Below are 72,089 nucleotides of genomic sequence, written 5' to 3'. Positions count from 1 at the left end.
GGGTCTCGATTGCGTCACAATCAGTAGGAGACTTGAATCAGTTGGGAATTGTCTTGCGGCGCTCTGATTGTTTTGAAACAATGTCAATTCCACACTTTCAAGGCGATTTTAGGTAAGTTTCAGCGGTCTGACCGGATTATAATTTATATTTTCTGAATCAGTACGACAGTAGCTTTCGAATAAGACAAGTTTTTATTAAATTTTTTGGTCGGGTCGCCTTCAATAGGATTACCGTTCTAATAGCAAATGCGGTAGAAATATGAGAGTTGCATCCCAACACCCGGTGACGCTATACGCAACTACGATAGCACTGAATCGGTCTACTGCTTCCCGGCTAGTTTGTAAAGGCTATGATAGTAGCAACGCAATCCATAAATAAACAGTTATACACGCACGAGACAACACGCACTAATGGGAAATTTGTAGGTTATAGAGGAAATCTTTTTGTCTACATAAAATAGGTTTGTACTTCTTCCATAATGCGTGATGTAACGTACTGGAATTATTCATAGGTCCAGATTTGGTTAAAATAAGGTTTTTTCATGTAAAAACTTGTCAAAAAAGTTAACTCAGGCCTAACTACTTCGTAATGGCAGAAAGTTTCAACCAGAAATTAAAATAACTAGTACAATTTTAAGATGTTGTGGGAAAACATCCAATTTACATACGCAAGATCGAAATTTGGTCCAAATTAAGTACAGGCTATCTTAAAGATCAAAAAAGTTAGAATTTTGATTTTTTTAGTTCAAAATCTTCCGTTTTAGGTCAAAAAAATCGCCATAATCAGGACATATTTATGCAACTTTTTAGAAAACAGCAATTTTGTTCTTGAACTGGCATTTTCTAAAGACACGTTTTATACAGAGTGTTGTAGAAACCCTTTTATTTTAGGTGCAGCGATAGAAAGTAAACGTTTACATTCTATAGGTGCAGCTCTAGTCTTGTTTTGCCTTCCGGAAGTGAATCCAGGTTTGAAATCTCTGCAACAGGATTCGAAAGCGGGGGTCGTCGGATTCTGGTTTCCGGTGTTCTGGAATTCCTCAAAGTCAGAGAATCTGAATTCGCATTTTCGGCGAACGCCCACCAGGTCATGTCGTACCACCGTCAGCATTGGGACGTTGCTGATGGGACAAACCTCTATCACTCCTTTGCATTTTTTTTATCTGTAAAAAGACTTTTCTTTTGATACAAAAACTTGTTTGAAATAAATTTGTACTTTGAAAAACGTTCGTCTGTCAGTGAGCAGAGATATTGTATCGGACCAGACAGTCATTTTTGGCTTAAAATCTCTCATTGGAATCTTATACTTAAAAACTGTAAATAACGGAGATCAAGTAAGTACATGACAAAATATAGCGTAGTAGAAGTACGGGAAATTAGATTTACTTGATTAAGTACCGCAGAGGAAAACTACTTAAGTGCTTAGTAGAAGTAATTCGTTATTGACAACCACTGTGAAACTCTGTGACGAAGAAGCGAGTACCAAGGGTACTAAATTCTGTCTTCGTTTTAAGAAGCTTGATGAAAAACATGTAATTATTTGACATCTGCATCCGATAATCCTGATATACATTACAGATTGTGTGAATTTTGTCATAGTTATTGTTTCAATTAGGTCCGTGCAACAGCGGCTCGGTTATATCCTGTGACTTGAGTGCCTGCCTGCTGCTTTATGCTCTCGCCGAACAAACTATTATAGCAAGTTTGTTCTGTTAGTACTCAGAGTGAATTCATTGACCGTGAGCTGGCGTAGTAGTGGCATCGAGTGTCAGCCCCCCAGAAGTTCCCAGGGTTCGGTGCCGCATGTAAGGTTAATCTGGAATCGAATGGAAAAAGCGTCTACAAAGGACCGTGAAATAATTAGAGTCAGTCATCGGACTCGGGCTATTAGGTATGTGTAATGGTATGTGCATGGTAGATGGCAGTATATTAGCAATCCAGTAATTATAACGGCACAGTATCAAAGCGTGTAAACAGGTATTCAAATTACGTCGGGAACGATGTCACTTTTGATATGGGGCACACGAAAAGTATTTGAGTTTAATATATGACGTAGGCTACTGCAATGAATACAGTCATGGAAACAAAATGAAGATCATGACACTACAGCATTAGCCTAATGAGTGAAATGAGATTCGGACGTCCTTCGCATCCCGGACTCTGTGTATAGGAAACAGGAACAAACGGCTCAACAACGCTAACTTAATGTTTGTGTGCTATGCATTATAGAGTGCAGTCTAGCCCAACCCCCTCATGAACCATGAGCTTATACAGCGGGGTAAGGATCGTTGATAGTAAATTTTCAATCATTTTTTGAATGATATTTATTGAATCACCGCCAAAAACTAGCATAAACAGTCGAAATATGAAGCCAAACAGCAATTTCATTACAATTTGCTTACTGTAATGTTTCTTAGGAATGCGCAAGTGGGGGATCTGTCGCGCTTTAAACGTTGGTTTTTATAGACTTCCGTTTTATTAAAATGAGTTTATGTATACCATATATAAGCAGTGTAATATAAAGTGGACTACACGAAACCACGAATCAGTTCCCTATTTGGCATGGCAATGGTGAGAAATATCAGATTGGACTGAGGAAGCTGACGTATTGTAGGCTTACCATACGTCCTCTTTTAAGAGGATTTGTCCTCTTTTTTGAAAGTGTCCTCGGAGGACGCCCTTTTGTCCTCTTTTTTGAGATTTTGTTCTCTTTTTTGAAAATTTAGGTCAGATTTAGAACAAATTGCGAGTTTTATGCCGCAAAGTAGCACAGAAGTGACGCTCCGGCGGGTATTTCGGAGTGAAAAACGGTGATTTTAGCTCTGAGCGAAAATATCACCTTTTTTTTTAGTCATCCACCTAGCAATGTGGAGAGAAAAACGGTATTTTGAGATCTGAGCGGAAAGATGACCTTTTTTTTAGTCAACCGATCACAAAGTGGTAAAAATTCACCGGTTTTTGAGAATTCTTCTTCGGTTTTGCAATTCTGAAATTTCTGAAAAAGTGTCCTCTTTTTAGATTTCCAAAATATGGTAAGCCTAACGTATTGAGAGACAGAAAATATGATGTTTCTTGCTGTTGGATGTTTTATATCGGATGATCTCATCTGTACCTTTACGTACCAATTTATCGCCTTACTGGCGTAAGCATCGAATTTTGCGAGTTGATGAACTATATCGCTTCGAAGTATCAAAAGTTGTTCACAAATATTTTTCCAATAGTCTGCCTCCTGTGTTTGATGACTTTTTCATACCTGCTAAACATGTCCATTCCCATTACACGAGATCCTCGTCTAAAGGAAACATCTACTTACCCCCACCCAATAGCAACCTAACTAAGAGATCTATCGACTATCGGGACCTATCATCTGGAATGCATTACCACCACATATCCGTGAATTGCCTTATAATAGATTCAAAAAAGCCCTACTTGATCACCTCTTGTCGTTACACTAACACTGTTGCCCTACCTCGCCCAGACATTGCTTCATTGATCATTTGCTACCATTGTTTAATTTTTTTTCTATTTTCCTTTCTTAACTAAACATTTTTTACAGCCAGACTGTTCAGAGTCAAGTGTACCTGTTTGATGCTGGTGTGATCAGACTAGATGACCTTCACGGTCTTATCGATCATTCCTATCTAATACCGAATACTGTGCACGCATATTTTCTGTACCACCATCACTGCCGTTTGTTATGTATTTTGGTTCGATGAAAATAACGACTCTCTCTCTCTATATCATCTATTTCGAAAGATATTCACCCATCAAATGCTGATGATATACCTGTATCGACATTACAGGTATCAATTATTCATAAACTGCATTTAAAAAACGGTTGATCGGTGTAGCATGAAATAACATGTCGACAGATTCCTACTTTTTTAAAATAAACTTTCCTTCCGATCTGATTTGTGATCGCGTGAGGTTTGTAAAACGCGGTTCAAAGAATTTCACAAACGATATCAGGAAACAGTCTTCCTCAAAATGGCAATGAACGAAGCGACTTCCCATTGCAAACGTATTGAGAGAGTTGGTTGTGTAGAACGAATGCGTTATATGTTCGTGGCAAACTCATTTGTTTGTAGGGCTCAGTTAAACTTTATCGCATTATCTTATGCATCTATATAAATGAATCTGCCTCCCATCATCCATGCTATTAAGTTCAGGACATGCATCGTTAACCGGATTGTACCGGCAAGTTCATATTAAAAGCAGGGATATCTAGATATCCCTGATTAAAAGGTATCAATTTAAACTTGAGAAATAAATTATAATCGCGTAATGTAAATTGCAATATAATCAGGATGCACTGTGGACGTATGACCAGACATCAATATCACGTTGACCTGAATGCCGACACTGGTTACGCGCTGAACTTTTAAATCGAACGGTGCGTATCAGAGTTGGACGAATTGTAATTTGTAATCGAGCTGAATGTAATTATTACATTTTTTTCATGTAATTGTAATTGTATTTGAAGCATTTCTATTTTGTGTAATTGTAATTCTAATTTGATAAAAATTTTGCTCAATTACAATTTCAATTACATTTTTATGGAAGCCTGACAGTCACAAGATAAAATAATCAATCAATCAATAATTTATTCGTCACACCAATTAAAATCCGGTACGGACCAGGAGGACGATGAGGAGCCGCAAGTGGGGGGGGGGGGGCTTAGTACACAGTCGCCACCTGTAATAGTTAGCCTATTTACATCGGTGTTCTATGCGTGCCGCGTTATAACTAGATAATTCAGCCATGCTAAACTGTTCCCCATACTGCAGTAGCAACAGAAACCTTTGTGAATTACAATATAGGCTGAACAAGTGTTTCTCAAACTGGTGGGATTGCCCCCCCTTGGTCGGCGTGAAAGCATTTGAAGGGGGGCGCGATGCTCCGGTAAACTGAAATTTCTTTTGCACTTGCCAGCTTGTCACGTCATACTGAATACTTGTCAATTGTCGACAACATCATAGTTGCACTAGATGGCACTTTACTCTATGCCATTGCTGTGCACAGCATTAAAATTCAGGCCTGCTGTTCAATTATGATAAATCACCAGATGTGGTTGTTGCATATATATAATGCCATCTTATGAAATAGGTCGGAGCCGGAGCTACTCCTCAAATAACGGGATCCAGCTCCGGCTCCGGTTGAATTTTATGTAGAGCTCCGGCTCCGGCTCCAGCTCCGGTGAAAATGCACGGCTCCGGGGCTCCAGCTCCGGGCTCCGGCTCCGGCTCCAAAGCCCTGGTATGGATCACGGGTGCGCATCCCTGAAAGGTAAAATTTTTAAATTTTAAAAAAATGAAGCAAATTATTTCTGAAATTGGCAGTCGATAGAATCAAGGGCAGCTGAAGTATTGAATATCAAGTTAAGTTAAGTTGCTTCCAATATCTCGCTCAAGATGTGGCTTCTTTTGATATTTGGAATCGTGAATTACACGCTTCAAATCAGAGCAGAGGATAAGAAGAATACGTGTGCTGTGCACGAGAAGTGGACCGTGAGTAGCATTTGGAATCTTTCAGATATGAAGCTTGGTTTACATTAGGTCGAAGCGACACAAAATTTTGAACCATAACCTCGAACGCGGATTCGTAAACAAAAGACAAATTGTGAGATCTATGCAACTTTGATTATATTTATTTATTGCTGAATTTCGTTTCAGGTTTTCCAGCGACGAAAATACGGAAACGTAGATTTCTTCCGAGGTTGGGATGATTACGTGAACGGATTCGGGGATTGTGAAGGAGATTACTGGCTCGGTAGGAATGTCGCAAATTGATTTTTTCAAGTTGTAGAATTTTTTCGATCGTAACACAGTCATTATCTGAGTAAAAGATAACTTACTCACGTAAAATGTTGTCATTGTCACCAAGTCACAAGGTTCCGAGTGCCACCGTCAATTTTACTTTTATAGTGTTGGCTCGAGCCAAGTCTGAGTCCAAGTAGGAGAGTAGCGGGTCGAGTCCGAGTCATATGTACTGTCGAGACTCGAGTCCTAGTCCAATTCATTGTTTTGACTATTCAGTGTCGAGTAGAGTCGTGTTCATGATGTTCATCTTATTTATTTACAACACCGCTTCGGTGATATCGAATGTCTCGCATACAAATAGCGATTTTCCTCCATCTTAACATTCCTAGCCCGGACAGAGCAGTGTTTGGATGACTTGAGTCATGGCATATTTTAGCAGTTCTACGTATGCGTGAGTAATAAGAAGCATTTTTGCATGTTTATTTAAATCTATATTCGGCCCTCGAATCCAAATAAATAGCGACTTTCAAACAGCTATCAACATGCAATGGCGTAAATATGCCTCGTGCTTCTTAAATCAACTTGACTTGAGACTTGACTTGACTCGACTCGAATCACCTCCAAGAGTCGATTAACTTGACTTGACTCGAGTCAAAATGTGCAATGACTCGAGATGACTAGTGACTCGAAGGTAGTGACTTGATCCCAACACTGAGACAGAGTACCAGACAGTACACCAATACCCTGGTAACAATTTCTATTCATCGAATTTACAATGTGCCTGTCTTGACCGTCAAAGTGTCGAGTCATATGACTTGGTCTAGTCACACGCATTGACTCGAGTACAGGTCGAGTCAATATACAAATTAACCAAAGTTCAGTCGAGAAATTTTTCCGTAATTATTAAAATGACTTGATTCAAAGTCGAGTCCACAAAAAAAGCGCGACTCGAGTCGAACTCGAGTCGATTCGTTACAACCCTGATTATGCGATGACTAAAATACAGTCTACTTGGTGTAGCGGTTTATGGCATTTTCACCTGGAACAGAATAATTGATTGAAAACCAACGCGTTCTATCATACACAACACTTTGTCTCCAGGACTCGAGGCATTACATCAATGGACAAAGGGAGGAAACATGTCGTTGGAAATCAACATGATGACGAAAAATAAGAAGGATCATTTGGTGGCTAAATACAGGTAAGCTGTATTCGAATGCATCAATTCATTGATCTCACGTCATGATTAGGGTGGTCTTTTTTTGAATTGTCAAAAAAGTCAAAATAAGTAAAATTAGGGCTTTATATAGCTACTGAGCAGGCCAACAAAATACTTGTAGTGCATTACTGGTTCAATTCTCATTCCCAGCGACTTCCGCGTCGGCTCCGGATCCGAGAACTACGCTCTGCACGTATCCGGATTCTCCGGAAATGACGGAGATTATCTCTCGTATCACAACAATCAACAATTCTCAACGAAAGACGCAGATCACGACGAATCGGCAGATAATTGCGCTTCTGAATTCGAAGGAGGCTGGTGGTATAGCGACTGCGCCGGCAGCAATCTGAATGCAAACTTCAACAAAAGAAGCGACAAGGGATTTTGGTGGCGACGGTGGGAGGACGGAGTCGGTCGTCGTCGTTATCGTCGTTGCATTTACCCACACCTTTGCGGCTCCAGTCGCAGATTCCGAGTCGAGTCCCATCGTCCCGCGTCCATCTCTATCCACCATCACTTCCTGTGCTGTTCGGAGATGAAGATTTATAAAAGAACCTGAAAACAAACGACAGCGATGGCGGGCTGATGCGACATGAACTGGGAAAGATTAGTGTTTGCGTCACAAAAGGCGGGCATTTTCTGTTTCAGCTTCAAACAGGATCGATAACGCAACAGCGCCATCTCAGGTTTTCTCGTCTTCATTGCGTTGCATTATATTGAAAACCGAAGCTTTTCGAGCTGACAGTCTTCTAGTTCAGTCGCTTTTGTCGTTGGTAGCTTGGTACTATGTTAGTTACGTTGAGTTGGTACGCTCTTAGTAATTACGTTTTGTGGTCGCTAGTGACTAACTTGTGTTTCTATTGTTTTGAAACCCAGTGGTTCTAGGTGTTTTTACTTTCATTCAGTGTTCATGCCTCCGATTTACATCGTCTAGGCCCAGGTGGATGTCTGATCTCAAAGACTACTCCTAGTCGTTTTGGCACCTTCCTATCTTTCATTGTATCGCAGTCTTGTGATGTTTTGAAATGAGGAAATTTTCTGAATCAACTTGAACTTGAACTTGAAATGCGTTTAAAAAATTCAACAAATTTACCCAACTTATTTTTAACCAAACTCGATGGTGGTCCCACATGATATCGTCAATAAACACAAAGTAGAGTATTTTGGAGCAGAATTGTTAACTTTATTTTAAAATTTAGTTGCGTTTCGCGAGCATCCGCTTTCTTGGTTTTATTGTGGGTATGGCACCCACCCCGAAAAAATACGCAAAATTTTCCAAAAAGGCTACCTGTATTCGCTTGACGCCGTTGACCTTCGGGTGTATCGTAGACAGACTTGGACAACTAGAAAATTTTCAGCGATTGGGAATAAGATTAGAATTAGAATTAGAGATAGGCTACACAGTTTTTCCAACTTAGATTAGAATTAGAATTAAAGATACACAGTTTTTTCCAACTTAGATTAGAATTAGAATTATAGTAGGGTGTAGGGTTACCATACGTCCTCCTTTAGGAGGATTTGTCCTACTTTTTCAGGTTGACGCCTAAATGTCCTCCTTTTTGAGACTTATTCCTCTCTTTTGAGAGTTTTAATCAAATTTACGGCCAAATTCGACTGAGATACCGCCAATCAGCACCGAAGTAACGCTCCGGTGGCTATTTCGGGAGCTGAGCCGGAAAGTTTTTAGTCAACTGACCTAGCAGTGGGAAAAATTTACCATGTTTTCAGGATTTCCCTCCGATATTCTAAGTTTGAAAATTTTGAAAAAGTGTCCGCCTTTCCCGATTCCAAAATATGGTAACCCTAAATTAGAGCTACACAGCCACTTTCCAAATTAGATTAGAATTAGAATTAGAGCTACACAGTTTTGTTTTTCAAATTCGATTAGAATTATTGGAATTGCTGAATTCGCAAAAAACTTGGAAATTGAATGAAATTTTGAATGAGAAATAAATACAGCAAACTCATTTCATATCACATCCCAGTGCATTTCCGTAACGATGAGAATGATCAACGTATGTACACGTACATTAGTACACCAAACTTGGCTCCTTTTTTACTATACCGAGGGTCACCGCAATCGCGCCAGGCGATCAGATTTGTGATTTTGGAAGAGCGCGAAATATAGCATTTTGAATTGCTAAAATTGAATTCAGTTTCAAATTATTATTATTATATTCTTTATTCACAGTAAGAAACTGGTCAATACACGCATAATCCGGGGAGCAACCTGCACCCAAAGGAAAACGGCGAGATTGGAGTAAATTTTTAAAATTTCAGTAATGCAGTCAAATTGTTATTCCTATGTAATACACGGAGTCTAAGTCAAATTACAGAATTGCAGTAGATGAAGAATTGGCAACGGTTACAGAGCAGAGGTAGAGCCATTCGCCTGTGCCCTGCAACACTATTACACACTAGCTGAAACGGCTTCGGCGATGGCAACAGCATTCCATCGATGGAGAGTAATCTGATATCAATCAGCATATTGCCTTGAGCTACAATGGCCCAGACACTGCCATGACCAGTAGTTTAGAAAAGAGCATAGGTCATAGGACATTCCACAAGATCAATCTTTAAGATGAGATAGTCTTTCAGATGATAACATTTCTGGCTAGCCCCAATATGGATTCGTTGGTCGCTGAAAATAGTTGTTGGGTATCGTGCGCAGCTCATAGCTGATAATGAGATGACGTTTATGATCATGATATTTCTTGTATTTGTAGTACTTAAATAAAATATTACTTCTTTTGTGGTAACCATGAGCATCGCCCATGTTAGTCAGCACGGCGTTGTACTAAAGTAAAGTTTTAAAAACTAGAATGTTGTTCGCAAACTACAAGGTACTATGCTGACAGGTTATTATTCGTCACCATAACTGCTCTGGCTGTACGGTGTATGTAAGGGTGTAAGTAAGGCATATGGGTGGCCAACCTTTTCCGCCAAAGGGCCACATCCTATTTATGAATCATTACGCGGGCCACTTGAATGTGTATGACCTTTTTTAGTCTTCCGATATGAGCGAACCGGATAAGGTAACGGTGAAAACAAGACTAACATTAAGACGCATCAAAATGGACAACAATTATGACATGAAGACGCAGTGCGCAAACACGAGCCTAGCCGCGTGCAGCGCGAAAATTGTTCAAAGGTTATGAATGAATTTGGTCGATGATGATGTTATACTTGTATATATTGCGAGTCGCGAATGTATACCGCTGGGTTCATTTATCAAGTACACTTATTGTTCGGCGCTTGGACATATAAATATTGAATATTTCGGCGAACCTACGTCTATCATTTTTGCAAAGGTTTCTTCGCCAACGATCTTTCTGCGAGTACAGACGCGAAGTCGCATGTTGGCGACACGTTCACTCATGATTACGACGCGAATATAGTTAGAGTGTTAGACTCAATTTCGTAAATCGGGCATAGTATAATTTTTAGGGGGTTACCAATACTAAAAGCAAGAAATCGAGTGACAATAAATCGCGTGAAGTGCTAAGAAAAATGTCAAATCGTATACATCTGACATGAAATATTATACTTTATGGTTATATACGAAGATTTACGAAAAATGTGACTGGCCCCTGGCTACCCAAATGCGTCGGAACTGATTTTAATCATCAACCTCAAATTTTTAGCTGGCCCTGCAAGTTTGAATAAATTATCCGAGTAATTTATTTTTTGATATTATAACTAATTTCGTGAATTACCTCGCGGGCCACTTAAAACCGTCTCGCGGGCCACATGTGGTGATACAATTCCATGAAGCGCGTCGAATGAAAACATATCATTTAACCCTTTTAATGGGGGGACAGATTTTGCAGAACTGACCATCACTTTTCAAATTCATACCGTGACCTCACCAAGACCTTAATCTGAGCTGTTCTAGTTTAAAAGTGGCCGGAGTATAGGCGTCTACCGTTTCCACCCTCGATCGACACCCCATGCCATGTATAGTGTTCTTTATACGATTAAATATACAAACTTTTTCTCTGGAAAATCTCTCTCTCTCTCTCATTTTCCCCAGACTGACCCCCAGGATAGCGTCAGAGAGTCAAAAATGATGCCTCAGTGCGTAGCCACTGTTGCCTGGTTTCAAACAAGCCGTCAACCATGACCGTAAACAACGCGGCTCGCCAGATATCGAAAAATCAATAATACATGAAAAATTTACATATGGGCGTGGTCAGTTAGTGGTCATAATGGTCAAGTTCAAGATCAATACCGAATCGGACCCCTACCACCCAGCTAATGGCATGAAACAATGTGGTATACTTTCTCTTGTCATATCCCACTATTTGCAGGCATAGTAAACCAGTTAATGACTCATTTTCCGTCTTGAACTTGGACTTGAACTTGGCTATGGTCTTGAACATCACCGAAGCGTGACCACAATTAATAAACCCCCTCAGAAAACTCCCCAGAACAAGGTTTGATGTTCCAAACGGTGATGAATTACACAGAGTACCGTACAAGTCGACTTCTTATGTTCTGGCAGAATTTCTGACTATATTTCCCACTCGGAAAATATCTGGAAATTTTAGGCATGGGTATTTTCAGCCGAACTCTTCATGTAAGATCGTCGGGATTCGAAAATTTTCATGCCCTATACCTTCAAATTAGGTATCATATAAATCAGAAGATAGCAGGCTTTCCATAGAAATCAAAAGCAGTCCGCTACGACATATATCTTTGGAGAAATTGCGAGATGAACTTGAACTTGGGTCACCAGTGACCCCCCCCCCATTAAAAGGGTTAATGATTCTACTAAAAATACTATGAATTTATGTTTATTTACGAAATAAATTTAGGACTGCTGGCGGGACTTCAAAAATTTAGAAGGCACGCAATTATTCATTCGGCCTGAGCTATATGTTGGGATCGCCCTGCGCCCTGTAACGGTTCATACACTTATAAGTAGCGCGACTTTTTTACCCCAAAACCGGAAGATTTTGACCTAAAAAATCAAAATTTTGACATTTCTCTCCTTGAAAAAACTTAATTTTGACCAAATTTTACCTAACGTACGCAAATTAGGTGTCTTCCCACATAATGTAAGAAATGTACTATTATCTCCATTTCTCGTTGTAACTGTCTCTCCTTACGAAGTAGTTTGACCTGAAAACAAAACTTTTTTGACTTAAAAAGTGACAAATTTTGACACGAAAATTTTTATTTAAACGAAATCTGACCGTATGAAGAATTCCAGTAGTTATATCACGTATTATGGTAGAAATAATTAAAATTTGTTGTTGTAGTACAACAACAACAACAACGAAAGATGCTTTCCTACATTCTCGGACAGAGAGTGTCTGTCCGTACTAAGTAGCTTGCCAAGAATGGAGAATGAACGTTCAACAGCAGCAGTTGTTGGCTGACAACACCGAAGTTGTGCGTATACTGGTGACACAACGTGTTGCTTCATTCTGATAATGGTGTCTGTCCACATCACAATTTTTCATTATGCACTTCTTGATATAAGAACTATGCAATGACCACGCAGTCTTGCTTCAGTTAGGATATTGCCGTACGTTAAGCACAACACTATGTCAACCTGTTTGTTTCATTGGAATGTTTATGATTCACAATGAACATAGAATGGGCCGTCTACAACGGTAGGCGTAAAAAGTAGGCTACTAGCTGTAAAATATTAAATGATAAGTTCACCGACAGTGCAAAATCTACGATACAAACGAAATGCGGGTTGTAAAAACTTTTGCCTTTGTAAACAATTTTGAATTTTTTGACCTAACGCTGTAATTTTGACATAATTTTGACGTTTTATGACATGTCAAAAAAAGATAACCCTAGACTACTTGAAATTACTTACTTAGTTGAAGCATGCTGTTATTTCGTGACCAATGTTCCCTCTGATTTTTCACGAGTCTGCACGCGATCCACGCATTCACCAACTCACTGCGCGCTCCCTTGGACAACAGTTAGTAACGACTAAAAATGAGGTCATCACTTCGGCTTTTTTGTACGCATCTTAGATTTGCAGTGCGCAGAGACTGTGTCAGAACTGCGCAATTGCGCACGCGCGGGGCTTAGATGGAAGTGTTCGTGATCTCCGGATAAAGTTTTGTCGCCACTCAAAAGATCGCTCACAAGTACCACAACCAATTGAAAGACAAATTTAGACTTCGGTTAGATGCGCACGATTACCAATTTGTATTTAGTCATGGGGCGCAATATTTATGGCATGGTCCTTTGTGCCCCTCCTGGCTACGTTAGTGCATGTGTCCCGTTCCAGAGCAGCCAGTCGGACAAATCTAAACATGAATTCAAACCAAATGGTGTAATAAAAATGTCGGTACACTTTAACAATCAAGCGATATTATCTGTGTGTCTTGCGCTTATTGACTACTGTACCTACCACAGTGGTCAGGGATATATAAAAACAATTCAGAGGATCATTTTTTAAATAAATTTAACAAATATTAGCCTACACACGCATTAGCAGTTCGCCCAGGCGCCGTCCAAAAATGATACTATTTGCGACCCAAACTTACCATTAAAGGGGGAAAATTCTGCGTCACAGTACCTTGCAAGTCTGTAATGGCGGCATTTACTACTATCTATGTGCATCGTGCTAAGCCAGTGCCGCATGCGGCCCTCCACACCGTTCTGTGCGGCCCGCGAGAGTCTACAAAATATTGATAAAATGCGTACTAATAACCGAAAGGGTTAATGCAAGCACTTGATTAAATTTTTCCTTAGTATATTTCACCACGATAATTCTAAGGCAGTGGTTATCAAACTGGGGGGCACACCCCCAACCCACTTAGGCGTGTGAAAGCGAAGATAAACTCATCTGAAAATATTTTTAGCGCTTCGCGCGATTGTCCCCCCCTTCATATAGTTATTGCTCTATATTTAGTCTGAATTTCATATTTAAAAATCTCTCATCCACAGTCGTAGCCTTCCATGCCATCAAACTATCCGTTATGTATGCTAGCATTCTGGTTTCGTTTTGTGATATGATGTTTGTTCAGAGAAAGAAAGCAGAATGTCAATTTTACGTATTTTTTTTAGTCGCGTGTCGCAGCCTCGGAGTGGCTGCGGATGCATTTTATGCCTGCCAGTGATCTTAGTGAGCAAATATTAATTCACTGCAGCTGGTGCAAGACAAAGTTATTTAAAAGCTACGATTAGTGGTGCGTCGAAAGTAAAACAAGTTATTCCTATCAGACTTGGACAACTAGATAATTCTAGTTGTATAATTTCACTAAATTAGAGCGAAATGCCAGTAATCTAATTCTAATCTTCTTTGTGAAATGTTTCTATGCTCTAATTCTAATCCAATTTGTGAAATGGTCTTATACTCTAATTCTAATCTAATTTATCTTTTTCCTGAAAATCCCTCGTTGTCCGCAGCATTTTGCAGCGAGTTAACAAGAATATCCCTCTCGCGGATGGAAATCCAGTGCCAAGCCGCCATCGCAACGGTACACCGTACGTACGATCATAGTACTAATTGTGACGAATAATAACCATGCGTAAGTACAACGTCCAAGCCGTTTTTGCTAGTGCGCAATAGGGTTGTTGGGCACCGGCGAATCGCTTATGTTAAAAAAACAATGATTTGAAACTGAAATCAATTTCAGCATTTCAAAATGCTTTACTTCACGTTCTTCCAAAATCACTAATCAGATCGCCGGCCGCGTTTGGGCCACGTCTTGGTGAACCCTTGTGACTGCAAAACGAGCCAAGCTTGGTGTACAGACGGTAACCTTTCTCATGCTTACGGGACGCGCTGTGATTTGATATGAACTGAACTTGACTTTTGGTGTATTTATTACTCATTCACAATTTCATTCAGTTTCCAAGTTTTTACGAATTCCATAATTCTAATTCTAATCTAATTTGGAAAAAGCTGTGTAGCTCTCATTCTAATTCTAATCTAATTTGGAATAACTCTGTAGCTCTAATTCTAATCTAATTTGGGAAAAAAACTGTAGCTCTAATTCTAATTTAATTTGAAAAAGCTGAACATTTTCTAATTGTCCAAGTCTGCTTCCTGTTGCGTCGCAAAGACAGAAGTTATGGAGCCACTGCACTTGAATTTCCTGTTTGGTTTATTTGAATTATTCCCGTCAAAAAAGTAGTAATTATTTACCACGTTCATCCGCACCAAGAGCGTACCATCCTACAGGTTGAAAAGCACTGGCATAGGCTATTGACCAGGTATTCTGCAGCGTCGTACACGGGATTTTTTTACTCATGGAAGCCTTACAAAGCTAAACTGCATTAACTTGGTTCTTCATTAAATCCAGAGCAAGAAGCATATATTTTAGGGTTTTACCATACGTCCTCTTTTAAGAGGATTTGTCCTCTTTTTTGACTTTTTTGAAAGTGTCCTCGGAGGACGCCGTTTTGTCCTCTTATTTGAAAATTGAGGTCAGATTTAGAGCAATTTGCGAGTGATATGTCGTAAATTAGCACATAAGTGACGCTCCGGCGGGTATTTCGGAATGTAAAACGTTGATTTTAGCTCTGAGCGAAAAGCTGACGACTTTATTTTTTTAGTCATCTACCTAGCAATGTGGAAAGAAAAACGTTATTTTGAGCTCTGAGCGGAAAGATGACCAAAATTCACCGGTTTTCGAGAATTCTTCTCCGGTTTTGCAAGTCTCAAATTTCTGAAAAAGTGTCCTCTTTTTTAGTTTCCAAAATATGCTAAGCCTAATATATTTATATAATTCAGCTTAAAATGTTCCGAACAAGCTGTAGTACTTCGTTACTGACCATCGAGCAGCATACTAGCTTGACTATTACTACATTACTATTTCCTCCCTTATTCAAATAATTACGACTGAAGTGGCCCCGGCCAATTACTATCAATAAAGATATAGAAATGTAGTGTACATCAACCGTACGTACGTTACAACTAGGGCTGGGCAAAATCGAGTACCTAAGTGATTCGATTCTGAATCACGTAATATGCTTCGAGTCGAGTATCATCCATTATGACGTCATAACATAATGTAATGCGTCAAAGTTCAAATATGTACGGTTTATGCCCCCACAAAGAATATAATGCCTGCTATCCATCTCATAAATGATACTTTGGTATATTTCGAACCAGACCGATTTCATTTCACTTGGTGACAATGTTGCGGGATAATCATGACTTCGGAAATGTGCTGCGTCCAGTAACCTACGTAGCTTTGTACGATCTATGTCGTATGCTACGATACCGTCAACCAAGGTTCAAGACTCAACAGTGAAAATTAGTATCGAAAGTATAATTCTCGTTGATAAATTAACTTCCAGTTGCGAGGTGCGCGTATAATTTCAGTACTCGAAAAAATCGTATTTTACTACTCGACTCGAATCATGAAAATTAACACTCGATTCAGATTCGAGTACTTGAATCATTGTGCCCAGCCCTAGTTACAACACATGTAGCCTGGTAAAGCTGGCGCAAGCACCGTCTTTATAGCCTGGTAAAGCTGGCGCAAGCACCGTCTTTCACTATATTTGCGCACAACCGAAATAGCCTACTGTTGCAGCTCACAAAAACCTTGTACGATTTTATGCAAGTAGTGCAGTTGCAAATGTACAGCACTCTTCGGAAACGCGATCGTCAAAATAGGTTTCTTCATCGAAGGAATTCTCAATTTCGATCAAGTGTTCTTCCCGCTCGAATGCACCTGGCAAACCCACTGGGCTTTCGTACCGCACACCGCCAGGGTGCCTTATTGCCAGCTAAATAGTTTCAGACGAAACAAATCGCATTCTCTGGACTTTCCATTTATTGCAAAATGAAACCAGCGCCATCTAGGAAATGGCAACGTCATTAGAGATATATGCGTGCTTCATAACTTCTAGGTCCAATTGACTTCACAAAATTGGGTGGAAGTTGTGACTATTCAGTGCTCAGCTTGGTCTATGACACTGCAATTCTGTACAGACACCATGTAAAGGAATGATGTACACTCGACAGCCGTGTACCGCACGAAGTAAACATAATGCAGACAAAAGCAACAACTATGAATCATATACCATACTCAAGAACTATCCCGATAAGATTTTGAAGTCGGAAAACTGACACAAAGCATTCGAGCAACCAATTTTCACATTCCAAGGAAGAAACAGGGAAGTAATTGACAACAAGCAGAAATGGTTACAAAAACGCAGCACACCACTCCCGTATGCAGTTGGAGCACGACTCGGCACAGTTCTTGTTCAACCCAATATCATTTTTCAGCCAATCCTTGAAAATTTCGCAATCCTTTTTCAGCAGCAGATATTGCCCCAACAATACATAAGCCTGGTAAAAATTTATATGCGTGGTAAGATTATATCATGGCCAAGGACTAATATTTTCACACATTCTGACTAAAGAGGAAATTGACAACTTGAGTTTCTTGACTGGACGGATATGTACCCACTGGTTGGTCAGCAATCAAAAACTAAATACGAAATCAAGTGAACTCAATCACCACACAATCAATTCAGCAATAAATTAATGCATCACATTTTTGTAAGAGATCTCCAGGAATAACAGCAAACCGACAAAAAAGGTTTCTACTCAATTGCAAGTAGAAATAGCAATTTTAAAGACATTTTAAAATTACTCAAGGACTAGAAAACGAAGGGTTTTAAAATTACACAAGTAGGCCTATGGTAATTTGAAGCAGTTTGGAACCAGGCTTCAAGTGCCGGTGATAGTGATACCTATATAAATTGCAGACCGTTGTTAACTAAGACTGGCAAACATCCCCACAATATAGGTGTCCATTTCAAAATTATTCTGTTGCAGTGATACGGGAAGTTTATCGTATGGTTATTGGACAAAATTCACCACCAGTCTAAAAAATTCAGGGGTCCTATTATACAATAATAATAATAATTACCGGCAATATTTACATTTTGAAAGAGCTACATGTGACTAGAAAAGTGCTTTCTAACCTTTTTGAGCTCCATTCGGATTTTTTTGTATAAATAAATTTCATTCGCACAAACTTACCGAAAATTGTTGTACAAAAACAAGATGAAGATACTTAACATTTTGCTCAGCTGTGCAACAAATTGGCTACTATGTACCTTAAGCTATCAAGTGTCTCATTGAAAAGGCAACTTTTTTCGTTCGTTTTGATTTCAACTATTACACTAAAACCCTTCTCGGCCAAACAAATTGTTAGGTTTTGTACAAGAACGTCTACTACTGTAGTGCTTGGATGGCCAGGTCTTAAATTCTGTTCTGCACTCCTATCCAAAACACTATTGCGTATTTTTCGCGAGTGAATAATGCTTGCTGGCAGAAATCGTTTTTGAGAGCGGACATGAAGGTGCCGGAGGCACCAGTTTATCGAGAGGGTGAAAAACTCGCAAGTTCGTGTTGAAGTTTTTGCCTCATGTCTTGGAAAATAAGGTCCAAAACGATCAATGAGAGTAGGCACATTAGAGCTCGCTACATTACGGTACGTTGCTCTAACTTATAATCTGTTTTTTTTTTCAATTTCCCATTTTCTGTCTCGCGAGTAATCTCATGATATCGTGTGCTCTGTTCTTTAGCTCAATTTAACTTGAGAATTCATAAGTTTAATAACGGTAAAGCATGCAGTGCACGCAGTGACCTTGGCACCGTGTCGACCCAAAATTATACCCTTTGGGGTCCATGAAGAGAAAAAAAATGGCGTTACAGCAACTTGCAAATGTGAGTCTGTAATAAAGGTATTTACTACTACATTCGTGCCTTGCTCTAATCGAACAGTTATTACCAAAATATGATTGTTTAGCGAAAGAAAGCAGAAACTCAATTTGACGTCATTTATCCAGCCTGTCGCAGGCTCAGACGGGCTGATGAACTGTATGTCTGCCACTACACCACCTTCCAAACCAGGTTTGGGTTATGTAATAATTATAGTGCGAAAATATTAATTCACCACGGCTTGTGAGAGCTACGATTATGGGTGTGTCGTAAGTTAAACAAGTTTTTACAATTCCGTCTTAACTACAACAGCTACACTGCCCTTGAATTTCTAATTAGGTTTATTTGAATTATTCCACGTCAGAAAAATTAACAATTATTCATGATTTTCATTTGCACTCATCCAGATTTTTCATTCGCATCACCTTCGTCATTTGCACTGCATTATTTTCATTCGCACAAGTGTGAACCATCACACAGGTTGAAAAGCGCTGGACTAATGGTATAGGTAAAAACCGCTGGTCTACCTTCAACTACATAGTTCATCATGTTCAAATCATGCATTACTAAAATTATGAATAGCCTACTTAATATTTGCAGGGCAGGATACTGTCTTGTGGTCGTGACATATTTCCAATATTTTTTACTGGTCAAAACCCACCGCCACAGGATAAACTATATTGGCAGATTGTGCAGTATCAAAGAAACGTTCCGCAAGAAAAAAAATCGATCAGTGCATTTCTTGTTTTCAAATGCCAAATGTACAGTTGATATGTATCAAAAATATTTCGAAATAGAATTTGTTATCTGTAAGAGATATTTCGAGCATATCAAACTTCTCAGTCAATAGTCAATTCTCCATACCAATGCAGATAGTAGCGACCCACGAACCTTGTCAAATCCCTTATCTGATAGTTTGTCTCCATACACAGGCCCTATGCCCGCAATCGCTGTAACAGGCTTGTCTCCCATGGGTTCCCCAACAAAATCTCTGTGCTTTTGTGATGTACTGCTCATAGTGATGGACTTGGTTATGGCTTCTTGCTATGAAGTAGAAGATCGTGGAGAAGCTTGATTTCTCACAATAGTTTTACACTATAATTTTCTGTTCCGGAACAAACAAAATATTTCAGCTGATGTATGAATAACCACAATGCCATTGAATGTTACAGTCATTTGAGCACTGAGCATGAAGAGATGCAGGTAAACAGTTTATTACTTTGGGTTAAATGGACTATTACCTTGACTAGGCAACAACACGAATGAGCCAGAGTGGAATTAGTGGCAACGTCACGCAGAACTTTCTGTTTAATTGCTTGATTATTCATTCCATAGGGGCGAATGAGCATCAAAACAAAACGGTGATCACCAGAGAACTCTTCATTCGAAACCAGTAGGCTACCCAATTAACATCAAACATGCAGCTGTCCGGGTCAGATCTGAGACTTGAACTGATATCTGGGGCTGCCACAATAGATGTAGGCAGTTCAGGATAATGTGGAAAGGAGATGCAGTAGTGTTAGGCTGTATAGGTTATGTATAAAATGGTTCCTTCACATCTCCATCATCAAAACCACCTCTATGGTGTAGCGGAAAATAGATTAATCGTCCGAGTATCAGCCATTCCTTGGTCAACTTATTAGGGAGTCTAATATCGTGGTTAAAGATACTGTAGCCTAGAGCAGACATGTCCAGAAGGTTATAAACCTGAGTTGCAGGTAAGATCCAAAACACATTGCTAAACATTGAGCATTGACGAGAACGGTCATGTCTATAACGCATTTCTATCAAAAGTTTGGATTTTACAGTTGCGTCTTAGCGATTGACTAAGAGTAAGAAATACAATGAAGTAAATACGTCAAGTCAGCAGCAGGCATATCTATTGCGGTATATCAAACATCCTGATTGGAATCGCTGGCCTTTTGCCTGATATATCAGGGGAGCAGCGATGATTTTCCAAGTTAAAGTAATTTAATAAATAAATATAGTGTGAGCACAGGACACCGATTCCAAAGAGGTCAAACATCAAACATGTTAACTAAATTGCCATAGATACCGACCGTTGTCATGGCAAATCCTAATTTCGAAAGCTTGGTTAATAACACTGGCCAGAGATTGACAACACAGAACAGTAGCCTATAGTAAACACACTAATAAATAGACTTGGTGTGTGATTAACAAATTGGAGAACTTGAATTATACAACACAATGACGACTGTCCCGCGACTGACGGCAATTACAAATATGATGCCATACATATAGATAGGACCAGAAACTAATTTTGAAAGCTTGGTCAACGGCATGATTGGAGAGAGGTGAATACGCGAAACGGCCGAAAGTGTAGTAGCCTAAATGCTTCGTACCTCTATCTCGGTGTTTGAGTGTAATACTGATACTGATTGCCGATTAGGATTATCAAGTATTCTAAATCGCAGAACTCAAAGTAGGCCTATATAATGAAAATTTGTTGGACCGCACTCCGCACTGTATAGTGTATACTATTGCGATATCGTCAATATTGACTCAATTAACAAAAAGAAGTAACTGTGTAGCGTCACTGTGGAATGAAAGTAGCTGGTGACCATTTTACGTACATTACAAGGCCATATCTTGGTCATGATTAACTTTGAAACAATGTGAAAAATATTGTCTGAATAAAGATTCTCCGAGTCGACAGTCTCCTATTTTTTCATCATACCGCAATCGTGTGGTCTTTCGATTTCATGAAAGAACTAATAAAATGATGATGATCAACATGAACGTGGCCAAAATAAATGGGCTGACGGAGTAGATTCTTACAAAATTAAAAAAACATATACACAAAAGCTAATTTGCTTTCACGCGACGATATTCACTGGAAAACCATCATTGTCATCATCATTATTGTTCGGTCCAAAAGTCGGAACAGTAGGAATTGCAGCCTAGTAAATTTAAATAGTTTTCGCGAATTTCTCTGCCTATGCGTTCTACAATTGACGCAATTATCGCCAACATGACAGCAACTCAACTGCTCTCAACAGAAGCGGGAAATCTTCAAAAGTAGATCCAAATTTTATCCTGACAACCATAGATATAACTTAGTAAACCACCGAAGCATAACATCTACTGGGAAAATCTTGACTAGACTACTTCAATTCAGTTCGGTTTATTATTATTTATTTCATCAGATTTTGAGAGAAGATTTGTATAAACGCATTTCTAACACACACAGGTGATTTTTATCCGGTCTACGATCTCTCTAATTTCCCTCGCAACCTCGAGTTTATTTTTCAAAAGTTGTATAATTTTGCCATAATGTGAAAATACTTTCGAAAAAACATGTAGTATGTCCAGTGTCCACTCCCCCCCCCCCCCACAGCCGCTTTACAGAAATAGCATAAGAACGAAGCCTATGATCAGAATTTGTTTGAAGTTAGCCCAGAAATCGCTATTACAGATATGTTTATTGTTTATACCTGCAAAACATGTCCATTCCCATTACACGAGATCTTCGTCTAAAGGAAACGTCTACTTACCCCAACCCAATAGCAACCTAACTAAGAGATCTATCGACTACTCGGGACCTATCATCTGGAATGCATTACCATCACATATCCGTGAATTGCCTTATAATAGATTCAAAAAAGCCCTACTTGATCACCTCTTGTCGTTACACTAACACTGTTGCCCTACCTCGCCCAGACATTGCTTCATTGATCATTTGCTACTATTGTTTCATTTTTTTCTATTTTCCTTTTCTAACTAAACATTTTTTACAGCCAGACTGTTCTGAGTCAAGTGTACCTGTTTGATGCTGGTGTGATCAGACTTGATGACCTTCATGGTCTTATCGATCATTCCTATCTAATACCGAATACTGTGCACGCATATTTTCTGTACCACCATCACTGCCGTTTGTTATGTATTTTGGTTCGATGAAAATAAAGACTCTCTCTCTCTCTCTTATACTAGGGTTTCCATATTTTGGAATCGGGAAAGGAGGACACTTTTCCAAATTTTTCAAACTTAGGTTAGCGGAGGGAGATTCAGATGAAATGGTAAATTCTCCCTACTTCGTGGTCCGTTGAATAATAAAAAAAGGCTTTACTCCAGAAATACAGTTTTTCTTTCACACTTTTTACGTTGGTTGACTAAAAAAGTCGTCACTTTCGTTCGAACCACGAATTTCGAATTCATAGCGTCATCTATGCCCAGTCACTCGAATCTACACACTATCTTAGCTCTAAAAGCTGTAAAGGAGGACGAATTGTCAAAAAGGAAGACATTTAGGCGTCATCGGAAGACAATTTCAAAAATCCAAAAAAGGATGACAAATCCTGCTAAAGGACGACGTATGGTAACCCTAGCTTATACCCCCTGGTAGACCAAACGAAACAGGACCGTAACTGCCGCACCCCAAATCCCCCGATTTGGAAGGCGGCGAAATAAAATAGGGCCCAAATTTATTTCGTGAATTAACATAAATTATGGAGTATTTCTTTGGAAATTTGTGTAACTTTTTCAAATTTAATGTTGCCAAATATCTTGATATACGGGTACCCTCCCCCCACGATGCACCAATACATTTGAAGTTATAGGCCATGTAACATGCGACTCCGAGAAGTGTGCCGAACGATCAGCAGCGAGAAGACCTCGGCCGAAAACGACTGCCCTTGTGCTGACCGAAAACTTCAATATATAATATTCTTAGGCCTATATATCGTGTGCCTTGGAGTCGACTTTCATCGAAATACACCAGGCAAGGCTGTGTCAACAAAAAGAGTTAGTGTATCATCTAAAAATAGTACATTGAACGCTCTAGTATTCGACATTTCATGCTGGTGACGTCATATTTTGTGCTACGATTGTTAATAAGATGTTCTTTTGAATTCTCTACTAGTTGCAGACGATTATACCCCTGACGAGTGTCAGCCGAAAATATTTGTGTTCATTTCAATATGAATAATATACTTCTCAATTACATGCGTATGTGTTTAATTGTCCATACAGGCGCCTAAATGGCTAAAGCCGAATGTTCCTGTCCTGGCGATCTGAACTCCACAAAACAAATGCCATTCCGCAGGGAAAAGTTATTTGCCAGTAAAGAAATACCAATTTGAAATCGTGTGTGTCTTTTAGTTTTGTAAGTTTGCGCAATTTGAATATCTTTTGACATAGCATATAGGACAGAGGTGGGCATAACCTTTTAGCTAATAACGGCGCTGCATTTCGAATACTTATGCAGCCTACGGTCTCATTCCAGGGCATAGCCGAAATGAACTAACTGGACGCAAAGTACCTACGTGTTAAACTGTCCGTGTCCATTTCCGGTGAACTCCGGGTTTATCTACTTTTCATATCGGCCTATTATACGCTCCGAAATCGCGAGTTATAATGTTATAAATAGTTATTGACGCCAGACAGATTTCGAATGGATTCCGTCATTAATAGTAGCAGTATCACATATTACTATCGAATATTTATCCTTTCTCAGCCCATGAATGAGATCAGATTCACCGAAAGAGTTAATGGAGGGAGTACCTCCGAAAAATTTAGGGCAAGTTATAAACGATAATGCATCTTTTGGTGGGCCAATTGTTATATTTGTCACTTTGTCGCATGTTGTTATTTCTTGGCCCCTATTAGGATTGTCGGTATAGTAGAAATATATTGGAATAGCTCAAATGTACCAGAAAGAAATTTATTTCGTGAGGAGCACACGATTCCGATTCCGGCTCAGATTGCAAAGGACGCTACTAACTTAAAAATGAAATAGCATCGAATCGCGCGGAGTGCGAAGAAAATTTCAAGAATAATTAAAATCACTTAAACGTGTGGGAGTGAATCCACAATTTCAATTTGCATGTCGATGAACGCCAACACATACTAATTGGATTACTTGTCGACGGCCGCACAGATCCCCTTCTGCGGCGGCAGGTTAGTAGTTATATAGATCGCTCGCGAACGGCTATTGGCTCTTATGGGCCCGCTGGTGACTCGCCGCGAAACTCGTGTTGGTGATTCGCCCTTTTCGACCCCCCCTATCGCTGGTGAGTCGCCATGTGTTCTTATGGGTGCGGTCGTGATTCGCCCTTTCAGGTATGGGCTGCGTCGGTGACTCGCCGCGAAAACTCGTGTTGGTGACTCGCCTTTTTTACTATAGGCGGTGGCGGTGATTCGCCTGTCGTGTATTCTTACGGCTTCTTTGGTGACTCGCCATGTGTTCTTATGGGTGCGGCCGTGATTCGCCCTTCCGGGTATAGTCAACTCTCGCGCTGTGTTGAAGAAGTATCAGGAATAGTAAATAGTCACGTGATTGATTCTTAGTTAATGTGTATATTACAAATTATTAAATATGACCGATTCGAGTTAATCCCGACGTTTGCGGTGAATGCGACTTCGATATATCGTTATTCTTATGGGTGCGGCGATGATTCGTACTTTCGTTGATAGAATGCTAGCGGTATGTCGTACTTTCACCAAAAAGGGTGTGAAATAGTTTGCTAAATCTAGGAATCAGTCGCTTGGTAATTAGTTTACCACGGAACCGGCGTAGACGGCAATACCAACAATAGCCGCGTTCACATATTAACACTCCAAATAGGTGTGAAATAGTTTGCAAACCCTGCGATCGCTGACAAGATAATGTCTCAGACATACGCGACTTGATGTTACAGGCATATCGATCACTCACGCGGTGAAATTTTCGTAAGCAGTTTGGGACAGAGCTTGATTTCACTCGTAAGATTTAATAAGTAACGAATAACAGAGCCGTCACAGACGATGATTCGAATACCGACAAATTCTCACTTATTTCTGATCCCACCCTAATCCTTTGCGAAGTTGACGCTTATTCGAAAAGGTGTGAAATAATTGTAAACCCTACGTCGCTGACGGGATAATGCATCAGACATAGCGATCTAGTTATAGCATGGGTCGGAATCCATTCGCGGGATGTACTAGGTAAATTGAGATAATCCGAAACGAAATATTTTGACTTTGGCGTAGTGTGAATTGAAATAGGATTGACAAACATGACCATCAACTTTCCCACAGCCCCATCTTGATATTATACGCACATTGATTTGAAACAAGTAATGGAACATTGCAACTCTATTCGCGATCCGACTTTTCGTTTGTCAAAGCGACATTTTAACATCTTACCATACTCAAAAGAATTATTTACAACATTAACAAGTGTTAAAAATCTAGTTTTCACTTACTTGATGATATCACTGCAACTCACGAATTTGAATTAATTCATCCTGGTTGTATTCGTATGATCGGTCTTTTTTATTCAATTGTAAAGGTCGTTACTATTCTCAAGACAAAGTAAGTTATTTAATAATCGACACATAAATGACTTGACATAAACATATTATATTTTGAGTATACGAGATTTGAATGTCTGAAAAATAACTGAGAAATCATTTATCACAATAAAATACGTATATTACAGCGTAAAAGATGTTTGAATGTCAGCAACTCTGTACGGTTATAGTTACTACCACTAATTTACCCGACCAACTCGTCATGATCATTCCTGAAATCAACACAAATATGACCACTGACTTGAGTTAACCACAAAACAGCATCAAGTTTTAAATCCACTCGTAGCTTACGGATTATTTGAATGCCGGTTATGTTTTGTTGTAATTGAGTTAACGAAATAGTATTACGTCTCGACATCTTACCATCTTACCATATTCAAAGAATCAACCACGAAAACATTGTCAAGTAAATCCGTTAACCGACCAACTCAAACAGTATCAATACGAAAAACAACCAAACATACACGAATCCATACAATCACTAAAACCTAAAATCCATAACAAACTCGGTTGTATTCATATCCCAACGCATCTTTTTTATTCAACTTGAAAAGTTGTCACTATTCTGTAAGATAGAGGAATTACTACGCGATATATTCTGCAAGACAAACTAATTATTACTCGGTATATTTTGTAAGACAAAGTAAATACTACTCGGTGTGCGGTTTGGGATTAACATAATATGTTTGAGTAAACGAGATTTGTCAGTCTAGTAGTTGAGAATTCATTTCTTACAATCGAACGCCGGTGCTACATTGAAAGTTATCATGTTGTAAACATCCTTATTGACACATTGATTTGACATATGTAATAGTTGATCATGACTTGATTATTAAATTATTTGCGTTAATTAGATCTGCATTGTGGTAAATGTTATGACAGCAACAAACTTTTCAGAAACATTGTTATTAACATATTGATTTGTAAAACTATGCGTGTCTGAAATGTTTTTGATTTGAAAGATATTCCGTGTTTGTACAAATCACTTTACGTATTACGGATATCAGAAAATATTTTTACAAATGTAGTTGTTTCCAGTAACCAACACTAAAGATGGCACAACAATTTCGTTATCCAAACATTGAACACCCGATGCAAAATGCTTTATTGGTCAAATTCGTGACGGCTAATTGAAACGACTACGTATAGAGTCAGTATATTACAATTTCATGTCGTTACTATTGAATCCAGCAATTGATACAATTTGTTGTCGGAGTTGTGACAGCGCATTGAAACATACACAACTTACAGAGTGTGAAAATATCACTTTGGGTATCGAGTACCGTTTGAAGCGTGCGATCAATACATAATTCCGTTCGCACTCTCTAAGACGTTGTGAAGTCTACAGATTTACACTTCAAGACTTTGATCAACACATATGCAATTTGGAATATCTTTACTGGATGCATCCTATTCGACTAGACTTGAGTAATACACAAAACTCATAGCATTAACAAAATCGCAATAGGCGCTACACTGAAGTCTACGAAATGTTTTTCTATTGTTGTTAGTGATCATAAATTATCATTTGAATAAGTAATTGTAATCATAAAACCAAACTTGCGAAAGTCATTACCATAACAAAAGAATATTGTAGGTTGCTTGCTAAATGTATGCCGGAAATATTTGTAGAACGTTCACGACCAAAGAAATTGGAAATTTTCCCATTGTCATTCGTCAAAGTAAATGTCGTCACAATAATCAGTCACTAAAATACCTTACTTGTATGTGATTGAATCGCCGACAATTAACTCGGTAAATCAAACCCCTGAGAAATTTCACTCAGTCATTGGATAGGAAACAGCGGCACTTAATCTGTGTGAGTCGTTTTTTCTAAATACTAAGCATATCTGTCCACCCAAGAACAATTTTCACTCACTTGGGTAACGAAACCAGTGTCCAATATCAATACAAGATATTTTCGTCACACAAAAATAATCAACTTCACTCGATATTCCCGTACTACGAAACTGTACAATGGTTTCATATTTTTTGTGGGACATGGAATTAATACCGATCGAAGTAACCGTATTGGAAATAACTTTTAAACAAACACACTCTACGTGGTTAACATTCTCGTCGATTCTATTGTGATTAATGTATACTTCATGTGATCTGGATTCATTTCGATATGGCTAAACATTCAACCTCGACGGATACGAATTGTCACACAATCAAGTAATATCATACCAAATAGTTATTTACAAGACACAGAAAATTTGTTTTGGTCGTTTCGATTTTATTACTGGAGATACTCATCACTTCGCTTAATACAATCTAGATTTAAACTCCATCGAACCTTTGGTGTCTATCGTTTGCTGGATACGAATTATGTTAGTCTAAGAGTACACAATTTTCACTATCTTGGGTTATGAACTCAGTGTGTTAGCGATCATTCAATATTTTGTAGTATCAACTAGCTACCTCGTAGGATACGAATGATCATCCTCACAACTCTTACAAAAGTACGAAGGATATTTACATCACACAAAGTAATCGACTTTACTCGATATCCTCACACTACGAAACTGAATGATTGGTTTGACTCTACAAACTGTTCTGATGTCACAAGAACTTTTTCATACGAATGGTTACGTATCTAAATATTCAAATAATCCAACACACGACTATAGTACTTACAGAAATATCATAGTTCTTGTAACAAAGTTGTATAAGTATAATGTTTATCGTAAGTCCTACATAGCCATGATATCCGTCCGAGTTTGACTTTTAGAAAACATTATACCGACTTCGCGACATCTTTCAAAATTAAAACCACGGTGACTGCTTCAGAGACCTACCAATGATATTGCAGTAATACAGTTACTTCCACAAAAGAGTATGTATTCGACTTACTTACCACAAATCTAACGCACAAAACAATTTACTTTACTAGCGAGAAGCGCTGAGCCTCACATCCAAACAACTAGAAAGTTGAACTATATTAAAAAACGTCGCTAACCTTTGTGCACCAGCTGTAAATCACACAAGCAACATGTTTCAAGATTCTGGTTATTGAAAAACGTGAAAGTGTTTCTCCTGCACCAAGTCGTTATGTTGACGAAAGCGTATATTGTAATACCATGATCGATTTTCATTCGTTGGTCACAAACTGTCACTACTCTAAATAATTATTTTTCACTCAAACACAAAAGCATACTTGTCACCAATCGTTTTCATCAAGCACGAGTTCAAGAAGCTTACTTACTACGACATGAATTGTTATTTTTTATGTTGTGTAAATAGGTAATAATTTATTTTAGTAACACTACATCAACATCATCGAGTTGTGCGAATAGATTTACATGTGGTTTTAATCGAAGTACACAGCACGAACTAACTGCAGACCCCTCTCTGTTGTACAGCTACTCGGTAATCGAAATGCATTAACATGTAAACAACGATCTTGTTTCGTCACACCAAAAATATGTTCACTGTCGCGATACTCCGCACAAGACGTGCATAGCCTTTTCACACTCGTAATAGTATACCAACGTCAAGCGATAACGTTTAACAAGACCAACGACACTGAACCCACGCCGTTTACCTATGTAAAATTACCACTTTCACTTACCAGTCCATCGTTTACCTGACTAAACATATTATTTTCCTTTCGAGATCTGACGTTTACCCAGAGTAAGAAACCATTTTCACTTGTAAATATTTTTTTTCCTCGGCTAACAAACCTTTTTTTCACTTGGAAATATATTTTTTCTCTGGTTAACAAACCTTTTTTCACTTGGAAATATATTTTTTCTCTGGTTAACAAACCTTTTTCCCTGAGCAACACGCCATTTTGACTTGGTGGTCGTCGTTTACCCGAGTAAAAATATCATTTTCTTGGAGATCTGGCGTTTACCCAGTGTAACAATACATTTTCACTTGGAAAAACACTTTTACCTATAGAGTAACTAATCATTTCTCCTGGGTAACAAACCCTTTTCGTCTGGAAAACTATCATTTGCCTGAGTACCAATACAGTTTTCACTTGGAAATCTATCTTTCACCTGGGTAACAATACCATTTTCGTTTTGAAAACTGACAACCACACCGGTCAATTTGATATTTTTGTATATTGTTACAACGGACAGTGACAAAAATACACCAACAACGACTCCGATACATTTGTGTATTCGCATATTCACTTGTTCTGGTGCATCCCGTCAAAACCCTCAGTTACCCACATGTAATGCGCTATACATCGATGTGAATGTTTTGGAAAATTGGACAATAGGCTTCGATAGTTCTGTGATGTCCGGGTTCGTGCTTTGGATTTTCCAGAGTCAAAATGTCTGAATAAAACACCGCCTTGACGATGGTTGGTATGTGGATAACGGTGTTCGGAAAACGGTTGGATTTATGTCACCCATCGCGATAACAACTCCAGGTCGAATTTTCCTCCTGCGTGTTTACTATATTGTGTCTTTATTGGTCAATGTATGTCTCGACATTCAGTTTGAAATCGGAAACCCTGATAAAGTACGTAACCGGATCCGGATATCAACTGTGAATCGATAAACCAATGAACAATATTCAAAGTAAACATGTTACACCCTGTGTTTCCACGACAAAATACCATCCAGACATACGTCGCGCTTGTTTGCCCACACCAGTATACGCGTAAATGGAGGTGTGTGACATTGCATGCAATGTGTTGGTATACAAACATCGATCCACAGACATTATCATAGCTGGTAGTTTTGATGTAGATCGAATGTCACCCGATAACAATACCAATAAGCCACATTGCAATGACTCTGAGTCAATCTGAAGCGAAACATCGATCCACAGACATTATCATAGCTGGTAGTTTTGATGTAGATCGAATGTCACCCGATAACAATACCAATAAGCCACATTGCAATGACTCTGAGTCCGCGCTATTACATCGATATTTCGATACCGTTCACTGATTTACTCGACGGTGTTATCGTGTTGTTACATTGCAAGATAGTCATGACCCTATCTCCAGACAGATCACCCAGACCAATTGGATACATCGGTCGATATCCGTCGTGTTGTCGACACCGAAGTTTGACCAATGCGAACTATCGAAGTACGGTGCTCGAAATGATTGCGATCAGTCTTTCAGTCACGATGCATGGATGTCGCCACTCCCACATAACGACTCCAGATAAATATCGTGCAAATCTCGGACTGATACTGTGATCCAATAAGGTGTGTTTCTGTGAAGACTGCAATCGTACACCACAATAGAACACTACCTCGTGATTTCACACGCAATCATAAAACACATCATCGTAAGGGTCCAGTTCGTCCGGTTTCGAAACGGTCATCGCCACAAGAGATCGGTATCATTTTGAAACGACATCGTCACAAGTCTATTGACGTCGATTCAGTTGGTCATGTCAATCCGTTTCACAATCCACCGTTTTTCAACTCCCCGCACCATAGTGTTACGACACAGACAAGAAGCGTCGGTGGAAATAATAAAACACGGAAAGCACACTTTGGTGACATTTGATTTGGATTTTACACCTGATGAACCATACACTCGATTGGTACATTGGGATGACAACTCTATCGTCGAGGTCGAGGGAAAAGAAATGTACAGATTTGTTGGTGTTGTGGATATTCAGCGAAAATCGGGATGCGTGATAGTACACGGTTCGCATATTTGACTGAGAATATATCGGTATGCATAATGCACTGTCCATTGTATCATGTCGTGTGTCATCTATGCCCACATTGAATGTACAGAGTCGTCGCATGATGATACTTGAGAACATGAATTTGTTTTCCATGATGTTTGTACACCGACACATTGTATGTACACCTCGTTTACGCGAATACTTGTGAACAATCGTGACGTTACTTGTATGTGATGGTGTATGCATTGGTATTTTTCATGGAGACAAAACACGGTCTGTAACATGTTTACTTGAATATTGGTCGTTGGTTCATGAGTGAATATCCGGATCAGGCCCACACACTTTCTCATATTAGTGATCCGGTTTCGGCTGACTGGAGCGACATGTATTGACCAGTAAAGACACAATATAGTAAACAGACCTGAGGAAACCCGCAAGTAACCCGGAGTTGTTAGTGCGATGGGGAACATAAATTCATCCGTTTTCCGAACATCATTATCCATGTATCAACCAGTTACCAAAGTCGATGAGGTGTTTTATTCAGACATTCTGACTCTGAAAAATCCAAAGCACGAACCCGGATATCACGGACATATCGGAAACCGCTTTATTCGCCAATTCCGAAAACATACATGTCGATGTACAACAGCACATTGTTATTGCATGCGAGTACCCAATGATTTTGATGGGATGAATCAGAACAAGTGAATATTTGATTAGACAAATGTATCGGAGTCGTTGTTGGTGTATATTTTGTCACTGTCCGTTGTAACAATATACAAAAATATCAAATTGTTCGGTGTGGTTGTCAGTTTTCAAAACGAAAATGGTATTGTTACCCAGGAGAAATGATTAGTTACTCTATAGGTAAAAGTGTTTTTCCAAGTGAAAATGTATTGTTACACTGGGTAAACGCCAGATCTCCAAGAAAATGATATTTTTACTCGGGTAAACGACGACCACCAAGTCAAAATGGCGTGTTGCTCAGGGAAAAAGGTTTGTTAACCAGAGAAAAAATATATTTCCAAGTGAAAAAAGGTTTGTTAACCAGAGAAAAAATATATTTCCAAGTGAAAAAAAGGTTTGTTAGCCGAGGAAAAAAAATATTTACAAGTGAAAATGGTTTCTTACTCTGGGTAAACGTCAGATCTCGAAAGGAAAATAATATGTTTAGTCAGGTAAACGATGGACTGGTAAGTGAAAGTGGTAATTTTACATAGGTAAACGGCGTGGGTTCAGTGTCGTTGGTCTTGTTAAACGTTATCGCTTGACGTTGGTATACTATTACGAGTGTGAAAAGGCTATGCACGTCTTGTGCGGAGTATCGCGACAGTGAACATATTTTTGGTGTGACGAAACAAGATCGTTGTTTACATGTTAATGCATTTCGATTACCGAGTAGCTGTACAACAGAGAGGGGTCTGCAGTTAGTTCGTGCTGTGTACTTCGATTAAAACCACATGTAAATCTATTCGCACAACTCGATGATGTTGATGTAGTGTTACTAAAATAAATTATTACCTATTTACACAACATAAAAAATAACAATTCATGTCGTAGTAAGTAAGCTTCTTGAACTCGTGCTTGATGAAAACGATTGGTGACAAGTATGCTTTTGTGTTTGAGTGAAAAATAATTATTTAGAGTAGTGACAGTTTGTGACCAACGAATGAAAATCGATCATGGTATTACAATATACGCTTTCGTCAACATAACGACTTGGTGCAGGAGAAACACTTTCACGTTTTTCAATAACCAGAATCTTGAAACATGTTGCTTGTGTGATTTACAGCTGGTGCACAAAGGTTAGCGACGTTTTTTAATATAGTTCAACTTTCTAGTTGTTTGGATGTGAGGCTCAGCGCTTCTCGCTAGTAAAGTAAATTGTTTTGTGCGTTAGATTTGTGGTAAGTAAGTCGAATACATACTCTTTTGTGGAAGTAACTGTATTACTGCAATATCATTGGTAGGTCTCTGAAGCAGTCACCGTGGTTTTAATTTTGAAAGATGTCGCGAAGTCGGTATAATGTTTTCTAAAAGTCAAACTCGGACGGATATCATGGCTATGTAGGACTTACGATAAACATTATACTTATACAACTTTGTTACAAGAACTATGATATTTCTGTAAGTACTATAGTCGTGTGTTGGATTATTTGAATATTTAGATACGTAACCATTCGTATGAAAAAGTTCTTGTGACATCAGAACAGTTTGTAGAGTCAAACCAATCATTCAGTTTCGTAGTGTGAGGATATCGAGTAAAGTCGATTACTTTGTGTGATGTAAATATCCTTCGTACTTTTGTAAGAGTTGTGAGGATGATCATTCGTATCCTACGAGGTAGCTAGTTGATACTACAAAATATTGAATGATCGCTAACACACTGAGTTCATAACCCAAGATAGTGAAAATTGTGTACTCTTAGACTAACATAATTCGTATCCAGCAAACGATAGACACCAAAGGTTCGATGGAGTTTAAATCTAGATTGTATTAAGCGAAGTGATGAGTATCTCCAGTAATAAAATCGAAACGACCAAAACAAATTTTCTGTGTCTTGTAAATAACTATTTGGTATGATATTACTTGATTGTGTGACAATTCGTATCCGTCGAGGTTGAATGTTTAGCCATATCGAAATGAATCCAGATCACATGAAGTATACATTAATCACAATAGAATCGACGAGAATGTTAACCACGTAGAGTGTGTTTGTTTAAAAGTTATTTCCAATACGGTTACTTCGATCGGTATTAATTCCATGTCCCACAAAAAATATGAAACCATTGTACAGTTTCGTAGTACGGGAATATCGAGTGAAGTTGATTATTTTTGTGTGACGAAAATATCTTGTATTGATATTGGACACTGGTTTCGTTACCCAAGTGAGTGAAAATTGTTCTTGGGTGGACAGATATGCTTAGTATTTAGAAAAAACGACTCACACAGATTAAGTGCCGCTGTTTCCTATCCAATGACTGAGTGAAATTTCTCAGGGGTTTGATTTACCGAGTTAATTGTCGGCGATTCAATCACATACAAGTAAGGTATTTTAGTGACTGATTATTGTGACGACATTTACTTTGACGAATGACAATGGGAAAATTTCCAATTTCTTTGGTCGTGAACGTTCTACAAATATTTCCGGCATACATTTAGCAAGCAACCTACAATATTCTTTTGTTATGGTAATGACTTTCGCAAGTTTGGTTTTATGATTACAATTACTTATTCAAATGATAATTTATGATCACTAACAACAATAGAAAAACATTTCGTAGACTTCAGTGTAGCGCCTATTGCGATTTTGTTAATGCTATGAGTTTTGTGTATTACTCAAGTCTAGTCGAATAGGATGCATCCAGTAAAGATATTCCAAATTGCATATGTGTTGATCAAAGTCTTGAAGTGTAAATCTGTAGACTTCACAACGTCTTAGAGAGTGCGAACGGAATTATGTATTGATCGCACGCTTCAAACGGTACTCGATACCCAAAGTGATATTTTCACACTCTGTAAGTTGTGTATGTTTCAATGCGCTGTCACAACTCCGACAACAAATTGTATCAATTGCTGGATTCAATAGTAACGACATGAAATTGTAATATACTGACTCTATACGTAGTCGTTTCAATTAGCCGTCACGAATTTGACCAATAAAGCATTTTGCATCGGGTGTTCAATGTTTGGATAACGAAATTGTTGTGCCATCTTTAGTGTTGGTTACTGGAAACAACTACATTTGTAAAAATATTTTCTGATATCCGTAATACGTAAAGTGATTTGTACAAACACGGAATATCTTTCAAATCAAAAACATTTCAGACACGCATAGTTTTACAAATCAATATGTTAATAACAATGTTTCTGAAAAGTTTGTTGCTGTCATAACATTTACCACAATGCAGATCTAATTAACGCAAATAATTTAATAATCAAGTCATGATCAACTATTACATATGTCAAATCAATGTGTCAATAAGGATGTTTACAACATGATAACTTTCAATGTAGCACCGGCGTTCGATTGTAAGAAATGAATTCTCAACTACTAGACTGACAAATCTCGTTTACTCAAACATATTATGTTAATCCCAAACCGCACACCGAGTAGTATTTACTTTGTCTTACAAAATATACCGAGTAATAATTAGTTTGTCTTGCAGAATATATCGCGTAGTAATTCCTCTATCTTACAGAATAGTGACAACTTTTCAAGTTGAATAAAAAAGATGCGTTGGGATATGAATACAACCGAGTTTGTTATGGATTTTAGGTTTTAGTGATTGTATGGATTCGTGTATGTTTGGTTGTTTTTCGTATTGATACTGTTTGAGTTGGTCGGTTAACGGATTTACTTGACAATGTTTTCGTGGTTGATTCTTTGAATATGGTAAGATGGTAAGATGTCGAGACGTAATACTATTTCGTTAACTCAATTACAACAAAACATAACCGGCATTCAAATAATCCGTAAGCTACGAGTGGATTTAAAACTTGATGCTGTTTTGTGGTTAACTCAAGTCAGTGGTCATATTTGTGTTGATTTCAGGAATGATCATGACGAGTTGGTCGGGTAAATTAGTGGTAGTAACTATAACCGTACAGAGTTGCTGACATTCAAACATCTTTTACGCTGTAATATACGTATTTTATTGTGATAAATGATTTCTCAGTTATTTTTCAGACATTCAAATCTCGTATACTCAAAATATAATATGTTTATGTCAAGTCATTTATGTGTCGATTATTAAATAACTTACTTTGTCTTGAGAATAGTAACGACCTTTACAATTGAATAAAAAAGACCGATCATACGAATACAACCAGGATGAATTAATTCAAATTCGTGAGTTGCAGTGATATCATCAAGTAAGTGAAAACTAGATTTTTAACACTTGTTAATGTTGTAAATAATTCTTTTGAGTATGGTAAGATGTTAAAATGTCGCTTTGACAAACGAAAAGTCGGATCGCGAATAGAGTTGCAATGTTCCATTACTTGTTTCAAATCAATGTGCGTATAATATCAAGATGGGGCTGTGGGAAAGTTGATGGTCATGTTTGTCAATCCTATTTCAATTCACACTACGCCAAAGTCAAAATATTTCGTTTCGGATTATCTCAATTTACCTAGTACATCCCGCGAATGGATTCCGACCCATGCTATAACTAGATCGCTATGTCTGATGCATTATCCCGTCAGCGACGTAGGGTTTACAATTATTTCACACCTTTTCGAATAAGCGTCAACTTCGCAAAGGATTAGGGTGGGATCAGAAATAAGTGAGAATTTGTCGGTATTCGAATCATCGTCTGTGACGGCTCTGTTATTCGTTACTTATTAAATCTTACGAGTGAAATCAAGCTCTGTCCCAAACTGCTTACGAAAATTTCACCGCGTGAGTGATCGATATGCCTGTAACATCAAGTCGCGTATGTCTGAGACATTATCTTGTCAGCGATCGCAGGGTTTGCAAACTATTTCACACCTATTTGGAGTGTTAATATGTGAACGCGGCTATTGTTGGTATTGCCGTCTACGCCGGTTCCGTGGTAAACTAATTACCAAGCGACTGATTCCTAGATTTAGCAAACTATTTCACACCCTTTTTGGTGAAAGTACGACATACCGCTAGCATTCTATCAACGAAAGTACGAATCATCGCCGCACCCATAAGAATAACGATATATCGAAGTCGCATTCACCGCAAACGTCGGGATTAACTCGAATCGGTCATATTTAATAATTTGTAATATACACATTAACTAAGAATCAATCACGTGACTATTTACTATTCCTGATACTTCTTCAACACAGCGCGAGAGTTGACTATACCCGGAAGGGCGAATCACGGCCGCACCCATAAGAACACATGGCGAGTCACCAAAGAAGCCGTAAGAATACACGACAGGCGAATCACCGCCACCGCCTATAGTAAAAAAGGCGAGTCACCAACACGAGTTTTCGCGGCGAGTCACCGACGCAGCCCATACCTGAAAGGGCGAATCACGACCGCACCCATAAGAACACATGGCGACTCACCAGCGATAGGGGGGGTCGAAAAGGGCGAATCACCAACACGAGTTTCGCGGCGAGTCACCAGCGGGCCCATAAGAGCCAATAGCCGTTCGCGAGCGATCTATATAACTACTCAGGTTGCCCACCATGGATATAGGAGGTCACGAAATAGCATCCTATAGCAAAGTCATTATACCAACGGGTCCGCCCGAAGATGTTTAATTATTATTTAGGGGTTCTACCCTTGCCAACACGCCTCACTCAGCTCTACCGTGAATCTGATTTCGTGAACAGAGTGAGGATAAAAAATTGCTAGCAATATATATGCAATTCCCGATCATTTCCGAATTCATTATACCAGGGGTTCTAAACCAGTGTGTCGCGTTCTTGTGCCATTTACATCCCGCAAGGGTGCCGCGAGAGATTTCTTCAAAATTTTGAAAGTGGTTAATTACATCGAAAATGCCGCAGTGGGCAGAGTTTATTGTCAAACAAATTTTATGAAATAATATCTTTGCGCAGACCGAAGTTTCAGCGAGATCGCAGCAAGCCGTTATGTGGTAGCAGAGGTAATAGCTAGGGATGGTGTGAACCTCTGAAAGGTTCAGGTTCGTGTGAACGCGAACCTTTTTGAAAGGTTCTGTGTGAACACGAACGTGAACCTCGTGACGTCACGTGACGTCATATTGCTAATTCCAACCCTATCTTCCAATGAAGTGATAGCCTATATTAATATACACGATACCTAGCAAAGACTCGGTCCACATAATGCCACAATGCTGCAGTACATATCGGCGTTTTGAACGTCGCTAAATGTATCAACAGCGGTAATCAAAGGATATAATAATTGCGTAAAGTCAATACATTCCGTCGCTTTGCCAACAATTTTGACGAGGACTTACCAAGGAATATAAGCTTACGCCTTAACGGTCTTAGCCAGACCGGACAATGTGTTCGGAGTCTGAGTATTGCTACATTGATATGGAGCAGAGTGAACAACGGGTTTCAATACTCGCTACCGATACCACAAACAACAACAAGTTATGCAGCAGTAGCAAGCACCTTAATCGCACGGATTTGGTTTTAATGATGCAGTAAAGATATGAAGTCAAGATTGACCCCGTACGCCCGTTCGATTTTTTACATCAGACGACGATATCAATGTCATTGATTGGTTGAATAAGCATCATTCGCTGACTACGTATATCGCTTGTGATGTTGTGTGATTGCGGGTCAAGCTCACAGCAGATAGTCACTAAATATTCACAAACGGAAAGCTGGTTATTCCGAGAAAATTTTTGCAACAAAGCAACTAAAACATTTAAGGTTGTCGAGGTGCATGGTGCATGCTCGTTAAGCGTTGATTTTTTTTATGCTGCCAGCACCATGCATGGAGTGGCCCGCAGTTGAAATGCAATAAATTTGAGCCAAAGATCTTATAATGGGGTGAAAATTACAATTTACCAAAAGGTTCACAGTGCAGAACCTACCAAGGTTCTGTTGTGAACACGAACCTCGGAAATTTAGAGGTTCACGTTCACAAACGAACCTTGGTTCTTCACTGTGAACCTTTTTCATATATTACAATTTTCACGTCATTATAACATCTTGGGTTGAAATTTAAGGTATTTCAACCGCTGGCCGCTCTATGCATGGCGCTGGTAGCATAAAATATCAACACTAAACGAGCAAGCACCTTGACAGTCTCACACATTTTACTAGCTTTTTTTACAAAAGTGTGCTCGAAATATCCATCTCTCTTGCTATATTACAATGTTCTCAATTGCTATATTACAATATAATACGAATCAATGGGGATCTATTTTAGCTGCACCTCTATTCACAAACAAAAGAATTAGCAATAAATACGATGATTGGGCAGCTGAATGCAGTTACAGAGGGATAAAACAGTGGCTCCAACGATGATATTTAATTTGGCATATTCTATGCTCTCTTCGTTTTAGTGATATATTGGCATCAACCCTGCGTATGCGTTGTGAGGAATGCAAAGGATTTAATTGTAAACGTAGACGGTTTAATTAGACTCATACTATCATATCGCGATTCGGGTTTCTCTCGAGGTTGAAGACCTATTTATGTCTTATATTTTCCCTGTGACGTGCATAAAGGTTTCACATTGGCGTTTTCGCTTCTGTGAATAATTAGTGTTTTATCGGTGAACTGAACGCGCACTTTTTGTCTTCTCCGAATCGGGTGTCAATGCCAGCAATCTGTTCCTAAGGGTGACTAGAAGCCACAACATGGCAGTAGAGCGGTTATAATGTGGCCTTTAAAACATACTCGACATGTGCTGTCTTGAAGGACTGATGGAAGTATTTCTTACTGAAAATATCAAGATTTATTAGAAATGCGCTGGATAACACCATGTAACAAAATTTTGCAAAAGTTTTAGTTGGCTAAAAATTTTTGTGTAGTGTGTTTTAGTATTCCAAACAAATTACGAAAATACAATAAGTTTTCCCGAAGTGTCCCAAATTTTGAAGAAATGTCAATTCTTCTAATTTTTGATTTTCGCGAAACAATAACTTCATATTGTTAATTTATTCGCTAAAAGCTTTTCGACTAACTCTCATCAGTAGCGAACGTTAGTGATGGGGTGAATCAAATTCGAAATGTAAGAAGTATTTTGTCTGTATGACGTAATAATAACAAAAACAAACAACTAGTAGACGGGCTAGATACGGTAGTAACGGTACAAAACAAACGTTAACGAGTACATATTCGGTTATAAATAACCGAAAACACAACACATAACATTAATGAAATATTCCAAGAGTGTAGAGGCGTTCCTTCTGGCGACAGAGAATCGGCTTTCGTAGCTTTATGATCGTAGATTCCAGGACCTTTAAATGAAACAGAGAACGACCACGAGCAAGTATAGAAAATTGACTGTCATTGTAATGATCAGCACATTCTGGATGGGATAAGAGATGCTGTCCAATAGCCGAATTACAAGCAGTAACTTGATCATAATCACGCAGTGTGTCAACAGACTGCGATGAAGGAGTTGGAGAAACATTATTTATTCTAATTTGCCGTGGGACATGCTGGCGAATTCTTTGCTGCAAGCGCTGAGACGTGCGACCTACATACCGACTGTCACATCGGCACGTGTATTCATATATTATGTTGCTTTGATTTGTCGCAGGTAGCACATCCTTTTGCGTTGCAGGCATCAGAGATTTCGTCATGAAGATTATCTGAGGTTCTACTTGTGAAAAACAATGGCTCACTGACGATTTAATTTGTTTTTCAAACCTGTTGGACACTTTCCCAATCCAAGGAAGATGCAAATAAACAGGACATTTTCTAGGTCCAAACGGTTTAACTTTTCTGAAATCTTTGAGTTTACGATCTATGGTCATTTTAATGATATGATCAGGATAACCATTTGACTGAAAGATTGACCGAATGTTCTCCAATTCAGAATCAAGTTTGACTTTACTACAAATCATCAGAGCCCTGTGTACCAGAGTTCTTATCAAATTTACTTTACGTTTTACTGGACAGAAAGAATCCCACGAAATGTATTGCCCACTGAATGTAGGCTTACGGTAAACTGATGTAACAAAATTAGCACCCGTCTTTTCCACTACAACATCAAGGAATGCTAATGAATTATTGACCTCTTTTTCCATGGTGAATTTCAGTGATGGGTGAAGACCATTCAATTTGCTCAGAAACAAATCACACTGGGATTCATTTTCAAATATGGCGAAGGTGTCATCAACATATCTTTGATACATTAATGGTCGATCAATATCTTCGAATAACCGTTTTTCGTAATACCCCACAAAAATGTTAGCCAGAATGGGACCAAGCGGCGATCCCATTGCAACACCATCGATCTGTGTATATATGGTGTTATTGAAACTAAATTCGACATCACAAGTGATCAATCGCATTAATTTAACAAAAGAAGACCTTGAGAATGGAGGAGATGGAAGGACACCACCATAGAGTTCATTGGCACAAATCTCTATAGTCTCTTGAACTGGCACGTTCGTGAATAAACTAGATATATCAAACGAACACATAGAGATTTCGGACTCATCGAGATCAATATTACGAATGGTATCAGCAAATGTGAACGAGTCACGAATGCAGTTACCACCATAGAACAAACTCACCGGCTCAAGATATCTCGCAATCCACTTCGCGACTTTGTGATACGCTGATCCAACCATCGATAGTATCGGACGTAAGGGTACATTCGATTTATGGGTCTTCGGAAGACCATACATACGTGGTCGAATGGAGCCAGTGGGTCTGATGTCGTCGTATTCAGCAGAAGAGATTTTTCCCGCCTTCTTGAGGGTCAATAGTAGACGCTGAATACGAGCTTCTATCTTGGAGGTGTTGTCATTGTCGCACGCAGGCCCAAGGATTTCGAATTTAGACTTGTCGCCGAGAATTAAATCCATTTTAGAAATGTAGTCACACTTATTCAAAATAACTACACCAGATCCTTTATCAGGTTTGGTTATGTGAATTGACTTATTGGATTTCAGGGATCTGATGCTCCTGTAGCAATCGGAAGTCATCGTGAAATCACTTCTGTCGATTGGAGTTCCACAAAAACCATGCGCTAAGCTACTTAGTTTGGCTTTAAGGGCCACAATTTTCTCACTGTGTTCCTTTGCTCTGCTTTCATCATCAAATTTCTGGTGATGATGTGACAATTGTCCAAGTAATACCTCAAATTCAGCAAAGACTTCCTCACGCTTGATTTCTGTCGGTGGCACAGAAAAATCCAGACCAAGAGATAGTACCAACTCTTCTGTGTCACTCAGCTCATAGTCCGATAAGTTGGTAATAACCTTACTACCAGCAACTGCCTTGGTACCGTATCGTGTCTTGAGAAGCAAGCTGATGTTACGCTCATTCTGCCGTACCTTCTCATCCTCTTTACGTGCATCAATTTTGGCCATATAACGACAAAACCGTATCAGGTCAAAATAAGATAGAAACTGCACTGCCTGCTGCTTAAGCTTGGCACAACGTTGAGTTACGGTACTCATCTCTTTTACGCTGTTCTCGATCTCATCATGTAAAAATGCACTCTCAATCCTGGAGTTGATGCGAGCACGCGATTTCTCTATCCTCGTCTTCAGAAACTTTGGTACAACTCTTTTCTTTATACAAGCCTTAAGAAAGGCTACATGATACCGTAGATTTCGAATTTTCCCCCGAGTTCTGACCAACTTATTAAGGATCTCCAATTGTTGGTCACTGTACCTTTTGCGAAAGTATTTGAACAAGTGATTTGTGGTACAGAACTTCAGAATGACGCGAAACAATAACTTCATATTTTTGATTTTACTCGTAATTCTCCGTATTAATCACAATAATTCTTTATTGGACGTAAGAAAACGCTAATGAAAAGGATAATAGGAGCAAATATAGCTTACTCATGCATCAAGTAACAAAGCAACACTTTATAAATCGTCAGAAGTGGTTTTGTTTGCGTGACTTGCGTCTGTGAAATGATAAATCTTCTCTTGCTATGGACTACAAAATAACTCCACGTAAAAAAATTCCGCAAAATTTTAGTTGAATAAAATTTTTTATGTATTGTGTTTTGGTATTCCAAACCAATCATTATAATACAAAAATTTCTTCTGAAGTGTCCCTAGTCTTTGAGAAACGTCACTTTTTCTGATTTCTCGTGTAACTCAAATTTGCCCTATAATAATCCGCATAATTTCTTATTGGAGGTACAAACCCACTAACAAAAAGAAGGAAATGCAAAAATGTTGGCTACCATATATTATAAAAGGATGAAACACTTCAAAAAATTTTCGAAGTCAATTTGTTTGCATGATTAGGGTCTATAAACTCAGAAATCTGCTGGTGTTATGGACCGCAAATAATGCCCAATCATGATGCAAATCCACAACCCCCAGTATCACCTTTCCAATGCATACATGTCCTGGTGCAACACGTCAATGTTCCTCGCTTCCATCACCCATATTTTAACTAATAACATGAAAGTGAAAGTGCAGGCAATACGTTTTTAAGGACATGCTCCACTATATTTTTTCATATATCTCGATCATATTGTTTACTAGAGGTTAATATTAATTGCTTCGTTTATTTCCAAGAAAATTTTCAGCTACATCTCGAAATGCCTTGGTTGCTCCTCCTTCTCTCGCGATAAATTTTGTTGTAAAGTGCTTTGCAAAAGATTGCCAACATTCCCGCATAAGCAAGAAGAACCTGCCACTGAAAAATACCGTGGAAATCTTTCATGCCTTTTTCTCGACGAAGGACATCGACACGGTGAATGCAACAAGTTCCTTAGTTTCAACCTTGAAGTCAGAATTTCCGCATTTGGTTTAGTCATGTAGTGGGTCCCAACTAAATTATCAAGTTCGTGTTGGTTCGGGATGCGTGGTTCTGGATTTATATCTATATGAGATATGTTGAAGTTAAAGTTAAAGTTTATTCATAAAAGTTCATAATTTCGAAACATCACGAATATGCGATACCATGAAATATAGAAAGGTGCCGAAACGACTTGTAGTTGATGTCAATCCAATTTCAAGTCATTTTTGAGTTATTCTGAACCCTGGAATGTCGCCCATACAGAAATAACAATCATGTATAAGGTTTCCAATTTCCCTTCGGATTCTTTGATAGCAAATGACATTAAATGTCGATCTCCCCTTCGCCATCTATCCATACTTCATCGGCATGTTTCGTAGATTACATGAAATGCCCAGTTTTTATCTTTCCCTCCAATTTTCATGCCAAAGTAAAGTATAAAAAAAAAACTTATTTCTATCCTTCAGACTGATGTACTGACTATTAACAAAGACAGCCAGTAGGCACATTTGTGATGCTGACATTATTGATGAGAACATACTCAGTAGATCCACAATCAGTGCATTAACAGAACAAAACGAAAAAGGATTTGAGATTGCTTCCTGTAGCCCAGGGGCGGGCAACTTCTCTAGTCGGCGGGCCGGATATAGGAAAATGAAGCACTTGGCGGGCCGGAATACAGAATATATTCAATATACATTATACCCCAATCGCGTAGTTATCCACCTATACAAGGAATGCATTGCATTTAATGTAAACCTCAAGTTTAAGGCATAGAGTCAGAATAGTATTTATTGAATATATTTACAAACAGCTATTGAAGTCAATCAGAGATCTGTGGTCGTTTAATATTATCAATTAGTTTTTTTGAACTCTGGTTGCATGTCGTGTGTCATGTGGAAACCCTTAGTAAAGACTGATCGCGAACATCAGTTATATTGGAACGCGGCCTTCCTCGTTAATGTTCGTGGCAGTGTTGGGATCAAGTCACTACCTTCGAGTCACAAGTCATCTCGAGTCATTGCACATTTTGACTCGAGTCAATTCTAGTCAAGTCACTTGATTTTCAAAGGTGACTTGGGTCAAGTCAAGTCACTCGATATTTGGAGGTGACTCTAGTCAAGTCAAGTCAAGTAAAGTCACGAGTCAAGTCACGAGTCAAGTCACGAGTCAAGTCAAGTTGAAATTTCACAATACTAGACATGATTCAAAGTAATTACATTTGCTAACTGTTTTAAATACAGATGAAGTACCCATTTATTCGGAATTAACGAACGAATAAACAGTTTGTTTGTTTGTTTGTTTTGAGATATGGTGTTTATCGACTACTATACGGTCATTTACACCAGGCCAATATTCTTCATATTTATTCCTCAACTTGCCGACTCGCACGGCCCATTTCTGGGCATTGTGTAAGACACCGCTTATATACGCGGATTAAGTGGCGACGAGTAATGGAAGGAAGAGTTGATTTCACTCGCAAAAGGCGCTGTATCGCTCACGCACACGCAAAACTGCTCAACTACGCAAGTATAGCGGTGTAGTCTCAGTCTTCAAATATCAGCCAAAATACAAGATAACATACAAAACCTCAGAATGTTTAAAAATGATATAGTTCAATACCCTACCCACCTACCTATCCATGACTTTAAATTGACTCGTAAATTTTGCCTAAAGTCACGATTCAATCTGCATTTCTGCAGCGATGAGTCAAGTCAAGTCATTTTTCTAATGTGACTCGAGTCAAGTCAAGCCATACGAAAAAGGTGACTCGAGTCATCTCAACACTGGCTCATGGTAGAAAATCTAAGTAATTAGCAAGTAATTAAATGTCCAGCTTTCTCAGGTTCGCAAACTTGGATTCATTCTGTGACGCATAAAATTTGTCAATACATTCACAATAAAATTTCACTTTCATAGTAAAAACTCTCGGCGGGCCTGACAAAATCCCTTCGCGGGCCGGATCTGGCCCGCGGGCGATATGTTGCCCTCCCCTGCTGTAGCCAAAACTGACTAACTGAGAAGATGATTGTTACTAACAACCAACTATTATGAATTGAATGATGGATCGATGTGACGTCACAGTTAATAGAAAAATCAATAAAGGAGCTTGAAAAACGTGGTGCGGGAAGTTTAAAAAGCGTTAAATGACATTTTTAAGTGACACTTGAGGCAAAAAAACCGGAAACATGTTTTGTTACGTTAAGATGGTGTAATACACGCCTTTTTCAATCTACTCGGAATTGCTTTGCGGGCCGGATTTAATGACCTGGCGGGCCGTATGTCTGACACCCCTGGTGTACAGAAAGGCCTATATCACTTCACTGAAATGTAGGGTTGGAATTAGCAATGTGACGTCATGAAGTTCACGTTCGCGTTCACACAGAAACTTTAAATAGGTTCGCGTTCACACGAACCTGAACCTTTCAGAGCTTCACTCCATCCCTACATTCTCGACTGAAACAGCATTTTGTTTGCTCCCCAGACGATGGTTTGGGGCCCCCATTGGGCTGCTCTAAGACTCAACGTCACTGTTATGAAACTTTCATTTATGTGTGAAGGAGTGTGTTTGTGTAAAAAAAAGCTGGTAAATCTTTCAGTCTGATCTTGGGATGAGGTCGAATTCTTATGCTGCGGAAAATTTATACCGCCTGGGATGTAGCAGAACGAATCCACCTCTCTGCACCCTTTGCATATAGCTCAGTTTCAAAGACCGCGAGAGCTTATTTATGACTGTTTGTCACAACTGCTTACTTACTTGAGTAGATTCAGTCACCAAATTCTACTTCTACTTCAAGTAGTTTTAGGTTGATTTTAAAAGTACTACCTCTAATGTAATCTAGTAGATTTTTGCGAAGCTACTTCTACTTACACTTGAGTAGCTGTCTTGACTACTTTCACCACGTCTCAGTCTCGTTATGGATTACACCAGCGTGACGATGGGTCGGAAACCTTATTCGTCAAAGGAGCCATATTGTAAGTGGCAAGGAGCTATAGAGGAATGTCAATCCACCGTGGCGTCACAAATGAAAATTCGGGACGTCGTGGCGAAAATAACAATATAAAACAAGTTCCCAACAAGGGCCATGTTTAAAACATGCTTATTTTAAATATATTTTTGTTTTAAATGCAACTATCATACCCACTTCTTGCTTATACAGTATTTGGTCCCGGCTGACAATCAGTTGACCGCATTTGTATGCAAATATACAGGGTATAATATGCTGAGGCAGTTATAGACGAGAATTGAAGCCTCAGTGACACTTTTGTTGTGCATTATTGTCGCCGTGGAAATACCAACTAAGAGATAAAACATCGTCAGTGACTGGGCGTGGGCAGTGGGCATGAATTGAATAAATATAATGAATACCATCGATATGAAAGGTCTTTGTCGTCATAATTTTGAATCCATCACCACGCGATATTGTCATTAGGAATGCGTTACAAAGAAATCCTATTGAACTAAAGAACGATATAGAATCGACTCAACACAATCCATATATTTGTCCCTATTAAGTTTCTTATTTAACCTTTATCCTTGCTATTGAATGCGTGCGTGGCGTGTTTAACTATACTAGGATTTACAATAATGCTTTACCCTGAGAATGTTCCAACGAAGTAACCAACGAAAACTAGTCTAGCAATTGAATATATAGAGCAAGAAAACGAGACTGATATTGATGATGATCAGACGACGCTACAATTGAATTGAAATACACAAGGATGTCATGAAACAATGTGATGCCGTCCACACGCGCTAACAATTGGTATCGGCTACCAAAAGATGTATTCTGGTGCTCATGAATATAAAAAAGTTACAGCAATTTTATCAATATGATGCAAATTTTGAAGTGCTTCTTGGAGGTACAGAACTTCAGTATACATATATAATTACAGTATATAATACAGTATACAATTACAGTATATTCATATTGAAATGAAACCCGAATATTTTCGGCTGACACTCGTCAGGGGTAATCGTCAGCAACTAGTAGAGAATAAGAAAGAACATTGTATATCAACATTCGTATCACAAAATATGACGTCACTCCGTTTCATGCTGGTGACGTCATATTTTGTGATACAATTGTTGATATATATAGTGTTCTTTCTTATTCTCGACTGGTTTCTGACGATTACCCCTGACGAGTGTCAGCAGAAAATATTCGGGTTTCATTTCAATATGAATATACTATTCATAGATGCAAATTTTGTTCGAAACTGGGAATTTATTAGATAGCCATATCGTATCATCAAAAGATCCATATATAGCTCGCGAGCCATAGGTTCCCGACCCCTGGTATAGTTTGTTCGTTTGTTCCTCTGAAATCCATGGTGCTTCGACTACATTGGTCGTTTTACACCAGGTAGATGCTCTTTATTTTTATTCCGTATTTACCGTTTGTAGAACGGCCCAACTCCAGGCTTTTTTCATAAGACACCGGGCGAGGACAAGCCCAGATAAACCTCCAACACTCAGGCAGGAATTCTGGAGTCGATCTCGGTCGGACTCGAACCCGCAATTCATTGGTATTTCAGCTGTGGATCATTCCACTACGCTATCTCGCGCGAAGCAAGTTTACAAGATTAATAATTCTGTCAAAAATACTGTCTAACTTATGTTTCTTTTCGAAATGATTTTGGGCCCTCATTCGAGTTCGCCCCTCCCCCAACTTGGCAGTTACAGTCCTTTATACATTCATCCAAGATAATAAATTGAAATACCCACCAATTTCTTTAAAGTATTGAAACTATATATCCGCTCGATTCAAATCATAAAAGAGTTTCGTTTAGTTGAGCTCGGAGACGTCTATGGCACAGAAATGCATTGTTATATAGATATATTACTGCAGTGCTGGTCTACATCACCGTAATCCACTTCGTTTGCGTTCGGTTATATCAGCGATATGAAAGGTCTTTGTCGTCATGATATCGAATCCACCGCGACGCGATGTTGCCATTAAGAATAAGAGTGTGTTACAAAGAATTCTTATTGAATACAAATCACACAGAAGAACGATATAGAATCGATTCGTCACAATCCATATTTTGTCGGTACAAAGTCCATGCTGTTGAATAAGCACCTAACAGAGATTGTAAATACTGTGGGCTCATAAGGCTACCTCTTGCGGTGTCAGTGTATGGATATTGCTCCTGCAGTCTTTTCTATTACTGATACAGGATTTTGTGTGCATGGTGTTGGAAAGGCAGCGATTCTTGCACATGCACATTACTTCCTATGTTCTGAAGTATGGTATGCACGTGATGTGTATGGTTCTAATGATAGAAATAACAAGATCAGGCGTAAAGGAAGGGCCGTATTGGAGGAAAGTGCTAGGTCATAAATGTAGGCTCGTATCGGGTCCATACACGCTTGATAGGATCGGGTTCTATACCGGGCGTTCAATCGGCAAGTAAACAGGAGAGATTAACCAGTATATGAGGATGCAAATGAAGCTTAAAGGGTATCCAGCTGCGGCAGTAACTGACAACAAGCTATAGTTGTGAAACAATATCGTGATATTGGAGCTATAACCGCATTAAGTCGGACACCAGCTCACTATCTCTCCCTTCCTCTACCGTGGCCGCCTATTCCCCAGACGAGTTAAAGTTTTCCAAATAATTCAAACGTCAGACAAATCTTTCCATGACATCAACTTTTCTGCGAGCGTCACGTATTGGCTATAATACCCAACATAGACTTGGAAGGTATCCACAGCACATTGCGCGTATAGCGAGAAGTATTTTTTGCAAGAAATTCAGCAAATATTAAAGACATTAATCCAGTAGTTCTCAGCCTCTGGTACGCGAAGTTCTTTCAGGTGGTACGCAGCAAAAGCTTTTCTTCTCGAGTCAATTCAAGTTTTCGCAGATCGTTAACGCAAATTTTCTAATACATGAAATATGGCTCCATCGAATGAATAGCTAAATACTTTATGCATCATTCGACTCAGCAGTCTCACCCTGCATAGATCAGCTTCTGGAGAAGACACAATTGCTGCCATCATTTGGTAATGTGTGTTATTCATAATCATGGGCGGATTAGCTGGTGGGTCACATTGGTTTCAAAATTTCCGGGCCGACTTATTTGCTAATAAATCCTAGCATTAATCGAGTGAAGTTGAATTTTTCGTTAATTTGTTGGTACGCAACGAAATCATAGAACCTCGAGGTGAATGGTACTAGGTGAGAAATGGTTGAGAATCACTGCATTATACGATCACGCTAGTGCGGTCGCGACCCAAATGTATAACCTCGCGGCCCATGTTTTAATCGCGAATTTGAACAAGCACTGACATACAGCATGATGTGTCGCCGAATCGAAGTTTGCTGATGAGCCAAACACGTGACAACATGATGACTTTTGTTTATCAGCACTGTGTGATTATTATTACTTTCGATCTCATTTATTTTTCATGGTATGAAATTTTCAGATAATAACAAAATGGAATATAGTGGATATGAACCGATCAGTTTAGAAATGCCTACGCCGGATAATAAGGAGCTGTCTGAAAAACTTACGGAAAGAGTGCGGTCCATGGGGGGTTTCAACTCGAAGGAGACGGCGGATCGGAAAAGTGCGGTTCTGAAAAAAATTCAGCAGTTAGCGAAAAGATTCGTGGAAGAAATACCACAAAGCGAGGTTAGTCAGTAATATATTTTACAGCCAATCTATGATAATATCCAACTTCGTAAAACCCGATTTTCATGATTGTGTACATATGCCGTGGTGCGATGTTTTTGAAATAGTCTCACATCAGCGCTTGAAGATAGGTGTGCTACTGTGTCACTTAAAAATCAGGATGGTTGATTCTCTACAAAATTATGAAATGTCTGCCTTACTGATTTCGTGCTTTTTGCGAATGTTAAGGCGGGTTGGGTGACTTACGACGTGTAAAATGATATAGACTCTATATATAGTGGAATCGAGTATATTTCGGATGGATGAACAGTATACTGTTCATTTTAAGGTTATAGATAACAATTAACAGTTGCAACTTTCAGTTTAACAAGAAATAATGCTACTCCAATGCTAATGTTAGACTATAAATCAATCAAAGGAAAATAGAACGTTTTTTCCATTGTTGCAATATTGCGCTTACTTTGACATGTTTTTATTCTCGGTTGGTTAGTTGTTGACTAAAAATAAAACGTTTCCGCATGTTCTAATCGAGATCGGGGGACTTATATACTCTCACTAGCAGCCTCGTTGTGATGTCATGAATTTTCCAAGCTTGGGATTAATTCGGCCGAGTGCCATGTCGGGCCAAACATATAGTTGTCTCACGAGTCGTACTTTAAGCATGAATGTTAGAACAGGACATCAAAAGTAAATATCAAGGAATATTACAACAATGCCAATTAAGTGGACGCTATCCTTCACTTATATCTGATTATTTTAGTTTATTTTTTCAAAACAGAAGAAAATCCACCTATGAGGCACGTACAGCAAACAAACAAGGTATCAGATCAGTTGAAGTGTCATTTTAAAGTACCACCAACTGCAACAACGTAAGGTTGGTGTGTGACCATCACTGTGACAATTATAGTGCTGGGATTATAGAAATCAATAAGGGCCGGTGGTGCTACGTGTTAAGATTATAACACACACACACAATGCTAGGCGCGCCCTAATAACTAATAAACGGTTATCTGCATTTCGCGTGAAGCAGTACTTGATTACCTCGGTTGGATATAAATAGAAATCACGTACGTTTGAACGAAAGTGCTGGCCATTTCTTTAGTAACCGTGACGCCAAATTAAGAGTTAGAATCGTGAAATATTTTCAAATTGAAATTTTGCACGCGACCGTAAATAGGTTGAGAACCCCTGGCTTAGAAAAGCGAGGGATAAACTTGGACAAGAAAGAAAGATTTCAAAAGTCATTTCAACATACTATAACAGTGTGTTGTAAGTTCTTAATTATCCATCAAGCTACCAGATCGCAGCACAGACACATGGAAACATGACCAGTAAAGAAACCACGTGCACCTCGCACGGCGTACATCCAAGAGAGTGAACTCATCAATAACACAGGGCAACAAAAAAATATTTTTTTGAAAAATCATGATATAAGAGATCGATTTAGGGGTATATCAGGGGCGATGAGTCCGAAAATGGCATTACTTTTACCGAATTGGCCCTATTCTGGAGATATTGCCGCTTCCTAGTTCCTACCTATGCCATGAAAAATAGTCTGTTTGTTGGTATTATAGGTTGACTCCAGGGTCAATTTGTATATTGACTCGACTTGGATGTGATCACTATTAGTCTTCTCGCCGTTCTATGGTCATTGGCACGCTCATTCTTGGGCAGCTACTTTCAAACGATTTGCCTGAAACATTTCGGCTTTCCTGTGAGCTTCTTTCAGGCTCATTGTTTTTTTTTCAATCAATAATACTGGTCAACGAAATGAATGCTTTAGGATAAGTAATTATTATTATATTCCAACTGATTATCTTTAATTTAAAATAGGTGGTTGACATAAAACCGATACGATTAATGCACCGTTATTCGAGTGTTAAGGTCAATACTAATATTCGTGATTGAAGTTTATTTATGTAGATGATATCCGTGAAAGACTTCAATCATGATAAATCTAATACCCGAAATATAATTCTGCTGATGTAATATGATTAATAACAGTCTTCAGCGTGTCAAAATATCAAGTAGATTGAATTTCTGAACTTTATAGTTCGACTAAGCCGGTTTTTTATCCAGCCGATATAGAAAAAATATGAGATTGTAGTTAAAATTGCCCCATGGATTATCTTCAAAAATAGATCCAATTTGAAAATAAAACTAAAGGGGCACTGCGCTCTAAAAGTGATGTGGTCTCAAATTGAAGGTAGAAACGAACAAAAATTTTTGGTCGCAGCCATTTCCTTCAGAACGCCACCGTAATAGAGCTGCAATTTATTGAAATTTCTACAAGACCAGCTGCTTGACCCGTTACATGGTACGATGTCTTTATCGTCGCACTTGCTCGACGCGATAAGGCAGTCACGAAGAGAACGAAACTTGGACACTAGGGCTCTTCAAAAATGACTTTTTTTCTCAAATCGTACTGGCTACTTGATAAAATTGTTAGGTTACCTAATTTAAGCCTACACACAAAATTTGGTTCAATTCCAGCCAGTAACCGCTTTGCTACAGGAGAAGTAAGTTTCTATTTATCATATAAACATAAATAATAAAAAAATTGAAAATTTTCTGTTCACCCCATGAAAGTGTTAGGCAGTTTATAGAAACGATGCTCACCAAATTTGGTTCAATTCCAACCAGTGGAAGCGGAGTTATTGCCGTCGAAAAATTTGGATTTGAATAAAATAGTATTTACGGTGAGCACAACTATAATAAATAAACAAAATCGGTCACCGTAAATACTATTTTATTCAAATCCAAATTGTTCGACGGCAATATCTCCGCTTCCACTGGTTGGAATTAAACCAAATTTGGTGAGCATCGTTTCTATTAACTGCCTAACACTTTCATGGGGTGAACAGAAAATTTTCAAATTTTTTATCATTTATTTTTATATAATAAATAGAAACTTTATTCTCCTGTAGCAAAGCGGTTACTGGCTGGAATTGAACCAAATTTTGTGTGTAGGCTTAAATTAGGTAACCTAACAATTTTATCTAGTAGCCAGTACGATTTGAGAAAAAAAGTCATTTTTGAAGAGCCCTATTGGACACATTCCCTTCATAACATCGGCTGACCACTATCGAAAATTCGTTCTCTGCCTGACTGCCTAATCGCGTCGAGTAAGTGCGACGGTGAAGATATCGTGCCATGTAACGGGTTAAGCAGCCGCGGCAGCTGGTCTTGTAGAAATTTCAATAAATTGCAGCTCCATTACGGTGGCGTTCTGAAGGAAATGGCCGCGGGGTAAGATTATGTCAGGTGCTCCAGAAAAATTTCAAATGTGCCCCCACAATCTCAGATTTTCATGAAAATTTGTAAGCCTGGAAAACTTTTCTTTCTGATATCAGAAAAACAAATTTTATAAAAATCGGTCAAGTACAGCCGAAGATGTGGACGTTCAAAAATTGCTGTTTTTGTGCTCGCTCAAACGGAAAAAACGTCAGAAATTTATACATGCAATTTAAATTTGCTATATTTTGGTCAAATAAGGGTCGTTGAGGGTGACACTTTCACACTTGTTCATTTACATCCTTCTTGATACTTTGTCACCTTCTTCGACACCTGGGGTTGCATTGTTTGCGATTGCGCATCTTTTTTCCATCCTTTATTTGATAACATTTTTAGAGGAATCAGTTCGTCCTTCAACTGTCCTTATTTGTATTTCGTGTTTCTACTAATTGATTTGTACGCTTTTTAGTGATTTTGATTGTTTGATTACTCTTTGATTATCTTTTCGCTAGTGTATAAATTGGCCTCGTTACCGTTGTCCCGGTCTCCATACCACCGAGCAACGGACGAGCAAGCACTATCGCGAATCTCACTATCTTGTATTAGTATCTTAGTATTCCTTAAGCAATTCGGAAATTCACATTGTTTAATCTTCGATTTGGGTTGCTTGATTCTGTTGAAATACAAGACTGATACGCAAGGTTAGCGAGTCCAAGAGCAGATTCAGCTGAGCAGACAGGATTCGACGCCTGCTAAATCGGCACTCATTTACATCGGAGTGTCGCGTCGAAACAATTCGCGATAAGGTTGTCCGGAATCAATTCGCCAGGGAGTCTGGAAGCGATACGCATTGAAGCGAATTCAAGCTCATGACTCTCCTCGGCTCGGGCGCAGGCATTCAGTCTACATTCAGGACTCTGCTGCCCGTCCTGGATTGATCGCCTCTGCTTCGCATCGAATCTGCTACATCTTATGGTGTAACAAAGTTGAATGCTGTCAGCGACGCCTCAACGAAGTTTGCGACAGTAACACGATTCTCCCGACAACTATAGCTGTCATCAAGCACTTGAGTAAAACGTTCGCGTTGGAGCCGCATTCGATTCTCCGTCTCACCAACGTTCTCGACACTTGTAGAGCTGCCGGACGCCTCCCTACTATTCAAGGTGATTTATTCTCGTCACTAGCAGATTTGCTGGTTGCCTCTGTACGATTGAATGTGATTTATTCTTATCACTAGTATAGATTTGCTGAACGCTTCTCTGCCATTTTATGTGATTGGTTCTCGCCTGTAGGGTTGGTGAACGCTGCTTCACCATTCAAAGTGATTTATTGAACGTTCGTGTTATCGGAGGTTATAGCTTCTAATGCGAAAGATATTTGCCATTTAACTATGCCCTTGTGTATTGACATGACTCGGCAGTTCTGAACACTTGTAGAGCTGCTGGACGCCTCTCTACCATTTAAAGTTGACTTATTCTCATCACTAGTAGAGTTGCCGGACGCCTCTGTATGATTGAATGTGATCTATTCTGATCACTGATATAGATTTGCTTAACGCCTCTGCCATTTTAATGTGATTTGTTCTCGTCAGTGGGGTTGCTGAACGCTGCTTTACCATTGTAAGTGATTTTTCGAACGTCCGTACGATCCAATACGATGGACATTTTTCATTCATCTTTGCCTTCAATTACTGAAATGATTATTACTCTGGCATTAGTCGGGATGGAATCGTCCGTACGGCGTTAGACCACATTTCTCTGACCGAGTCGCTTATTTGATGACTTCCATCGAACTATTCTTTGTTTCGAAATTGACTGGACGTGATATGCAGACTCTATTGACATTCCCTTTGCACTCTAAACCCCATGGTTCTCGGAAGATGTTAAACCACCACGCAGGAACGTTTGATTCCGAATTTATGTGGTCAAGGGTTAGATTAATATACGCTTCCCGAGTCTTAACTGCTCTGATCGTGAACTGAGTACATTTACTCCATTGGTGCAATTCTGTTGACTGGGTTCAGTCAAATGGGGGAGTGTTTGCGATTGCGCATCTTTTTTCCATCCTTTATTTGATAACGTTTTTAGAGGAATCAGTTCGTCCTTCAACTGTCCTTATTTGTATTTCGTGTTTCTACTAATTGATTTGTACGCTTTTTAGTGATTTTGATTGTTTGATTACTCTTTGATTATCTTTTCGCTAGTGTATAAATTGGCCTCGTTACCGTTGTCCCGGTCTCCATACCATCGAGCAACGGACGAGCAAGCACTATCGCGAATCTCACTATCTTGTATTAGTATCTTAGTATTCCTTAAGCAATTCGGAAATTCACATTGTTTAATCTTCGATTTGGGTTGCTTGATTCTGTTGAAATACAAGACTGATACGCAAGGTTAGCGAGTCCAAGAGCAGATTCAGCTGAGCAGACAGGATTCGACGCCTGCTAAATCGGCACTCATTTACATCGGAGTGTCGCGTCGAAACATGCATAGTCTGACCTTCAACCCCATGATTCTGTTCATGTCTTCAAAAATCGCTCACGCGTGAGGTCATTTTTAATTGCGAATATATTTTGGCTAAGAGGTGGTGTCATCAAGTGTAAGGTGTCATTGGAAAGGTCTTGACAAGGACTATCAAATTCAACAATAAAATTACTGGATATTCGATATTTCGAAATTCATCAATTTTTTCAACACTTGCTTACAACAAAATTTTTTAAATTTAAAGATGAAATATCCACTAATATTATTGTTGATTTTGAAAGTGCTTTCCAAGAGCTTTCCAATGATATCTTACACTTGATGATACCACCTGTTAGCCATGAGATATCTACAATTAAAACTGATGTCATGCATAAGTGCCTTCAAAAGTTATAAATGGAAGCATGGGTTCAAAGGTCAAACTAGGCAGCCCCATGTGTCAAAGACGGTGAAAATGCATTAAGTGTGTTGTAAATGACCAAGTGTGAAAGTTTCGCCCTCAACAGCCTTAATTTGATCGAATTATGGCAAATTTAAGTTACATGTATATATTTCTGCCATTTTTTCCGCTTGAGCGATCACAAAAATGGCAATTTTTGGACGGTCATACCTTCGGTTCTAGTCGACCTTTTTTGATGAAATTTGGATTTCTGAAATCAGAAAACAAAGCTCTGTAAGCATGCCAATTTTCATGACGTTTCAAGAAGGAGGGAATTTAACATGGAGCACCAGAAATGTACTGACCCCGCGGCCAAAAATTTTTGTTCGTTTTTACCTTCAATTTGAGACCACATCATTTTTAGAGCGCAGTGCCCCTAAGGTCATAGTCTGAATCAGTGCCCGTCAGAACCCCCAACACCACTCTTCCCTTTTCTACCTAAAAATATGTGTTGACCAGTGTAATCTATAGAATGAGGCACTAAGATCAAGCATTTGAAAGATTTTCCAAATTTTGCACAGCCTTACTTCCCGTTCATCCTTTACGGTTGATTACGACTCATAGTAATCACGGCCACTGATTGACTTGTTTTACGAATTAGGGATTTGGAAACGTATCACGTAGGCTATCACGCTACAAGTCGGTGAATACGGAATAGAAAAAAGAATATCGGCCTGATGTAAAATGACCGGTGTAGTCGAAAACACCATGAATACCAAACAAACGTGCCAATTTGAAGCACAGATCACGTAATGCGTAATGTGACAAGGGCAACAAAGAAGGTTTGGTGACTTCTTATGACTGTACTTTGCTACGTTGACTTGATTTTGAATCTGGACTGCGTAATCGCGGCATATTGACAACAATTGAACAGGCTTGAAAGTAAACGAAATTACGCTTCAGTTTTTACAGCCTATGGTTTTAGTCCACGCAGCAACATTGAAAAGTAGGTTTTGTGTAATGTTTCGAATTCCAAATAACTTTTCCGTGGGTCGGCTAGAATAGCTCCACGGGCCCACCAGGTCTGATATATAGAGTCCATACACCTGTGTTCCTAGGCAAGAAAACAGCTAAAAGGAAAACATATTCATATACTAAAACGGCTTCGTCATAAACAATGAAAAAATGGTGAATTTTGGCAAACCTTCCTTTACAATCATAAAGTAAGATCTCCCGTAAATATCACTATTACCCCAAGAGGGAAATTACCCTCGGTTGGGAACCATTGTCGTAGCAGTTACTTCCTGAAAACACGATCAATGGTGGCAAGATAGCGTATTGTAATATAATCCACAGCTGCAACACCAATGGGTTGCGGGTTCGAGTCCGACCAAAGTCGACTCCATATTTAAGTGTTGGAGATTTATCTAGGCTCTCCTTCTCGTCATATAATCCGTGTAAAGCGGCGTTTCTTATAGAAGCCTAGAAGTGCGCCGTGCTCCAAGTCGGCAGCTAATTGTCCTGGTGTACGACCATAATATAGTTAACAAACACTATCAATACCACAAACAACAACAAAACGATCAGTGGCCATACATGCTGGGGGTGTGAATATATCCACGATATTTTCAAAAAAGTATACTGGCTTCCGTGCAAGAACAACCATATACTTCATCGCAGTTATTCAACGTGAAATTGTTCTTTGTTCCGGAGAGTTATATTTTGGTTGATTTCAAAGTTTCATTTGGACAATGCTTCAGCACTATTTCACACGGTCACATTCGGCTATTTTTTCAGGCCGTGGAAATGCAGATTTGGAAAATTCGTCATCCACTGCTTTTGAGTTTGAGACCCTTACTATAGAGCAGCGGTTCTAAACCGTGGGTGCTCGAACCCCTGGGGTCCGCGAAGCCTAAAAATAGTTGGTAAGATAATTTTTATTTTTTTTAATTCGGAAAATTACGAAGCAGTTTCGCTTCATTATCAGTAGAACTCCAAAGCTCACATCAACAGAATGTCAGTCTGAGATTAAATATCCTACTGTGCAGACTCATTTTATTTGCTAAATTGTCAATAGCCTACTGATACAAACATTTTCCTGTTCAGAGATGTTTTGTTTGGGATTGTGGAAAAAGGGTCGGGTGAGTAAGGTCAATCACGGCGACTTACAAATATTTACAAAAATCCATTTTCTCCTGTGATATATATAACTGTTTTCCATAATAATTTCAAGATAAGCTGCTAGATAAAAATGACCACGTAATGATGTTAAATGTTAAATGATGTTATATGTTCATTAAAAAAATTGGGTTGACAATTTCGGTGCCATATTTTTTGCGATCCAACCCAAATGTGTCGTCGGAAGCGTTACGTGTTATAATTACATTTGCCACCAGCTATATTTGTGGCAACGGATTTTCGGCGCTCGTTAATATCCTATCGAAGGCGCGGGTCTTCAAGACACGACCACGTATTTCAAGAAATGCAATTTGAGAATTTGCTTTGAAGTAATAGAAGTCAACTCAATTTCTACATGATCTAGTTCTCGAGAAAAGTCATTTTGTCGCTGTTTAGCTCCAAGCCTACAGATATCAGTTGCACAACACAGATGACGATTGCACGATAATTGAGCCAAATTTGAACTAAAATTTGTGGGGGTCCGCGGGGTCCGTGGTGGTCCGAAAGGGGTCCGCGAAGACAAAAAGGTTTAGAATCATTGGTATAGGGGGATCTGGGCAATGTGCATTTCGCGGTCCGAATGCGGCCCGCGACACGATTTTGAGCGGCCCGCAAAAAGTTACTTGAAATTCGGAACGTAAAACGTACTTTTGAATGTCAATCCGCGGACTACAATCATAGTCTAGACCAGGGGTCACCAACCTTTTTGCAACCGAGGGCTACTTTTGCGTAAGGATTGAAGCGGCGGGCTACTATTAACTCCCGCCGTTTACCCGCACCACACTGAATTTCCGCTTTGATATCCATAGCACTGGGAAGGACTGGGCATCATGTTATCTGTTTCTATAGCAGTCAGTGGGAAGCCTGGCATTGTATGATATCAACTAGTGCACTGTACTCAGGTATTCAACTTGACACTGCAATTCTTAGTGAGTGTTCCAAATGTACATTAATTAAGCGTGTTTTGTGTTTGTTTTTGATGAAGTTCATGTCCGAAATGGCTGATTCACAACGATAAGTTGAACCATAGACGCTTGCAACCTTCATAGCTGCTGCGCATACACCACTGTACTTTTCCGTATCAACAATGCACCAAACGTTTGTTGCAGACTGAGGGGGGGGGGGTCATTTTGCATTGTTACAATTTCAATCTCCACCTGTTCAGCATCCAGAAATGACAAGATTTCATTATACTGGACACCAGCAACGATTACAGAAATTTAGAAACATGGTACAGCGTTGAGTGTAACAGAAACAAGCTATTGAAAATCTGCTAGTAGCCTACTTCACGGCTATCTGACTCCGAATAGTAATATTGTTTACTACTTTGGCATTGTCCTGGTCGTCGAGCTATCGTAACGGATCCCCCACCATTTCAAGAAGACCGTGAACGTCACTCCGTCATGTAGCCTTTATGGGCAATGCGCCGTATCTTGAATTTCAGGTGATTCTGTCAAATACATCTATATATTACTAATTGTAATTCAAGATATTTTCAAGTGTTTATATATGTAAGTTACATGTTGGTGTGTTTTAAACAAGAATAGCTGAATCAATTAATCTATATATTTGAAAGCTCAATGGTAATAATCTGACGAATATTGTTAAATGCTACTCTTCCACATATTTTAGTATGGGCTCGCGGGCTACTCATCTAGTCCTCGCGGGCATCGGGTTGGTGACCCCTGGTCTAGACTAAACCGGACATTCGCTACTACATAGCCTGTTTATTTATGTGCGAGTATTCCCGATTCAAAATAAAGCAATCCTAGCAAATTGTGCCTAAGATATCACTGTTTCCACATCGTTTAGTTTAAAAACCCTCTTTGTTGTCATTGTCACATTTATGCGTCCTGTGCTTAAGTTGTTACGTGATACGTTTCCAAATCCCTAGTTCGTTAAACAAGTCAATCGGTGCTCATGTTTAGTATATCATCACCCTTAACTGATGAGTGGCGAGATAGCGCAGTGGTATAATCCGCGGCTGCAACACCAATGGGTGCGGGTTCGAGTCCGACCTAGGTCGACTTCAGAATTCTGATACCCAATGTTGGAGGTTTACCTATAGGCTCCTCCTTGCCACCTCAACCGCGTAAGCTGTGTCTTACAATAATGTCGGCCTGGTGTAAATGACCATAGTAGTCGACAAACACGATGAATACCACAAAAACAGACAACACAAACCCATAACCGATGAACGGACCTCGGACGGACACAAAACAAAATGATGAGTGCCGGCGGCCGTCATTCCTAGAAGATTCGGATCAATAATATTTGTTTACTGGAGTCAGGGTTGAACCCCATCCCCTTTATTCCATGACGAGCAAGTCGGAAAACACGATGAAAGACACTCGGCTGAGGGAGAGCAACAAGGCTATTTCACTAAGCTGCACACTGCTCGGGAGGCAGCTATCAAGACAAGTAGTATCCTGAACAATTTTTGAATGTCCTAATAGATAAACGTGTCTGGGGATTACAAGGAGCATAAAATGCATGGAATTTGCATGTTTGAATTTATGACGACGAATAAATATTATTTTTTCATAATTTACCGTCACTTTCTCATATCCTACCATCTTTACATCCATTATCCACGCTCTTTTAAAATGTAATTGGCTGCTGTAAATATGAAATTAATACGCCGCAGAATATAGTTAAAAAAAATTACTTGACACGCCAATGTACTTTCTGCTTTTCATTTGGTCCTTGTGGAAAATTAATTGCCCGGTGTCCACTCTGGTAAGGCCGCCGGAGGCGAAGCAGGAGTCAACGACGAAGAATGTCTGGGAACAACACTATCGGAATGCAAGACCATCATAAATGAGCAATCCAAAAGGAGTGGACCTCCGAGTTCAATGCGGCAGAGACAGGGTGAACGATTACCAGTGAACCCGTCCCTCGGTGAACCCGTCCCGTGAACCCGTCCCTCGGTGAACCCGTCCCTCGGTGAACCCGGCCCTCGATGAACTCGGCCCTCGGGGAATTCCGCCCTCGGGAAATTTTGTATTCACCGGCAACCCTAATATCCCACCACCGGCAACCCGAATATCCCACCTCCGGTAACCCTAATATCCTAACCCTAATATCCCACCTCCGGCAACCCTAATATCCTAACCATAACCCTAATATCCCACCTCCGGCAACCCTAATATCCTACCCCAACCCTAATGCCCCCCCACCGGCAACCCTAATATCCCACCTCCGGCAACCCTAATATCCTAACCCAAACCCTAACCCTAATATCCCACCTCCACCAACCCAAATATCCCCCCTCCCCCAACCCTAGTATCCTACCCGAACCCAATGTCCCACTCCCCGAACCCTAATGTCTCCCCCCTACCCTACCCAACCCTAACACCCCACCTCAACCTACAGTTGCGATAACGAGCAGACCACGCGTGGTTGATATGTGAGCAATAACAATCCAACGATATATTTTTCATCTGAACAAGTCACACACAATATACAATGCGATAAGACCCAATGCGATGTCATGAACAGATACGAGGATGTCGAACGTCGCACGTTCGCTCATCGCCAAGACAATTCAACAATGAGCCGACCACGCAATCGTGATCACGTGATCTGATCACTCCGTGACTGCGTGATCTACGCATGCCCTGACCTCCTTACAAGATCGACAAATCAGTTGATAATAACATTATTAGTTTAATAATTCATATTAATGCTTGTTAATACACTTAATTTCAAAATTTCCCGAGGGCGGAATTCACCGCGGGCCGAGTTCATCGAGAGCCGGGTTCACCGAGGGACGGGTTCACCGAGGGACGGGTTCAACGAGGGACGGGTTCAACGAGGGACGGGTTCACTGGCAACCGGTTGCACTATCGACGCTTCACTGAATACAAAAAAGCATCAAGGAAATGAATAAACGGGATAAACAATATGGTACAACGCTAGTCAGAGTCCGGACAGGCCATTGCAAACTCAACGGACACCTGCACCGTATTGGATGCCATGATGATGGACTATGTGAAATCTGTTACTCGGAGGAATCGGTCGACCACTTCTTGGTCCAGTGTAGCAGATACGACGACCTACGAACTTCGCTTAAGGAAGTCACCGACCAATTAGGCATGTGTTTTGATAATTTATTATCTGACCCCAGAATGTTTCTGAAAGTAGTGGAATTTGTAAATGCCACCGGGAAAGCCACCTGATTACTTGACAATATGGACTTTATTATGGGCCTCCGAGTCATGGTGCGAAATGACTTCGTAGTCGGTGCACCAATTTCCCCCTATTCGACCAACCAACCAACCAACCCCTGGTATAAGGTATGACTTTCTACAGCTGGGATATCGTAGAGAATCGGAAAGAAATTTTACATCCGTAAAACGGATCCTCGTTTAACATCACTGCCATGGTTTAACGTCACTACCGTAACCCCTAATCCACACCTGGACAAAGTGCGGCCCGCGTGCCGAATGAGGCCCACGAAGCCCTTCTGTGCGGCCCGAGAAAGGTTGCTGGGAATTTATAACATTATACCTGCTTTTTGAATGTTGATGCGTGAACTAAAACCATAGGCTGTATCAACTAAACATGAGCTCCGTTCACTTTGAAGCCCGTTCATTAATATGCCACGATTACGCTGCCTACGTACCTCGCATGCGTAATCCAGATTCAAAATGAAGGCAATATGACAAAGTATGAGTAACCATTAAATTCACAAAAAATCACTCTTTCCATATAGGCCTAGTTTAGGTCAAACATCAGTGCTCGCGATTACTTTATGACTCCGCATATCTATCACCCATTAAGGTTGAACGGGCAGGTCTAAAAGAGAAAGCCGAAAGTTGGAATTCAAAGAAGGTTTAAAGCACTAAATATGTATACTGGAGTTAGGGGTAAACCCGTCCCTTTAGTTTTTGCCGAGCATGTCGCCGAGATTTTAATTATGACAAAAACACGACACGCTTGGTCAAGGAATGGCGAATTTCAGAAAAAACTGAAAACTTCGCTCAACATCAAGGCTATTTGAGCTGTACTCTGCTTGGAATGCAGCGATCAAGACAAGCTTTGTATTATCCCATATGGATTTCAGTGTATAGGCTCTCGAACTGCAGGGCGTGAAAGTATCTGAAGGGCGTGAAAGTATCTGAAGGGAGGTGGGAGTTCGAAGACGAATTTAAAAAAAAATCGTGCTTTGCGCGATTTACCCGAGCTTATAGTATATTTACTGCTCGATGTATAGTCCGACTTTTATATTACGGAATTCTCTCATTAACAGCCATAACCATCCATGCCATCAAACTATCCGTTGGGATTGCTGGCATTTCTTGTTGCTCTTTATAATCTGTTGTGATATCATGATATTGGCGTATGGACACGAAAATGTTCACTATCATAAAGGGGGCGTGCCTCAAAAAACTCAGAAAAACGCTGTTTTAGTGCCTTAATAGAAGAACGTGGGTAGGGGTTTAAAAAGAGGGAAATGTATCATGTTTAACATTGTTTTGAATCATGACAGCAATGTAATATACTAATATAACATGAAAATACGCGCGAGAACGTACCTAAAATTGTTCACTCGGCCCGACGACGTATTTTCTACTTCCCATTTGGCCCGCTGAGTAAAATGAGTGCCCACCCGTGCCCTAGTCCCTAATGAATGGTTTGATGACATTTTTAGGTCTCGGGTTATTTTCATTTCAAAGTGCTAACGTCCGGATTGCACAAGCTCGGTATACCCACCACCAAGCCAGATATGGATGTATTGATCGTATAGGATGTCGACCAGTCACTAGAAAGAATTTTTTCAGGGATTTCTACAAGATGCTCCAGCACGAATATAATGTGAAAGAATGTACCGTGAGTGCTTTCCGAACTTCGCCTGTGATTAAGAGCCTAATTGTGTGCTACTGACAGGCTGCACGCAATGCTTTTGTTCCTGTCATCAGAGCTACGGTTGACAATGTTGAGGTGAGCTATGTATTTGCTCAGGGATATTTTATATCTCATAAAACAAAATAGTATGAAATCGGCCTGCATGCTTGTGAAGACTTCAATTTTGGTTTGAATCTTATCGCCGGACTGGTCAATATTGAACTTTTCGAATATTTTTTCAGTGTCTTGGATTATATTCCTTATATAAACTGTCATAATCACCATGTTTAACGATGCTTTTGCCACTATGGCGTCTTTTAGGTTGATATTGTGTTTGCCGAGTTCCGTTCCATAGCCACCATCCCCGACCCTTTTGAACTCCGAGACGACAATATGCTCGAAGGGTTGGACGAAAAGAGCGTCCGAAGTTTGAACTGGTGGCGCGCGAATGAAGAGATAATACACCTCGTTCCGGATGTGGAAAACTTCCGGAACACTCTCAGGGCGATAATTATATGGGCAAAAAGTACGTGATTCGCGTCATAGCCTATGTAGGGTTGCATTTCAAACAAATATCAATTTAAAACATACATGCCCGCAGGTTGGCAACCCATTATGTCAGTGGTTCTCAACCTTTTTGTGTTCGCTGACCCCTTTTGGGCCATCACGGACCCCCACATGTCTTCATTCAAAATTAGCTAGATTATCGTGCAACCGTCATCTGCCTTTTGCAAATATGAATTGTGGGTTTATGGTAAACAGCCACAAAATGTCTCTTCTTGAAAATAACATCACACTATATGTACAAATTGGGAGGACTATTATTATTTCGAAGCGAATTTTGCTGCTGTATTTATTGCCTTGGCAAATCGCATCTTCGATTTGGTAAGAACGAGTGCCCTAAATATTTTTTTCTACAATGATAGCACCGTGTAGCACGATTTTTGTTACCGGGTTCTAATTGATATTTCCTGATCACTTCCACCTAGAAACTTCCAAAAATCAATATAGTTCGATCCAAACTTTGATTTTGTGGTCAGGAGAGTGATTTTTATTTTGTTAGTATGTGCAATATTGTGCATGGTTTTATCAGGACCGTAACTGCCGCACCCCAAACCCCCCAATTGGAGGGGGGGCGAGCTCGAAGGGGGCCCAAAATTATTTCGCGAATTAGCATAAATTATAGAGTATTTTTCAAAAATTTATGCAACTTTTTCCCAAGACAAAATACGCAAGGTTTATCGAAATGGACATATCGCCGAGACATTTAAGGTTTTAGAACATGTAACATGCGACTCCAAGAAGTGTGCCAGAACGATCGGCAGCGAGAAAACCTGGGCCAAAAAGGACTGCCCGCTTACGCTGACCGAAAACTTCGTTATATATGCAAATGCATATAGGTTTAATTGTCCATAGGCGCCTAAATGATTGGCGCCGAATGTTCCTGTCTTGGCAATCCGAACCTCAGAAGACAAATACCATTCCGCAGGGAAAATTGTATGCCCGTGAAGAAATACCAATTTGAAATCGTGTGCGTCGTTAGTTTAGTACATTTGGGCGATTCTGTATTTTTTTGATATAACAGACAGGAGATCACGAAATGACATCATGAAACGAAGTCATACCAACGGGGCCGCCCGCCCGAATATGTTTAATTATTATTTACGGGCCCTACAGTTTCCAAGCCACCTCATTCAGCTCTACCGGTAAATCTGATAACGTGAACAGAGAGAACAAGAAATTGATAGCAATATATATGCAATTCCCAATATTATTGACCGATTTTATCATGAATTATCGAAAATTTTCGCGCTTAGCGCTGATTCACTAAACTGTGGCCCTTATTTCGTGACAAAAGCGAACAATGTGATGGGGGGGGGTCCTACCATTTAAAACGCACCTCACTCAGGTCTACCGGTAAATCTGATTACGTGGGCAGAGAGAGGATAAAAATTGATAACAATATATATTCAATTCCCGATCATATTGACCGATTCAATCAGGAATTTTGAAATTTTTCTCGCTTCGCGCGTCTGGACAACAAAAGCTGCCGCACTAAACGGACGATCAACACAGATGATGAGTAGCGGTAAACAGCGGATAGGCAAGGGGGGTCTGGGGGGCGAAGCCCCCTAGAAGTTCGGTTTATCACCCTATGGGGGGCCCATGACCAACGTTTTGGGGGGGCTGACGAAGTGCTGTTACGGCCCTGGGTTTTATGTATTTACTAAATATTCTGACGACTTAGTCGTAGGCTATCGATCGCTTTTTCGCAAAGCAAATTATAACCAACTTTTGGCTATTTTTCTGTCTGGCATAGGGTTAATTCTGACTTTGCATAATAATAGGCAACGAATTAGAACTTTTGTTATTAAAAACAAACAAATCACAAAGCACAGGCATTTGGTACATGGAAATTTACACATAAATGCCTTAACTGTCTCTGAATCAATACCATCGTTAAATGCAAAACTAAATAAATATTTCAGGCTAGAACAGTTCGAGTATAAAATTATTAAATATGGGATGTTTTTCAGGATTTTCTTTGTGTTATGGGATGTTTTTCCCCAATTACTTCCGAGTTATATTAAAAAATAATAAAAAATATCAGAACCTTAAAAATCAACCCTGCAAACAGAAATATCTATGGAATGGCAAATATTGCAGAGTATATTATCATTTGAAAGTGATTTACATCCATCTTGGATGCTCTTTAGCTATATTTTTGATTTTTTTTTCGCAAAAATAGCGCGATTTTAGAATTTCATTCTCTAAACCACAAAAGCAAAGTTTATATAGAATAAAGTTGATTTTTGACACATACTGGTCCCAAGCAATATGGGAAAATTGATTAGAACCCGGCGAATGAAATAATAACCCGTGGCACCAAAATTGAAAAACATAGTTTTTAATGAGCATATGACGTCCAGCCTTGTCATTTCTATCTAGCATCTCATCTTGAAGCTATTCTGGAATAGTGGTTATGTATATCACACGAGAAAATGGATTTCGTGGCGAGGTTTTAAATCCTTCATTGGAAAAGATTAGGGAAAAAATTAGGAATTTCTATTTCAAACGACTGTTGACTAATTTGCCGAGACTGACAACTTCAAGTCCAAAATGTTTTGCAAACATTTTGTAGTCACCCTGTTTTACCTTACTATCTTCAACTTTTCATTGTTCCACAAACCCCAGTAAAACGTCTCCAGACAGAAATATGTTTGTATCATTAGGCTATTGGCAAGTTGGAAGAGTAGGATATTTCATCCCGGACGACCATTATATTCTAATGATGTGAGTCCTGAAGTTTTAGCAATAATGAAGCGAGAGTCCTTCATGATTTCCTTCATTACCAAAAAATATGTTATCAATCATTTTACAAATTTAGAGAGAAATTTAGGTTGAGAACCACTGCCTTATGTAGACCTGCTGAAGTACTGAATTGATGAATTTACTGAATTTATGAATATCAGACCACTGTGAAAGCCTTTTCGTTTCAAAATTTCAGGACGGCAAATCTACAGCAGCAGTTTAGGATTTCTGGGAGGCGTGTCATATGCGATACTAGTGGCCAAAATCTGTCAGCTATATCCTCTCGCCCTGCCGTCTACTTTGGTTAAAGCGTTTTTCGAGGTCTTTTCCCAGTGGTATGGCACATTACTTTACTGTGACTAAAGGATGAGCTGAACGATTTCTGTTTTCTAGGGAATGGTCATATGAATGCCCGGTGCGTCTTAAACCGTCAGTTGAAAATCGGGCGTTAGGCGAGCTGGCGTGGGACTTCATCCGTAACCCGAAGGACTTGATGCAAATTATCTATCCAATTCATCCTCACGGCAATTCCTCATTCAACGTGAATATGTCTTCACTAAAAATTTTGAAGAAGGCCAGTTCCTATTTCCATATATCGTAGAATTAGTAATAATGATTTCACCATCAAATGAGCAGGAATTCAAATCTGGTTATAAAGTTGTTTCGGAGATACACAATAACGAGGCATGCTGGTCGAAATTATTTGAGGAAGTCAACTTTTTCGAAGAATTCCAACATTTCGTGGTGGTTACCGCAAGGGCCGCGGACGATAGGCGTTTTAGAAGATGGTCTGCCGTAATTCTCTTTATACACCGGCGTATACTCGAAAAAGTCGTGTTAATTTCTTTGTAGGATTGGCATGGTACAGAGCAAGATACGGATTCTGGTAGGTTTTCTGGACTCTTGCGAAGATATAAGTTCAATTCGGGTAAATACCGAACACTTCTCGCCCGGTAGTGAAACGTATGATACATGCTTCCAGTATACCGCAAACGATCCGTGAATCTAATTCGTAATTTCTCCCAGAGACAACTTTGTTCGGAGGTGGTTTCTCGGATTCGTGATCAGAAGAAGGTTGCGTTTGAATGATCTGAAATCGCATTTTAAGGTTGGTCTAGTTTGGATCCCAGTGACTATTCATAGCGGCAGTCTTTGCTGTATTTAATCGTATTACAAAACTGGAGTGCGGTCGCTCAACTGCTTGTGATGACATGGGATAAAATCTCACCGTCTTGTGTCGTAGCGACTGTGTAGTGTACTCTTGCCTGTACACGGTTATTTTAGAATCTAGCTGCGAAAAATATAGTGAATCTGATATCGTGTGTTCTTCGACATACTGAGAGATTAACGCAAGTATTAAGACATATAATATTACCTCATACTCCCATGGTGAAAATAAATCATTCATGTAAAATAAACGCACTTTTAGGCCTGTTGTCTGCTTCTTGTCCACCTTATATGGTGTAAGTAAGCATTTTATTCGCCCCTTTGTAGGCGGTTTCCTTTAAGGCACAAAACTAACGTGAAAGTGGCGTTCACCTTTACTTAAGATCGAATGGATGGGATCGCGGTCACCAATAATGTAATCGAATACAAGATTATTTACGAATACCCGGTTATGGTTACCAATACACCGGAAAATAACTTTATTGCCTGTCGGCACCTCGAAATTTTCCATCACTGAACATTAAAATGCAATACAACTTAAGAATTTCAGGAGCAATACTGTTGGTGCAGCGAAACATTTTAGCTTCTATCAGGAAGACATGGAGCTCGAAGCGGTGTACGCAGATCGAAAACAGGTTGAAGAAATGAAAAAAGAGCAGTCACAGTTCGAAATTCCAATACTTCCAAATACATCGGCTTACTGTGCAGACCTGCAACCGACTGCGTCTAGTTCAGCAGAGACGACCCGTCAATGCGATGACGGCGCCCCAGCAAAGGTTCGGAAGACTGAGTGAACTCGAAATTGAATACAGGACATTGCACAAGAACACGTAATACCACAACTATTCCACTCAGAGTACCTCTTTTCGTTGTGATGGATGATATATTGAGTTTTTCCACAACATGCAAAGTTTACGTGATATTTTCGTAACAAATCAAAAACGGCGATGATCTTGAATTAAACATTAAAAGTCTAAAGTAAAGTTTTATATTTGTAGAATAGCCACAGTAAATTATGTATTTATTATTGGATGCGACTATATTTTCTTTTCGGCCATTTTATCGCCGATTTAGACTACTTGTGTATATCAAGTAACGCAAAAATTAAGAGGCTAGTGCAAGGGCATCCCTGGGCTAGTATGTATGTATGTATTATTGGGTACAACACGGTGGAGCTTATCGCCTTTTAGGCCTTGTGCTCCACGACACGAATTTCATAATGTTCAGAGGTCTTTGCTTTTAGTATTTTTGGGAACGTCTTCGAATCTCTCTCGCAGTCATTCTTCATTCTCTCTCGCTCCCAAGCGCTCCCATCGAGGTCTTTGCTGCCGACTTGTAGCACGGCTCACTTTCAGTCTGTTCTTTTCAATGCACTGCCGTTGCAGTGAGGTCGGCGATGAGGAGCCCAGAGAAACCTCCGACACGTAGAAGTGGGTCAGAACCGTGATTCGAACCCGCGTCCATTGGTGTCGTGACTGCAGTGTTTAACCAACTGCGCCACTCGCTCCCCCCCTGGGCTAGTGATAGACAGGGCATGGTATGGTATGGTATGGAACGAGGATTTTCCATACTCCATACTTGCCTTACTCTCTCCATACCATACTTGCAATTTTCCATACCATACCAACATTGTTCCATACCATACTTGATACATATTCCATACTTTCAAATACTTCAATATCATAAGTAAAGAACAGGGTTGTAATGACTCGAGTCCGACTCGAGTCACGATTTTCTGATGACTCGACTTGACTCGAGTCATTTTCTCAAAATACGGAAATGATTCGACTCAACTCGAGTCAATTTGTGTATTGACTCGACTTGGACTCGAGTCATTGCGCATGACTCGAACCAAGTCATATGACTCGAGACTCAGACGGTCAAGAATGACATTTCATTGTAATTTCGAAGAATATTAAAGTAACCACACTATTGGTATTTTGTCTATTGGTACTGGTACTTGACAATGCGACCAGAAACTGCTAAAAGTGAGGAAAATTATTATACTATAAATTCGAACCATTTGATATCATAAATAGAGTTAAAAAGGCTGGTTTAACAATACTCTAACAGGAAATTAAGCAAGCAACATAATTACTTGGACTTGGAATCGAGTCATAATACCATGACTCGAACTCGACCCTCTGCTCGCTGACTTGGACTCGGACTTGACTCGGTAGTGAATTGAAAATGACTCGACTTGACTCGTGTCAAAACAATAAAAGTGAGATTGACTTGTGACTTGGTTACAATCCTGGTAAAGTACCTTTTCTAGCACCTGTATTATTGATATTTCGGGTGTAATTATTGCTTAAACCAGCCATGATGCGAATCTAATTCCTGGTAATAGTTTAACAGAGTCTGTTTTGGTGAGGTTCACGGTGGTGAGGTGCCGTGTACGTCTGCAGCTTCTGCGAGCAAAATGGAATGGTCAGCGGATTGTTATCTAGGACCCTCCATAAGCATATCATCGCATTCCCGATACATTGGCATGAGGCACATGCAAGTTTGAAGTAAATATTCGCTCAATAATTTACAATATGGGCGCACCCACAAAATATCCCAGCTGCAGGTGGTCAATACTGCAGCGATCTGTGTGATTATTAGTACAGTATTTGGTTGAGGTTAGCGTGGCGAGAATTTCAAACTATATCTACCCCACTCTCTGATCTATAATCCTAATGCGAGAGCGTTTAAAATGACCAATGAGATATCTCGGTATGTAAATAGTGTAAATGTGACGGATAATGTTTCAGAAGAAATGTAATTATCGATCGCATTGAGCTATTAGTACATTGCAGCATGATTGCTGGTAAGCTGTCGTCACTCAAGGAATGAGGTAGTTGGAGTAGCCTGCATGACCAATTATTGCGTCACATGATAGACTACGCTCGGAGACGTTGTGTCTA

At 39.5% G+C, this 72,089-nt stretch overlaps 5 protein-coding genes across 5 annotated transcripts; 3 read left to right on the top strand and 2 right to left on the bottom strand.

Annotated features, from left to right (window-relative positions):
- Window positions 1–5,343: 5,343 nt before the first annotated feature.
- Window positions 5,344–6,177, top strand: LOC145440349 (microfibril-associated glycoprotein 4-like). Its single transcript, XM_080317933.1, has 2 exons — window positions 5,344–5,507; window positions 5,673–6,177. Exons 1-2 carry the CDS (start codon window positions 5,412–5,414, stop codon window positions 5,787–5,789), a joined length of 213 nt encoding a protein of 70 aa, XP_080174059.1. The 5' UTR covers window positions 5,344–5,411; the 3' UTR covers window positions 5,790–6,177.
- A 688-nt stretch (window positions 6,178–6,865) lies between these two features.
- LOC145440120 (ficolin-2-like) lies at window positions 6,866–7,537 on the top strand. Its single transcript, XM_080317710.1, has 2 exons — window positions 6,866–6,960; window positions 7,129–7,537. The coding sequence occupies exons 1-2, from the start codon at window positions 6,899–6,901 to the stop codon at window positions 7,535–7,537; spliced, it is 471 nt and encodes a 156-aa protein (XP_080173836.1). The 5' UTR covers window positions 6,866–6,898.
- A 9,187-nt stretch (window positions 7,538–16,724) lies between these two features.
- Window positions 16,725–19,747, bottom strand: LOC145440791 (barrier-to-autointegration factor-like protein). The gene is made up of 2 exons (XM_080318540.1): window positions 19,535–19,747; window positions 16,725–17,260 (listed from the first exon to the last, which is right to left on the bottom strand). Exons 1-2 carry the CDS (start codon window positions 19,658–19,660, stop codon window positions 17,114–17,116), a joined length of 273 nt encoding a protein of 90 aa, XP_080174666.1. The 5' UTR covers window positions 19,661–19,747; the 3' UTR covers window positions 16,725–17,113.
- A 20,385-nt stretch (window positions 19,748–40,132) lies between these two features.
- On the bottom strand, window positions 40,133–42,912 carry LOC145440905 (uncharacterized). The gene is made up of 2 exons (XM_080318677.1): window positions 41,741–42,912; window positions 40,133–40,453 (listed from the first exon to the last, which is right to left on the bottom strand). The coding sequence occupies exons 1-2, from the start codon at window positions 42,629–42,631 to the stop codon at window positions 40,367–40,369; spliced, it is 978 nt and encodes a 325-aa protein (XP_080174803.1). The 5' UTR covers window positions 42,632–42,912; the 3' UTR covers window positions 40,133–40,366.
- A 7,432-nt stretch (window positions 42,913–50,344) lies between these two features.
- Window positions 50,345–70,314, top strand: LOC145440783 (poly(A) polymerase gamma-like). The gene is made up of 10 exons (XM_080318528.1): window positions 50,345–50,580; window positions 64,508–64,686; window positions 64,744–64,797; window positions 65,023–65,227; window positions 68,210–68,348; window positions 68,407–68,587; window positions 68,650–68,801; window positions 68,866–68,976; window positions 69,040–69,121; window positions 69,723–70,314. The coding sequence occupies exons 2-10, from the start codon at window positions 64,651–64,653 to the stop codon at window positions 69,972–69,974; spliced, it is 1,212 nt and encodes a 403-aa protein (XP_080174654.1). The 5' UTR covers window positions 50,345–50,580; window positions 64,508–64,650; the 3' UTR covers window positions 69,975–70,314.
- Window positions 70,315–72,089: the final 1,775 nt, after the last annotated feature.

Source organism: Botryllus schlosseri, chromosome 6 (genome assembly GCF_051294905.1).
Source record: "Botryllus schlosseri isolate E-star chromosome 6, Bs_hap1, whole genome shotgun sequence".
NCBI lineage: Eukaryota > Metazoa > Chordata > Ascidiacea > Stolidobranchia > Styelidae > Botryllus > Botryllus schlosseri.
The sequence above is the reverse complement of the archived record's forward strand: the minus strand, read 5'-3'. Positions and strand labels throughout refer to the sequence as shown.

Excerpts from the sequence above, each read along its gene's own strand:
- LOC145440783 (XM_080318528.1), top strand. The coding sequence starts at position 64,651 with ATGCTCCAGCACGAATATAATGTGAAAGAATGTACC. Across the intron at positions 64,687-64,743 it reads ATAATGTGAAAGAATGTACC|GCTGCACGCAATGCTTTTGT; the intron begins GTGAGTGCTTTC and ends TGCTACTGACAG. Across the intron at positions 69,122-69,722 it reads ATCTGAAATCGCATTTTAAG|AATTTCAGGAGCAATACTGT; the intron begins GTTGGTCTAGTT and ends ATACAACTTAAG.
- LOC145440349 (XM_080317933.1), top strand. The coding sequence starts at position 5,412 with ATGTGGCTTCTTTTGATATTTGGAATCGTGAATTACACGCTTCAAATC. Across the intron at positions 5,508-5,672 it reads CTGTGCACGAGAAGTGGACC|GTTTTCCAGCGACGAAAATA; the intron begins GTGAGTAGCATT and ends ATTTCGTTTCAG.
- LOC145440791 (XM_080318540.1), bottom strand. The coding sequence starts at position 19,660 with ATGAGCAGTACATCACAAAAGCACAGAGATTTTGTTGGGGAACCCATG. Across the intron at positions 17,261-19,534 it reads CAGATAAGGGATTTGACAAG|GCTTATGTATTGTTGGGGCA; the intron begins GTTCGTGGGTCG and ends AATTTTTACCAG.
- LOC145440905 (XM_080318677.1), bottom strand. The coding sequence starts at position 42,631 with ATGAGTACCGTAACTCAACGTTGTGCCAAGCTTAAGCAGCAGGCAGTG. Across the intron at positions 40,454-41,740 it reads TTGCGAGATATCTTGAGCCG|GTCCTGGAATCTACGATCAT; the intron begins GTGAGTTTGTTC and ends TTTCATTTAAAG.
- LOC145440120 (XM_080317710.1), top strand. The coding sequence starts at position 6,899 with ATGTCGTTGGAAATCAACATGATGACGAAAAATAAGAAGGATCATTTG. Across the intron at positions 6,961-7,128 it reads CATTTGGTGGCTAAATACAG|CGACTTCCGCGTCGGCTCCG; the intron begins GTAAGCTGTATT and ends TCTCATTCCCAG.